The sequence below is a fragment of the Lactuca virosa genome, chromosome 8, assembly GCF_052849685.1.
Source record: "Lactuca virosa cultivar CGN04683 chromosome 8, Lactuca_virosa_CGN04683_v6, whole genome shotgun sequence".
Taxonomy (NCBI): Eukaryota; Viridiplantae; Streptophyta; class Magnoliopsida; order Asterales; family Asteraceae; genus Lactuca; species Lactuca virosa.
The window spans coordinates 354,060,412-354,132,500 of record NC_136433.1 but is presented as its reverse complement, the minus strand read 5'-3'; positions in this window follow the sequence as shown (position 1 = coordinate 354,132,500).

Below are 72,089 nucleotides of genomic sequence, written 5' to 3'. Positions count from 1 at the left end.
TATCTCTCTTAGATTCAAGCATACTTTGGAGGAAGTTGAATAGAAGTACAATGACAACCTTGATCACCACATCTCCACCGCCACTACCATGATGAACATCCATGATGACATGATCAGCGCACCCAACGAGTTGATCAAACAAACTCATGTACGTCATGAAAAAAAATCCAACGGTTGGAGAAGGAGATTAAGAAGAAGGATGAACTCAACTGGATAATGCAACAGGTCCTGATCAAACTGCTCCAAGCTTGCAGGAACATTGTTGATGTTCTGAACAACAAGTTCGATGAAATGCTCTCAATCTTAGCCTCTCTGTTTGATCACCTTAAAGCTCAAGCCCCACTTTTGAAGCCTACGATGCTCTCTCTAAACAAATCAACGTGAGTTTTCAGAGAGTATTCGAAAGATTATCTGAAGTTCAAACAACTACCAGACTTGCCTCAGATGTTGGGCCTTCCGACGTAAGAGGGTGAGAAGGACCTAGTCACAGGGTTCGTTCAATCCAATGGAAACCTGCCTCGGAATTCACTCTCCGAGATGAATCCAATGATAAATATTTGATTTAGGTTAAATCCATGGACCCTCCTACACAACATGATGAAGAAGAAGAAAAAGATGACGACCAAATGAATAATGTTGTTGTAGGACTTCAAGATCCTAGGGAATATCCAACAAAGATTCTTTTGGAAGAAGAAAGAAGGATATGGTATGCTGTTTTTTGGCCATTATCCTTGGCAGATGTGCTCCAAAGAAGCCGTGAAATGCAAAAGATCAAGACAAAGCTCACTGTTCATGCATTCCGAGCTACACAATCAATGTTGCCTCCAATTCCATCTCCGAGAATCATTCCAATCGATGCAGGTTCTCCTACTCGGAAACCGGATGATATCCCAGAAGAGCCCCTGATCACACCTCCTCCAGAGTTCATCATTTTAGAAATGGTACAAAAAGTCATTGTTGACTTAAACAAACCTCGACAAGACAAAGGGAAGAAAGTTTCCTCCGAACCAAGCAGCCTTGAAAGGACCTTCAGAAAGTATGAAGGCTGGTCCCAAGAGCAGATAGATCAAGCACTGGAAGAAAGCATCAGGATTAAAGCATTGAAAGATAATCCGAATCCGATCTTGGGAATATCGCCCCTCTTCCGAAAAGGGATCATTCATGACCTCAATATTGTGCCCTTCATGTCCTTCGATCTTCCCTCTCAAGACTTCGACCAAATCGATCTTCCAATCTCTCCATTTGGAAAATACTACATTAAATTTGCTCCTCTTCATCCAAATTATGATCCAAATACTATCATCATGACTGAGCGAGAGTGGTTGAGAACATTCTATTCCATTAACGCATGTCCTCAGAAAGAAGTGTGGTCTCGGAAGCGGATCATAAAGATTGTTGGTTTCAGAAACAAGGTTCAAAGCAAATTCGACCTTAATTGCATGTTGTATAGATACTACATCTCTCGGAACAAGGAAGCTACAATCACAATCACAGATGCTGACTTTCCATCTATCAACCTTAATGAAATTCTCTTAATTGCTGCTCACCTCAGAGATCGTCAATCCAATCAATCGAGCATCAGAGCCTACAGTGCTGCCATGAACTTCCTGAATAACTATGTAGCTGAATTTTGCAGAACCAACGTCGAGTTCGCACACTTGTTCAAAACAGAAAATGTGTTGGCGAAGATAACATCTGAAAGGCCTGAAGCTCAAATCTTGGAAGAAGGTCCCATTGAAGAACCTGAGCTCGGATACGTCTATCTGAAGAAGAAGACCAACCGAAAAGAATTCTTTTGAGTTTTTGATAAGAACCTAGTTCCTTCATCCATCCTTCAAAAGTTCATCGCTAATGCTGCTAAAACTGATGCTCTTGAGACCGTGAATAAGAAGTTCATTGATCACCTGAAATGGTATTTGGAATTCCGAAGCTGGCTACACAGTACTTACCTTTTCATTTCAGAAGATGCCAACTGAGTTGACTGATTGCTAAGTTCACTTAGAGGAAGATTGTTAATGCACAAAATGTGAATCTCTAGCAATCCAATCCAAAGCAAATTCGAAGTCACTCAATCCGAGATGTGAAGTTGATCCGAATCTCCTTTTGATCCGAGATGAAGATTTTCCGAAGTTAGAGTGTGTGCAAGCATTTAATGATTTTTGTCTTTTACTGATGTAACAATTCTAAGTGATCGGTTTTGAGCATTACAACATTCCTATGGTGCACATGCAACCCTAATTGCTTTGGATCTAGGTTTTTCTCATGTTATACATGCAATTCAATTATCCAAAGGAAGAAGCCTAATCTAGCATACAATTTTCGGATTTAACAAACAAACTAGGGTTAGAATAATACCTTTCTTGTTAACTAGTAGTAACAAGTAATCCTTTCCTTGATCTTGACCTTCAAAACCTTAGTGCCTCAATTGTTGCACCTCTAATGGAGTTACAAATACCACAAGAAAAGAATGACGAGAAGGAGAGGCAAAAATCGCCTAGGGTTTCTTCTAGGGAAGCAAGTGCCGATTTTAGGAGCCTTGGGGTTCCTTTTATAGTTGAGCTGCTACTAGGGTTTCAACTAGAAACCCTAATTCCCTTGCTTAGGCCCTAAGCAACACATGGACTCCGACATGGTAAGCCTTGGACGAAAAATCACTATGGGCTTCCCATAGATTTTCGTCTATCCAATACCAATAGGATCCATTAGCCCAAACTACAACTATCACTGATTTACATAATCAGTCCCTGTTCTTTTAATCAGTCTCTTTTGATCACTAAATTAATTCCAAATTAATTTCTGATCGGTATTAATTAAATAATATGATTTCTCAATTAATATATTATTCTTATAATATATTAATAAATCATTAATTAACCTCTTTCTCCAAAACTCATCCTATCAAATTGCTATGGTGAAGGCAACCCAAATGGATCATGCTACAATCGGGTCAACTACATACCAATTAAAGTTATGGGCTTAGACACCTAATCCAATAGTCTCCTACTTGGATAAGTCTAATAACTATAACTTCAAGTATGACATCAATATCTGATTAGCAATCGTAGTTCTCAAAAGCCGTTGTCGCACTCTGACCTAGTCAATGATGCGTCCTTTAGATAAGGGATCATATAATGCTCCGTTCTGCAAGATATCGTGTGGAAAAAGACATGGAACGTAATCATTCTCAATGTCCAGCAGTTTGTTTCCCAACTTCTGATTTGTTTGACATAGAACTTAATTGAAAACATCAATTTAGTCATGATTGGGACCGACACATAAGTCAACACAAAATCATCGAGGGGTCCAAGATATCGTTTTAACCTCTTAGGATAAAAGGAACATATAAACTTTGACTTATATGCTTGTACTATTTACTCATTAAATCTTACAGACCAACACGTTTTATAACATCGAGTTACTGATGCGTTTATGCATTATCAATGCACAACCAACTTGCAAACAAGAACTCATATATCTTGGTTTAAAGATTATACGATATTATCGTCTCACGATCACTCGTGATAAATTCCATGAAGTGATTCAAATGAGCGTGGGTTTAATCCAATACTCAAATCTTATTTCAGAAGTACTCATAAACGTTGCAGCAAACCTTTGCTATGTCTAAGCACTTAGACAATCTACAAACCAGTTCCTGATAGCCTAACCTCATAACTTACTCCCAAAGTATGATCGACTGTCGATAATTTGAACAATCTAATTATTCTGGAAGTAAAACATGCAAAAGTGAAACAATAGTAAACAATTGACATAAGACAGTAAATTTTACTCATAAGTAAATCTCCATTAATTAATCATCAAATGTCAATTACATTTATCTACTATAATTTTCTTAATATCTACCTAACCACTAAAACTAATATCGTCCTTCAGACCAATGCTCCTCGCATGCTGTAAGTGTTTAACCCTGCTGAGACCCTTTGTGAGAGGATCTGTTAGGTTCTCCTCTGACGATACCCTCTTGACTACGAGGAGTCCCTCTTCTACCTGATGTCTGATGAAGTAGTATTTTTTGTTGATGTGTCTGGATCTACTATGATCCCTTGGTTCCTTGGTTAAGGCAACCGCTCCTTCATTATCACATAAAATCTCCATAGGCTCCTTTATGGATGGTACAACTCCAAGGTCTCCAATGAAGTTCTTCAACCATATCGCCTCCTTTGACGCTTCGCTCACTGCTATGTACTCTGATTCGCAGGTTGAATCAGCCACGGTCAACTGCTTTGAACTTTTCCAAGTAATTGCTCCTCTATTTATGGTAAATACCCTTCCCGACTGAGAATGGAAGTTATCTCTGTCGGTATGAAAGCTGGCGTCACTATACCCTGTCACTCTCAAGTCATCACTCCCACCATGTGTAATGACCCAGTCCTTAGTTCTTCGCAGGCACTTAAGAATGTTCTTAACTGCTTTCTAATGAGCTCTACCTAGGTTCCCTTGATATCGGCTAACCATGCTCAACACAAAAGCCACATCAGGGCGAGTACATGTCATAGCGTACATGATCGAGCCAACGGCGGAAGCATATGGCACTCGACTCATTTCTGCTATCTCGGCATCGATACTCGGATTGGTAGTTCCCCTTTATTGGCATCGACTCATTTCTGCTATCTCGGCATCGATACATGTCATAGCATACTCAGCTAGGTATTGCTTTGGATTGGTAGTTCCCCTTTATTGGAATTCTCCATGGTAAAACGTTTCAGCACCTTGTCCAAGTAAGAACTTTGACTAAGTCCTATTAGTCTCCTACTTCTATTTCACAATATCCTTATCCCCAGAATATAAGCAGCCTCTCCTAGATCCTTCATAGCGAAACACTTCCCAAGCCTCTTAACCTCCTGCAAAGTTGGGATGTCGTTTCCTATGAGCAGTATGTCATCAACATACAAAACTAGAAAGCTAACTATACTCCCACTAGCCTTGACATACATACAGGACTCATCCTTGCTTCTCAAAAATCAAAACTCTTTGACTTTCTCATCGAGACAAAGATTCTATCTGCGAGACGCTTGCTTTAATCGATAAATGGATTTCTCAAGCATGCATAATCATGAAACGCAGCTAACCTAGCCTTGAACGTATGCACTTTCCCATCCATTTTGGTCTTCTTCTTTAAGGTCCACTTGCACCCGACCATCTTACGACCTGGTACACTGTCTACTAAGTTCCAAACTTGATTGTCATACATGGACTGAATCTCACTGTCCATTGCCTCCTTCCACTTTGCAGACTCCGGGCCCGCTATGGCTTCCTTGTAGTTGTTAGGTTCATCCAAATTTGTCAGTGTACTATGATTGATAAACGTATCACCCTCAGCAGTTATATGGAAACCATACAGCACAGGTGGACCACTAACTCTACTAGAACGTCTCAGAGGTAAGGACTCGTCAACTGGTTCAAAAGGAATCTCTTCCTCAGGTTGAGTGTTAGTGTTAGAGGTCCCTTCATCGCTTAAATCTTGAAGCTATTCAAGATCAATTTTCCTCCCACTATCCTCTTGGCATATTAGTTCTCTCTTGCGGAAAACCCCTCTCCTTGCTACGAAGACCACGTTGTCACTTGGTCTGTAGAAAAGATATCCAAAAGATTTTTTCGGGTAGCCGATGAAAATACATCACTCACTACGAGGTTCAAGCTTGTCGCGAGTCTCTCGTCTTAGTAAATCCTCGCAACCCCAAACCTTGATATGTTCCAACGAGGGAACCTTCCTTGTCCACATTTCCTGAGGTGTTTTGGCAACCTTCTTAGTTGGGACTAGATTAAGGATATGGGTGGCAGTCTCTAAGGAATAACCCCAGAATGAGATAGGTAACGAAGCTCGACTCATCATGGAACGAACCATGACTAACAAGGTTCCATTACGCCTCTCAGCTACACCATTAAGATGTGTTGTCCTAGGTGGAATCAATTGTGAAACAATTCCACATTCCTTAAGATAGTCGTGGAACTCGATACAAATATACTTACCAACCCTATCGAATTTGAGCAACTTTATCTTCCTGTCCAATTGATTCTCCACTTCTTACTTAAATTCTTTGAACTTGTCAAAGGTTTCCCACTTGTGCTTGATCAAGTAGATATATCCATATCTACTACAATCGTCGGTAAAAGTCACATAGAAGCGGTTAGCATCCCTTTTGGTGGATCTGAAGGGCCCACACACATCTGTGTGTATGAGATCCAAGAAAACCCTCACCTCTTTCACAAGTACCAGTGAAAGGTGATTTAGTCATTTTTCCAAGCAAACAAGATTTGCACATGTCATCTAACTTAAAGTCAAGTGACTCCAAGACTCCATCCTTTTGGAGTTGGGCTATTCGCTTCCTGTTATCATGTCCAAGACGACAATGCCACAATCATGCCTTGTCTAAACCATTAGATGAATCGATATGCAACACATTATTTCCTAAGTTGTCCACAACCATCACAGTTTCATATACACCATTACAAGGCAATGCTTCAAAATATAAAGTACCATTATAGAAAGCATTTATAGAACCAACCTCATTGTTAAATGAAAATCTAAAACCTTGTCTGTACAAACCATGAAAAGAAATAATATTCCTCGTCATTTCTGACGAGCAACAATAATCATTCAACCGTAATCCTAACCCACTACTAAGCACTAAAGAATGAATCCCGATCTTGGTGACAGGCTATGATTTTCTATTTCCCATTATTAGGTTCATCTTCCCATGCTCCACATCCCTACTTCTTCTTAGCCCCTGCAAATCAGAACAAATGTGAAAACCACATCCTGTATCAAGGACCCAAGAATTAGCATGTGATGAGTTATTAGATTGAATAGTATAAATACTTGCGAAGGAAGGTTTTATCTTCCCATCCTTGATGTCCTGCAAGTATTTAGGGAAGCTTCGTTTCCAACGCCCGTTGTCGTTACAGTAGAAGCGTGTTGCTTCTTTAGGATCGGATGAGGGACTGGCAGAACCGGTTTACATTTGGATCCATTTGAAGAGGAACCATCATGGGACTTTCCCTTGTGGCTCTTAGAGGGAGCTTTCCTCTTCTTCCCTTTTCCATGTCCTATAGCGAGGACAGGGGCAGCAGCAGTAGGGGTGGACTCGGCAGCTTTGCCTTTAAGTCCACTTTCGGCAGTTCTCAAAAAACCTTGAAGCTTGCTCAAGGTGGCTTCCTCCTTGTTCATATGATAAGTCATCTTGAGCTGATCATAACAAGGAGGTAAAGAATGGAGAATGATACCAATCGCCAACTCCTCGTCATAGTTGACATTCAACTTGAGCAAATGATCCACATATCTTTGCATCCTTTGTAAGTGGATCGTGGTGGACGCTCCATCTTTCATCTTGGTTGTTATCAACGAGGCGACAATCTCGTACCTTTCTTGACATGTACTTTGATAATACTTTTCAATCAAATCTTGGGACATCTCGTAAGGTCAGTAGTCCTCGTAGAACCGCTGGAGCTCAGGAGTCATAGTGGCTACCATAATACACGACACCTTTGTTGCGTCCTTTTTGTGAGGAATATACTCAGCTATTTGTTCTTTAGTATCTTTGGTTTGATTTATCTCTTTGAGCTTTTCGTCGAGGACGTATTCTTTCTCCTCGTATCGTAATTGATATTGGATCCATCGAAGGTGACCCTCCCACAAATGTTTATAATAGAAAATGAGCTTGAGGAGTTGGAGTTCGAGCCAGAAACGTTGTTATAGCCAGACATCTGAAAAGAAAAAGAACAAAGTTTTGATTAGATAAAGAATCCTTAGTATAACACCCAAATTAAATATTAAGGCTAGGACCCAACACAATAATTCACAATTCGGAAGAGGGATGCCGTAATCCAATTGTAAATCATTTGAATGTAGGTAAATGATGATTTACCAATTCCACCATGAAAAACGAAATGAAGAATTAGGTTTTAAATGAAATGAAATTCCTAGATTATTTTGAGATTCATTGAACTTTTCAATGACATGTTTAATCTCGATTATGCCCTTCAAGTTTGTTATTGGGATATCGAGGATCACAAACAAGGTGTGAATAACCATGCAAATTAGTTTGGTACTCTCGAGGTCATTTACCACCTAATCAATGTGTCAGTTAACCACGCATGCTCCATCGATCTATGTTAATTATCGAGCTACCCTTTACCACACTTGTTAGTCCATGTTAGTTTGTCGGTTAACCACACACGCTCCACTAACGACTTGACAAGGTGCAAAGTGCATTTTCATGGAATAGCACCATTTTCACATTTTCCTAAAGTAACTAAGATTGGGAATTTATAAAAAAATTAGTTACTTTTAGATATTTATTATACTTATTAATGAGGAATTAATGTCCTATCGTACCCGTTCGGCTAACGACCCTCCACTAATGAAGGAAGCGGTGGGTGAGAGTGGACACCCATTCAACCGCGATTTTATAGGCAGTTTCCTTATACCCCTTTTATAGATCGACTTCGTGAATGATGCCTACTAACGGTAAGACCGAATCATCTTATACATATATATACATATTAATCTTTTAATATTATAATAGTATAAGGGTTGTATTTTATACCTTTTTAAAGCACTAGGGTTTTAGAAATTAATATTTGAAAATTAAAAATTGTAATCAAATTTTAAATTCCAAAACTTGAGGAAAAATTTTGAAACTTTTCAAAACATCTAGATCAAATTTTAAATAATTAAACTAATCACATAATTATGGACATTATCTTAAAATTTGACCATTATCTTTCAATTACATGAGGATATTCATTACCATAATAGAAAATTCGAATTTTAACAGTTAAAACAATTTAAGATAATGATCCTTATCTAATTTAGGCTTTAAATCCGAAAAATCTGCCAACAGATGAACTAACTCGCCGACTCAGGGCATGGACTCGTCGAGTTGGTCCAACTTGTCGAGTTCCTCATTATACTCGTCGAGTTCATCAGGCAGAGACCAAAAATTTATTTTGTTCCATCTTTGGAAAAACACAATAGCATCACATATAACAGAAAAAACACCTTAAGCTCTGATACCACTGATGGGTTTTGAACATTACAACATTCCTATGGTGCACATGCAACCCTAATTGCTTTGGATCTAGGTTTTTCTCAAGGTATACATTCAATTCAATTATCCAAAGCAACAACCTTAATCTAGCATAAAATTTTCGTATTTAACAAACAAACTAGGGTTAGAAGAATACTTTTCTTGTTAACTAGTAGTAACAAGTAATCATTTCCTTGATCTTGACCTTCAAGAGCTTAGTGCCTCAATTTTTGCACCTCTAATGGAGTCACAAACACCACAAGAAAAGAATGAGGAGAAGGAGAGGCAGAAATCGGCTAGGGTTTCTTCTAGGGAAGCAGGTGCCGATTTTAGGAGCCTTGGGGTTCCTTTTATAGTTGAGCTGCTACTAGGGTTTCAACTGGAAACCCTAATTACCTTGCTTAGGCCCTAAGAAACACATGGACTCCCACATGGTAAGCCTTGGACGAAAACTCTATAGGCTTCCCATAGATTTTCGTCCATCCTATACCAATAGGATCCATTAGCCCAAACTACAACTATCACTGATTTACATAATCATTCCCCGTTCTTTTAATCAGTCTCTTTTGATCACTAAATTAATTCCAAATTAATTTATGATCAATACTAATTAAATAATTTGATTTCTTTATTAATATATTATTCTTATAATATATTAATAAATCATTAATTAACCTCTTTCTCCAAAACTCATCCTATCAAATTGATATGGTGAAGGCAACCCAAAAGAACCATGCTACTATCAGGTCAAGTACATACGAATGATAGTTAGAGATTAGACACCTAATCCAACACTAAGGACTTTTTCAGCAAATCTTTTAAGTGTTAGATTTTTCAAACTCATTGTATTAAATTGTCTTTAGAATGTACTTTGGTTTGTACCATGTTCCTCCTTCGCTATTTAAGGAGTGAATGTTTCATGAATTAATTACCAAGAATAGACAAGGCATGAATGGTTTTCAGTTAATTTATACTTGGTTATCAAATGAATTACTTTTGAAATGTTTTATAAAATGACATCAAGTCTTATTTATTTATTGTTCAAAACTCTTAAATGTTTTACAAAACCTCTTTCAACTTATTGTTAAAAACCATATCTATATACTTATGTTTCATATATATATGTATTGATAGGAGAGCTTTCATTCTTTCTTCAGTTCCAACACTCTTGTGTAGCAAGGGTGTATAAACCTACTTGGACATTCAATTTACATTCCAGTAAACTATTATAGGTATAGTTTATGGAATATAAACTACTATTCCTATTACAAGGAATTACACAAGAGTCAGTTCATTCATGAGTCTATACTAATACATTACATGTAATATGAAGAGATACTATTACATGGATATCATTACATGGATACTTTTACATGGATTCTGTTACATAGATACTATATGATGAGATATTATTACATATTATATGTGTAGATACTATTATATATGTACGAGACTAACCATTCTACACCCAACTGTTAGCTACAGAGGGAAAATGCACATCGACGGATGTCTACGGTTAATACTATTCGGCAATTACTATGCCGTGTTTATCCTAGTACCAAAGGATAATACTTAAATGATTATATAAATTCCCTTTTACTTTTATTTTGTGACACATTCACATAAACGATGAGGTAGACTATATATTTATAATAATAGTCACACATGGGAAAAACTTTCATTTTACAGAAATGCATCTTTCAAAGCATTCAGGTTTTGGTAGAAGACTACCTTTTATACTAGTAGGAAATATGGGATTTTCTTGGGTTTTCACACTTATACTAAATGTTTCATCAAATATTTACAAGTCTTTCATAACAGCCTTTCCAATCAATGGCACCCGTAATACTTATGAATTCACCAGCTTTATGCTGATCTACACTTTCAAAATAACTTGTATTCTCAGGTCACCAGTAGACAGGTACGATGACCAGGTTTTGAGAAGACGGAGCACAGACAAGACTCGTCTTTTATTTTGATTACATATTTTGGTGTCTTATTACAATGAAAGAACACGCATGTATTAAAACTTTACTTTTAATGCAATGGATGATGTTGTTGCTTGTTTACAACTTTGCATTGTTATGATACTTTACATGACGTCCTCCGCCCCTGAACGTTTCCGCCGTTCTTGGTTTTGGGGTGGGACAGTATATGAATAAATTAAAGTATGCATTTGCTACCCAAAGGTACTGAACTAACTAAGAGAACTTTTATGTCTATATAGGTATACATAATATATAACTAATATTTAGACGACCTTCGGACAAATAACAGGATACCCTAAGTCCACAACCAAACAAGGAACAGGAAAAAAGGCGGGTTAGCAGTCCTAAGTCCTTTAAACATTACTTATATAACTATACATATATAGGCATGCATTTGACAACATAACAGTTTAAAGTATAAGAAATCCCTTATTTGGAATATAGTTTAAAGTACATGAAAACATTTATTTGAAACATAGTCATAACAGAATTTGAAAGGAAAGATGTAGTTTAGAAAACAAGTTTGATAAAGAGTTCAACGTATAAAAGCGTTCAAGAAATCATTTTGAAGTAGTTTGCTTGATAAAACAGCTAAAAGTGTAGTAACTCCCTAGTTTGATAGTTAATAATCACATGTGTTTGATATAGTAACTATCATGATTCAACTTGTATTCCCCCCCCCCCCCATAAAAGCATTTAAAAACATTTAAAAGGTTAATTAAGGGGTATGAACTCACCTGTAGTGAGTGGTTTGGATGGAAGTGCCGGATAGGATGCTAAGTGTCAAGTGAGGACTTGAACACACACGGATCCTATTTAACATGTAATGATACATATATGTATCCAATTAGTCATTTAACAACCAATTTATCAAGTAAAGACACCCTAATACAGGGATAACACTTTGTTTCAAGTGCTAGGAGTACTAAAGGGTTGCATCTAAAGAGAGTATGGCCTCACATTGGAGTTTACTTCCCATTTGGTGACCACACATGAGTTTACGGTTTTTGGTCATTTCCCCCATGAGTTTACGGCCGTAAACTCATGGTAATTTGTACCATTGAGTGATTTAAGGTCTTATACCCCTCAAGGAAGTGTTCTAGGTTTGTATCAAAGGCTTAGGAAGGGACTAGGGCTCAAAATGGCCCTTCATTGGAGTTTACGGTTCTTGGACCACTCCCATGGAGTTTACGGTCGTAAACCCATGAGTTTACGGCCGTAAACTCATGGTCACTCCTACCATTTCATGTTTTGGGGTTTCTAGCTCATGCATGCAAGGTTCTAGTCCAATATCCAAGCCCTAGAAGGTGTTGGTGTTACTTATGCACCACTTGATGGTGTTTACGGTTCAAGGAGATCCCTTGACCGTAAACACATGTGTTCTTGAGGGTTTTTGGTGTTCTTCAGTGGTTTTACAAGTATTCTAAGTAAATAACTAGTTAGGAGGAGTGTACTTACATATAGGAAGCTTGTAAGAGTGTTTAAAGTCCAAGAACACTAGTGTGTGTTCTTGGTGTTCTTGGTGTTTTGAAGAACACTTGAAGATCTACACAAATGGAATGATTTCATGGATGAAATCATGTAAGATTACTAGATTAAGGTAGAGAACAACTAATCAAGGCAAGAAACACTTACTTTCTTGAAGATCTTGAAGAAAAGTGGGATGATACTTGAGAGAGAAATGAGTTTATGGCCGTAAACACCATGTTTGGGCCTTAAACTCCAAACTATTGGAGTTTTGAGACTTTATTGATGCACAATAAACCCTAGGGTATCCTCTCTCCAGTTATCTCCTGAAGTACTAAGCTTTAATACTCTCAGACGAACTTTAAACCGGCTAAAATTTAGCAGAAAAGTATTTGACTTTTATTTGAAGTGCTAGACTGTAGGGTTTGTACGAATGGAAATTTCGGGTTGTCACATCATCCCCCCGTTAGAAGGAATTTCGTCCTGAAATTAGAGTTTAAGCAAATAAAGTAGTTACAAAAATAACTAAGTAAAAGATGAGGATATTTCAGTTCCCACTGATCCTCTCGCTCCCAAGTGAATTCAGGTCCTCGCTTGGCATTCCAGCGAACCTTCACTATCGGGATTCGGCTTTGCTTTCTTTGCTTGACCTCTCAGTTCAAGATCTCTACTAGTTCTTCCACGAAGTTGAGGCTCTTGTTGATCTCGATTTCGTCGAGTGGGATTACAAGAGTGTCGTCGGGCAGACACTTTTTCAAGTTCGAGACGTGGAAAGTAGAATGTACGTTACTGAGTTCGTGGGTAAGTTAAGTTTGTAAGCTACATGGCCGATTCTAGCGAGAATCTCGAAAAGCCCTACGTGACTTTTCTGTCGGTCACCAGAGGCTTTAATCGTCCACTAATCTGAACGATCTTCTCTAATGATGCCCTCTTACTCTAGATCGTGAATTTCATAGCTAGCTTTGAGGGTTTCTAACTGATGGGAGGCTTAGGTAATGACCTTACCTCGTTACATCAAAATGCATCTGAGCCCTGGATTTGGAAGTGTCTACTTGAATTCCCTCTTCACTAACAATGTGACACAGGAATTTGACCCTTCGAATCCAAACTCGCATTTAAGAGAATTTCGCGTAGAGTGTAACGTCCGGGTTTCGGGGCTAAGCATTTTTATACGATGTAATAGTCTAGGTCAACTATTGTAACTCTTTTTGGATGTAATAAAGATGAAATGTTTAAATACTATGTGAATTATGTGTATTTGTGTGCTTATTATTTAATTATAAATGTATAATTCATAAATAATAAAAATAAGCATCAAAATTAAAGTATGAGATAAGCCCGATATCTTTACATAAAGTTGTAGTGGTCGAAACAAGGATTCTGGAGATATAAAGAACGCCAAAATCCGAGTTATAACGAAGAAGTTATGACCCGTCGAAGTTTCACGACCAAACCGACACGACACCGGGAAGCGTGAATAGTGAATTTACGATAGATCGAGTTTTAGCCTTATCGATCTAAATGAAAGTCGTAGAAAACGTTAAACCGAGAGCTTCCATAAAAAGAACGCCCAAATCTGACTTCGTATGAAGAAGTTATGATTTTTCGAAGTTTCGGCTTAGTAGTGTACAGCCCGAAGTTCGAATATTAGATCGAGCGGTTGTTAGCCGACACAACCTAAACGAGAATCGAAGATCTCGTTAATAGTAGCACAACGATAAAAAGACAGACGAAAACGGACGTCGGATGAAGAAGTTATGAATTTTTAACGGAACAATCCTGTCCCGGCCTGTTAAAAATATAACTTTTAAAATAAAGTCAAAATTCGCTGACGGAGTCTAAACGAAAGTTGTAGAGTGCGTTCCCGCCTACGTGTGGATATAAAGAACGTCGAAAACGGAGCTCGTATGTGAAAGATACGAATTTTTAAAGTCGAGAGTGCAATTTGCAAAATCTGACGTGGCTCAATCCTAGCCGTAGCTTGCTCCCCACGGTCTCGCTTCGGATGAAGGACACGTCGCCCCTTCGCTACGCCCCGCGTCCGAAATTGAGTACGCCCGGCGTATTGATCTTATCCTTTCCGAGTCCGAGTGCGAGCCAGCTGGTGCGAGCTGGCACCTTATCCGAAGTTACGCCCTGCGTAACTTGCTGAACGCGCAGCGTAGGTCAGAAGTTCCAGCGGCTATAAATACCTGCGAAGGCTGCCGAGCAAATCACACCAAAAACCCTTCTCTCTCTAAATTCTTTCTCTCTCTAAGGTTCCAAACCACTCCTAAACCCTAGGAAAAATCCCTAGCACCCTAGGGAAGCCCCGAGGCTCCCGGAGTCCCGAGAAAAAGGGTCTTTCGGTTTCGGAAACGCTGCTCCGAGCAAAGCCCGGTTTTTAATAAAACCCGCTGTAAGTGAGCTACGACTACGCAATTTTTAATATAACTTTTAAATAATTATAGTAATGTTATTAGGTCCTTAAAATAATTATTTGGGCTATTATTATGAGTTATATTGAGTGTTATTTAACGCTTATATAATAATAATAGTCAGACTATTAATTAGTCGCGGTTAACGTTTAAACTAAACTCTAGTGGTATTAATACTAGGTTTTGATCAAGGAAAAATTGTTTTGAGATAACGAAGTGTTGTTCGAGTACCGAGTCACCACCTAATCAGGTGAGTGCATAGTTACTTTCATCTTACACATAGATATGAAGTATTTTATATAAATTACGTACTACATGTGCATATTATCTATATATACTTGCTATCTATGCTGGACGAACGATTTTATACATGTTTTAAATGATTTAAACTGTATATGTATTTTATATCTACAAAATATGTTGGGTAAAATATGGGTAGATGTAATAGTTGTTGTGTGACAAAATAAAATAATGAGAGGCCTCGATATAGATGTTTTGATGATCCAGTCATCTAGTGGAGTATAGATGACGACCACAGACTTTTCTAGACAGTCCAGTGGAACGCTAGCAGGCTCGCAACCTGTAGGTGTTTATTTGAACTGTGTGTTTATTTGATCTGTGTGAAGTACTCCATCCCCCACATGGTTGCCTTAATTGACATGCATTGCTGAGGAACCCCCGAAGCATGTATCATCACCCCGATGAAAATCCTTAGACTAGGTCCCTTGTGTTAGATGTTTTAGGGACGTAAAGTGAGGATAACGAGAATGGGTAATCGGGTTTGTTTGGTTTGATAAAGTTAATAAACTTATTTATTGTGGGTTGAAAACCCTATGTGCTCACCAGGCTCCCAAGCCTGACCCACTCAGTTTCTTGTATTACAGGTAGTGGCGCATGAGCATAGATGTGATGTCTTGGGATGAGAGATTAAGGGATTTTAGGCCTGTAAATACGGAATAATGTAGTAAGGCCTATGCTGTATTGTTTATGCTTATGATTTGTATCGAACATGACATCCCGAGTCTTTTTAATGAAATATATTTCTATGGAAATGCTTTTGATAAATCTTTATCATATTTTGTTTTGGGACAAATTCCGCAACACTTTTATTTAAAATGTTACTCTGATTTTCAAACAAAGCCTAAACAAAATCGGTCTTTTTTGGCCGTGAAAATGGGGATGTCACAGTTGGTATCAGAGCATTAGTTTAAGCGAACTAGGAATTTGTAGGAATTAGGTTGGAGCCTCACAGAATCTTAAGTCAGAGTTGAAAACTAGGACTAGTATACTTGATTTCCTAAATTTCGTTTGAATCTCGAAACCACTACATAGAATGCCAATAAACCGATAAAATAAGTTACAAATATTATTTATAACTATAAAAGAGTTATAATACCATAAGATAAATTGAAGTCTCAAAGATTCTATTGATTTTGATATCTAAAGATTTATTAATTCTCAAAACCCTAAAAACCCTAAAACCTAAATTTTATAAAATTTGACATAAAGAATTCTATAAAAATAGTTATGAAACTCATAATATTATCCTAAAACAATTAAATTCAGGGAAATATAATCAAGGAAAATAAAATTTAACTCATTAACATATACCCTTAATTTATAAATCAAAAATCAAGGTTTTATGAATAAAAACTTGATTTTAGTGCACATTTTAAAAGAACTTAAATTTTATAAAAGAAAATGAATGAGAAAGGGGTATTATACTAAAAAAAATTCGGATCCCTCTCTCCCCATATCTCTCTCTCACACTCTCATTCTCCAACACACACACATCTCTCTTCTTTCTCTCTCTAGAAAACTCTCTCTACCTTCTCTCTAATTTTTCTCTCCAAACACCACTCCATTCTCTCTTCTTCCCTCTAAGAACCATGAAATTTTCCAGAAAACAAACCCAAGAACACTCCTCAAACTCGAAATCTTCATCATCTTGTGGTATTCTTGAAGGTAAAATGGATTTCTACTTCACTTTTCCTTCAACTTTTGCTCTTTTTCTTTCAATTACTCCTTCTTCATCTTCTTCAAACTTGTTTTATTTTGGTTAAAATGGTTTTTAGAACATGATGGATGTGTTTTAACACCATGCATGTATGATAAACAAGGTTGCATATTCATGATCTTAGTGCAAAAATCGATTTTAAGGATTAAAACATCAAACTCAAGTTAAGACTTTTTGAGAAACAAATTTTTTTTCATAAATGCATGTATACATTTTGATAAGTTTTAATCTTTTGATCTCTGGAAACATGACTAAAATATGAGTTTATCACGATATATTTAAAATACTTCAAAATATTTACTCAAGGAAATGATGAAAACTCACTTTTCTAACCAATCATCATGCATGCAATCTGCCAGATTTCTTTACCTGACTTTAAACTGCCATATCTCACTCATTTCTTAACCAAAATTCGTGATTCTTTTTCTGAAATATAATATTTTGAGTTAGCTTTCAAACCCATCTGACCTCACTGGAAAATTCCAATATTTCGATTTTTACGAATTTTTACAAAACTGTTGCTCAAACAACACTTTCCTTATGAACATTTGTTTTGTGTTGCATGTTCAAAGGACTTATTCATCACTAAAAGTCATTCAAAAATTATTTTGAACTCTTAATATCATGTATTAATAGGTACAAAAAGATCTTGATTCAAAAGTCTTTGTAACATGTTGCAAAAATTGTCATAGTAACATCAATAATCTTTACATAAATCACAAGAACCATGTTTTCTCTATAATTTATTGAGCCTTTAGGCATGGTTTTCAACATCAAAAATAAGAAAACAATTTTTCATTGTTATTAAATTGTATGAAGATGCATTCTGGAAATTTTCAGCTCAATATATATTTTCTTTATTTTTATATGAAAATAATAAGAAAATAGAGTGTTAAATCATATAAAATACTTACACAAGTAAATAAGTTCTGGAAACATTCTTGGATGATCCTTTAAGTTAATAAACATTCCCCATGAAGTTTCAATGACTTTTGTTACTGTTTAGTATGGTTTTTAATTTTCTTTTTATTTAGCTCTAATAAATCATAAAACCACTTTCGGGAATGTGAAAATATTATTTCTTATTTTTCGCAGCTTGTACCCAGTATTTAAGACTCAGAAAAGTATTTTGGGAATTTTTCAAAATGTACATCTATTTTTCCATGATTTTTGTGTTTATAATGGATTAAAAACAGGAAAAATAGTTGTACTCATCCAAAATTAATAAAAATTTATCAGAGACTCTTATAATATGTTAGGATGATAAATAAAAATTTTGATGATTTTTATCTTCTGTATGCTATTTTTCTTCTATTTTCCCAAGAATTAATACACTTAAATGTACAAAAATCATAAAAATTGTGTTAAACTTTTTGAAAACACATATTAATAATTTTCCCAGATTATGTACACTGTAAAACAGTTACACAAAAATTATAAGAATTTTTCATGATAATTTACTATTTTTCCATGATTTTATGATTATTCAAGGAATTAAATGGTGAAAAATAGTTAGACAAATCAAAAATTCAAGAAAATTTAGCTTAAGGTCTTTGACTTCAATTAAAACTGAAATACCAAGTTTGGGAAATTTAGAACTAAATTGATTTAGTTATTGAATATTTAATCATTAGAACACTTCTTAAAATGTTAAATATTAACATTTCAATAATGATAATTTTCCACTTAAATTGTTATATAACAATTGATTCATTGAAATTTAATTTTCACAGAAATTTTTTTTGTAACTTATCATTATTAAATTTTGACACAATATTGGCATAATTCTATTGTAGTAGTAAGTATACTAGTGTTAGATTTCGATTAGAGACTAACTAGCGAATACCATTATTATAGGAATCGGGAGTGGTACACGTGGAACGTAGTTCAAGGCACCAATAGCATCATATCAATGTATTGTGAGTATTCACGACTCCCCTATTTTCGGTTTCTTTTAAATGTTTTGGGGGGTGGGAAAGCATGTCTTAAACTATCTATGTTCATTGTATTTATTTGACTCGTATAAACTTGGTTGCTATATTTTACATATTGTGAGTATTCATAGCCCATATTTTACGTTTTTAATGTTTTAGGGTGGAAAGCATGCTACAATTTCTATGAACATTATTTTATGAACTTGTGCTATGAACTATATGATATGAACTTTGTTGTATGAACCTTGTATTATGAACTTGTACTATGAATTTGGTGTTATGAACTTGTACGATTAAGTCCCCGGAGAACCGATACAACCTATTAACTCATATTCGAGCCGATGGTCTTATGTATAGCGCTATTTGGGGTCGACAGCCCCCACTCGCCCGGAACCGCGAGTGCATATTTCCATGAACTGACATCATGGGAACCATGGACATGATGAAATGGGGGCAGGAACGGTCATTAGTCTTGGAATGTGAACTCATGAATGGAAACTTGATGCATATACGAATCTTATATCGTAGTTTAGTAACGAAACTTATATACTCATTTTATCAACGAAGCTTATATACTCATTTTAGAAATGAAACTTGTTTACTCGTTTTAGTAACGAACTTTATTTCCCATGAGAATATGAACATTGCATCTCATTTCAGCAACATACTTTACCTCTCATGATGAGAACGAACTTTGTTTATGCAAACTTATTTACTTATTTTGGCAATATATTTTTATTCGTGGAAACTTTTATCAAAATTTTTATTTCGATTTATGAAACCAATATTATTTTTAAATATGTGAGTACTCACCAACTATTTTTGTAGTTGACGCTCGTTTTACATGCTTTTTCAGGAATCATCTAGTAAGAGGCACGTAGAGACACAACACTTGTAGGAACATTTGCATGTGTTGACTTTTAAATACATTGTAATCTCTTTTAAAAAGTTGTTCAAACTCATTGCAAATTTGTAATGATTTTTAATACTATGGTTGGTGTTGTCTTTTAACTTTTGCTATGAGACCCTTTGTACTGCCACGCCCCGTATTTCCGCTGTAGCGGGGTGTGACAGAAATGGTATCAGAGCCGAAGGTTATAGAGAATACCGGTTTTCCTTTGGAGAACCACAACTATAGCCAAAAAATTTCTAAACGTTTTTTTTAAATACTGAACATACTACTGGTATAACTAATTCGAGTACGCATTATTGGACTTTAATTAAGTATAGCCTGGCCAATTATGCTTAATTAAGGAAAGTTAATGTGAGGCTGGAATGGTTATAGTAGAATTATGTTCAAAACAATTTTCGACTTAAACTTTTGAAAAACAAATTTTTTTTGGTGTGCGTACGGGCATTGCATATTATAGGCATTCATCTAGATACACTTAGAAACTAAGTGCACTTTTATAACAATGCATTTATTCAGAAATATTCTTATCCCTTATCAAGTGCTAGGTTAACCACTTAGGTTATATCACTTGCCACTCTAGGAGCAAGCACTTTGTACTGAGAATGAGTATTCCTCGGTAGATTTTGACTTTAAATGTAAGGTTAGCAGCTAGATACACACTACTAATAATCTTAAGGCGAAACCTATATCAATTATTCCTCGATACCACTGCATCGTCTTCTTACTAGAGTTACAACTAGGAAAAAGCGTTTCGATACCGACACGAATGATAATTGGAGCATCGCGTAAGGAGGTAGATGAGTCGCCACTAAGTAATCACTTGGATACCATTGGCAGGCATTCTGGATTCGACTCACGAGGAGACACGGAGGTTTAACCCATACGTGAGACCTTATTACTACGCTATGATTTAGCTCTACGTTGTATCCACCTTGAGCTTAAAACATAACATAGGATGCCGCTTTGACCTCTATAAAAGGTCGTAAACTGCATTGACGCCATAAAACGTTTTTCAACCAATTCTTCTTGTCCTTTATCTTGGGGAAAAAGACATCGGTACTTGCCTTATACTCGCCTTATACTCGCCTTGTACTCGCCTTAGTATTTAGGTACGATCAGCTACACTAACATACTTATTCCTTACTTCTTAATCTTCCATCGAAAAGTTATTTTGCTTCATCGGTTTTATTTATCGTCAATAAAATATTTTATAACCACTTCATTCAACTTAGTAGACATTTCCTAACAGTGTAATCCATATTCTCGCTAAAAATCTTTTGACAACTTGCTTTAACTTAACACCTTTCTTCAAAACTCAATTTAACCAATATTGGTTTTAACATTGCTATTTCAAATCCATTTCAATGGATAGATGTGCTTTTAAGGGCATATAAACCATTTTCAACCTTGCTTACCATTTTGACATGTTTTCGAAAAACATAGAAACATTTCTTTTATAACAGTGTTTAAACGCTATGCTAGAAAACTTAAACATATGACATTGAAGTTCATATTATATGAATAAGTTTAATCGGATCTTTCGAACCAGTTTTGTTTTGGCTCTTTTGGCCACTTTCTCATTTAGGCATTGTACTTTACTTAAATGTGTTTTCTTGAAATCCAACATGGTATTTTTACAACCTTTCACTTCAGAATTTTTTTTACAAGACATCACTAATGCCTACATTTTAAAACTTACCATATTTGTATATTTTATTACAAATTATTTATATAATCTATAAAGTTTCTAGATGTTTACTGCATTGCAAAACATAGTGTTCAATGTTAAATTTCTAGTGAATCACTCTCAACAATGTATAATTACTCTTCTAAATATATTGATTCTTTACCTTATCCGTTTTAACTACGGTTGAACTTCAGTCAAAAAGGTCAAAGTTGTCAGATTTTTCAATTACAAGTTTTAGTGTTTCTTCTTATTCACAAATGGAGTTTAACTTAATAGATAGCTCATAAATATTTAGGAAACACTTTAAAACTCCCACATGTCTATTTAATCATCAACATACATCAAATATTTAAGTTTGAAATATATCTCAACATGGTTTTAAATCTACCTATATGTATTGTTCTTATAATTTTAACAATAACAATCATTGCCGCCGCTACTTTCCTTTTTCTTTCCCCCGAACTTGATTTCTCGCTCTCTTTTTGATTTTAAATCTCGCACGCCCATAATAGTAACATAATACATTGTCTAACTTTGTTTCTGTCTATTTTGCTTCTCCTAGTATCATGTTCGTATACATAAAGACTAGAAGTCTACCCTTTTGTTTTGAGCGATTAATACGTATATAGTCGTAAGGCATACTTTTGATTTAGTCAACTTTATTATATTCAATTACGCCTTTTATCATATACATCTTGTTTTTATTTTGAAATCTACAGTAAACAAGTAATCCTTATTTGCATTTGCTATTTCATTCCAAATTCGGAAATTTGATTTAAAATGTAGGTTTCATTGTATTTTTCCTTATAATTAATACACAAGATGAATACTCTTATGCTTATAATTTTTCTATATCCGGAACATATATGTGAAGGATATATTTCCTTATGTTTCTTCTTTTCTTTAAATACATCAAAAGTTTTGAATTTTACGATTATCTATTCTCTAAATGATTGTTTTTGTAGAACACTAAACTATGAATGCACTATTTTCAAAGATTAACATTTTTACACCTTTCCTAAAATAGTATTTTACTTTGCAGTTTTCAGTGAGTTCCTAAACTCTCAAACTTGTTTTCATAAGTATTCTGACTCCTCGTAAACTTGAATTTGTCCTGACTTAGACAATTGGACAATTTCTCAAAAGTTTAATACAAATATTTCTATACAAATTCCTTTAATGACGACTTAAACCTTTAACCTTAATTAATCTCTATATTATTTTACTACTTTGTTGGATCGCCACACATGTATCTTCACTATCTTGGAATTATTACACATTTTCATAATAGTGAGATTAATTATCATTTCTAAACACACATTTTGATAACAGTGAGATTTTTATCACTTCTAAGCACTTAAAATGCTATCTACACAATGTGATTTAATTTCTCATAAACATTCATCGCATCCATTTGCAAAAATGACTCTCTAAATATATTTAATTTTCGAATAAGGTTTTATTATTGTAAGAGTAACTGTGGTAGTAAATATTGCTTCGGAAATCCTCGATCGTTTCGTAACTTATTTTATAGACGACACTTAAATAGCCTTTACATTCGAGAGGTACCAAAACTTCGTTGCTTACCCGTAGTGCGTATCTTTAGGAACTTACCCTCGATCGCTTCTTTTTCATTCGTGCTACCCCTTCTTATTTCAGATTATATATATTTTCCATATTTAGTAGCCAACCCGGAAGTGAATAAATTGTTCTTAATCCCTTCTTTATTAAATGGCGAATTTACACTTAGTGCTAATTTAGAACGCGACTTAAGGATCAATGCGGATTTAACGCTCAGTGCAGTTAGTGCTTCAGCAAAACTTATAGCTCTCTTAATTCAGATAATATCTAACTAGATGATCTTTTTCGACTAGGTCGCCATGTTTGGATCATGATTTCCATGATCCTAATTTCTCGCAATCTAAATTGTAGAACTCAAAGTAAGGAAACATTAATTTGACTATAGCTAAAGAATTGGGTTCTTCCTTTGAGGAAATAAACCCAGAATAATCAAAGAACACTGCAAGTCACCATCTCTCCAGCTATATAATTGTATTCGACTGCGTTCTAATAGAATACGTCACGAATTGAATTTCGGGGCGAAATTCTTTCAACCGGGGGAGAATGTGACAACCATCAAAATTCGAGTCGGTTCTAGATTTGAATAAACTTAGTTGCACATATAGGCACGACACATAATAGACTTAGTAACTAGAAGCTAAGTTATAACCTACTAGAAACTTGGAAACAAGTAGGATCGGATGATAGTGTACTTAGATTTCACATTGATATGTGAATTCTACTACTACTTAACTGTAGTGACTATCCATATTTGGGTCACTCTTTGACTCAAACACCTTTTCATTAATCATATACACACATTATGCACTTGACCTAGCAGTAGAAATTAGGTTGGAGCCTCATAGAAACTTAAGTCAGAGTTGAAAACTAGAACTAGTATACTTGATTTCCTCAATTTCGTTTGAATCTCGAAACCACTACATAGAATGCCAATAAACCGATAAAATAAGTTACAAATATTATTTATAACTATAAAAGAGTTATAATACCATAAGATAAATTGAAGTCTCAAAGATTCTATTGATTTTGATATCTAAAGATTTATTAATTCTCAAAACCCTAAAAACCCTAAAACCTAAATTTTATAAAATTTGACATCAAAAATTCTATAAAAATAGTTATGAAACTCATAATATTATCCTAAAACAATTAAATTCAGGGAAATATAATCAAGGAAAATAAAATTTAACTCATTAACATTTACCCTTAATTTATAAATCAAAAATCAAGGTTTTATGAATAAAAACTTGATTTTAGTGCACATTTTATATAAAAATTGAGATATTTTATAAAAGAACTTAAATTTTATAAAAGAAAATGAATGAGAAAGGAGTATTATACTAAAAAAATTCGGATCCCTCTCTCCCCATATCTCTCTCTCACACTCTCATTCTCCAACACACACACATACACATCTCTCTTCTTTCTCTCTTTAGAAAACTCTCTCTACCTTCTCTCTAAATTTTCTCTCCAAACACCACTCCATTCTCTCTTCCTCCCTCTAAGAACCATGAAATTTTCCAGAAAACAAACCCAAGAACACTCCTCAAACTCGAAATCTTCATCATCTTGTGTTATTCTTGAAGGTAAAATCGATTTCTACTTCACTTTTCCTTCAAGTTTTGCTCTTTTTCTTACAATTTCTCCTTCTTCATCTTCTTCAAACTTGTTTTATTTTTGTTAAAATGGTTTTTAGAACATGATGGATGTGTTTTAACACCATGCATGTATGATAAACAAGGTTGCATGTTCATGATCTTAGTGCAAAAATCGATTTTAAGGATTAAAACATCAAACTCAAGTTAAGAGTTTTTGAGAAACAAAATTTTGTTCATAAATGCATGTATACATTTTGATAAGTTTTAATCTTTTGATCTCTGGAAACATGACTAAAATATGAGTTTATCATGATATATTTAAAATACTTCAAAAGATTTACTCAAGGAAATGATGAAAACTCACTTTGCTAAGCAATCATCATGCATGCAATCTGCCAGATTTCTTTACCTGACTTTAAACTGCCATATCTCACTCATTTCTTAACCAAAATTCGTGATTCGTTTTCTGAAATATAATACTTTGAGTTAGCTTTCAAACCCATCTGACCTCACTGGAAAATTCCAATATTTCGATTTTTACCAATTTTTACAAAACTGTTGCTCAAACATCACTTTCCTTATGAACATTTGTTTTGTGTTGCATGTTCAAAGGACTTATTCATCACTAAAAATCATTCAAAAATTGTTTTGAACTCTTAATATCATGTATTAATAGGTACAAAAAGATCTTGATTCAAAAGTCTTTGTAACATGTTGCAAAAATTGTCAAAGTAACATCAATAATCTTTACATAAATCACAAGAACCAAGTTTTCTCTATAATTTATTGAGCCTTTAGGCATGGTTTTCAACATCAAAAATAAGAATTCAAATTGTCATTGTTATCAAATTGTATGAAGATGCATTCTGGAAATTTTCAGCTCAATATATATTTCCTTTATTTCTATATGAAAATAATAAAAAAATAAAGTGTTAAATCATATAAAATACTTAAGCTAGTAAATAAATTATGGAAAAATTCTTGGATGATCCCTTAAGTTAATAAACATCTCCCATTAAGTTTCATCCATTTTTGTTACTGTTTAATATGGTTTTGAATTTTCTTTTTGTTTAGCTCTAATAAATCATAAAACCACATTAGGGAATATAAAAATGGTATCTAATAATTTTTGCAGCTTATACTCTCTGTGGAACACTTAGAAAAATATTTTCAGAATTTTTCATAATGTATTCCTATTTTTCTTCGATTTTTGTATTTATAATGGACTAAAAACAGGAAAAATAGTTTTACTCATCCAAAAATTATGAAAATTTACCAGAACACCTTGTAGTACATTAGGATGCTACATAAAAATTTTGATAATTTTTCTCTTCTGTATACTATTTTTCTTCTATTTTCCCAAGATTAAATACACTTAAACCCAATTTTTATTAGAATAAATACACAAAAATCATAAAATTGGGATAAATAGTTTAGAAATTCACTTTTATGTTTTTCCTAGCTTAATAATGACTAATAACAGTGTTACAAAAATTTTGGGCAATTTTGGAAACTATTTTCTATTTATTTCAACATTTAGTAGAATAAATGCTCAAAAATCATAAAATTGGGTTAAGTAGTTTGGAAATCTATTTTTCTATTTTTCCCAGGTTAAGTATGTGTAATAACAATACTATAAAAAGTTTGGGGCATTTTTCTTAACTGATTTCTATTTTTCATGAATTTTTATATATTTAGAGAATTAAATATACGAAAAATGGTTATGCATATCCATAATCCATGAAAATTTATCTAGAAGTCTTTTAACACATTTAGAACCAAAATCTGAAGTTTGGTAATTTTTATTAACTGTTTAGTATTTTTCATGATTTTATGGTTATTTAAGAAACTAAAATGGTGAAAAATAGTTAGACAAATCAAAAATTCAAGAAAATTTATCTTGAGGTCTTTGACTTCAATTAAAACTGAAATGCAAACTTTGGGAAATTTTAGAACTAAATTAATTTAGTATTTGAATATTTAATCATTGGAACACCTCTTAAAATGTTAAATATTAGCATTTCAATAACGGGAAACTTCCACTTAAATTGTTATATAACAATTGATTCATTGAAATTAAATTTTCATAGAAAAAATGTTTGTAACTTATCAATATTAAATTTTGACACAATATTGGCATAATTCTATTGTAGTAGTAAGTATACTAGTGTTAGATTTCGATTAGAGACTCACTAGCGAATACCATTATTGTAGGAATCGATACTGGTACAAGTGGAACTTAGCTCAAGGCATCATTTGCATCACCTCAATGCATATTGTGAGTATTCACCACTCCCCTATTTTCGGTTTTTAAATGTTTTGGGGTGGAAAAGCATGTCCTAAACTATTTATATTCGTTGTGTTAAATTGACTCGTATAAACGTGATTACTATATTTTGCATATTGTGAGTATTCACGCACTCCCCTATTTTCAGTTTTATGTTTTGGGGTGGAAAAGCATGTCCCGAAAAACTATTATTTGAATGTTGTATTTAAATTGATTTGTATCAAACATGATTGCTATTTTATTGCTATGTCTCTCTATGTATGTCTATGCAACACGGAACATGAGAACTTATCGTACTAAGGCCCTTCCCTTATCTCTAACCATTAACTCTTTGAGCCAATGGTCATTATGGATAGCGCTATTAGGAATTGACAACTCCTCACTCGCCCTATTGCTGGAGTGCATGATACCATATTAATCTATGGAACGATAAGCATAGATCTTGATAGGGCTTCAGTCATAGGTTTGGTTGAGACTCATTGTTTGCTCATACACATACAAACTCGTTACTTGTTATAGCAATAAACTTGTTTATTAATTATAGCAATGAACTTTGTTTCTCATTACAACAACGAACTGTTATTACTGAAAACTTATATACATGTTTTAGCAATGAAATTGTTTGCTCCTTGTAGCAACGAAATTGATTGCTCATTTTAGCAATGAAACTTGTTTACTCGTTTGAGTAACGAACTTTATCTTCCATGAGAATATGAATGTTGCATCTTATTTGGGCAACATACCTTATCTCTCGTGATGACAAAGAACTTTGTTTTTACAAACTTATTTACTCATCTTAACAATATACTTTTATTATTGGAAACTTTTATCAAAACTTTGATTTCAACTTATTTACTCATTTTGACGCTCGTTTTACATGCTTTTTCAGGAATCATCGAGTAAGTGGCACTTAGGGACACTTCAGTTTTAGGAGCATTCGCATGTGTTGTATTTCAATTTACATTGTAATTTCTTTTAAAAGTTGTTCAAACCCATTGTGAATTTGTAATGATTTTTAATACTATGGTTGGTGTTGTCTTTTAACTTTTGCGATGAAACCCTTTGTACTGCCACGCCCTGTGTTTCCGCTTTAGCGGGGTGTGACAGGAAGCTACCATACAGATCGAACAGCCCGAGTTGAACGAAGGGCAGACTGAGGAGGGGAACTACAGTAGAACCGTTGGTCAAGTCAACCCACCAATTGTTCGACAAAACAACCAAGATGACGGAGACGAAAGGAATGGATGCAAGTACAAGGATTTTCTTACTTGCAAGCCATCGACTTTTACTAGAAAGGAAGATCCGATCGGGGTCATAGATTGGATCTCGGAAATGGAGTTAGCTTTCATGACATGCGGTTGCAGAGGAAAACTACATACTACATTTGCTATACGTCAGTTCCGAGGAGGCGCTGTGCGTTGGTGGAACACCCTGAGGAAGACCTTGAGCCCCAATGAGCCTCTGCAGCTGACATGGGCGGAGGTTTTAGTATAATTCAAGCGCAAGTACTGCTCAGCCCAAAACCTACTCGAGTTAGAAAACCAGTTCCTAACCCTAAAGAAAGGAAGCATGTCCATTGATGAGTACACTAACAACTTCACAGAGAAAATGGAGTTTGCCTTGCGTCTTGTCCCGGATGAGCTGACAAAGATCGACAAGTATGCTAAGGGACTCCCATGGGAGTATGCGGTGCCGGTACGTCAGGCACATACTCTGGAGGCGGCTATCTGGGCTGCCAAGCCTATGGAGGAAATGTTCAAGGGAAGAGCTGCCAGCAAGGTTGATGTTGGCGAGAAGAGAAAATTTGAAGGGTCTGCTAAACCCAACAATAAGAAGAGCAAGTTCGGTTCGAAGAAGTTCGGGGGAGGAAATGAATCAAAATGGTGCGAGAAGTGTAAGAAGAAGCACTCTGGAAAATGTAGCGAGGAAGTGACCTGCTACAAATGTGGGAAAACGGGGCACTATGCCAATGAGTGCACCATCAACAAGAGGGTGTGATATGAGTGCCGTGAAGAAGGGCACATTGCTAAGGATTGCCCAAAGAAGAAAGATGCGGCAAGACCCAACATTCCACCAAATCCAAAGGCGTGAGCCTTCCAGATGACGCTTGAGGCTGCAAAGGAGGCAACAAACGTCGCCTCAGGTACCTTTCTTGTAAATGGTTTGCCTGCCAATATACTATTTGATTCCGGAGCCAACTACTCCTTTGTATCGCATAAATTCGGTGGGAAATTAGCATTGCCTGTAGAAAAACTTGATAATGCCCTGATTGTAGAAGTTGCCAGTGGCAAGTTCGTACCTGTTACTGACCGTATTAGGAACATCGTCATTGACATAAACGGAAACGAATTCCACGAGGAGCTGTTACCCATAGAATTGAACGGTTTCGACATCGTTCTGGGAATGGATTGGCTTAGCGCCAACGATGCTGAGATTCAATGCCGAAAGAAGATAGTAAGGGTAAACTCACCCGGAAAAGAGTCATTCATGGTGTACGGGGACAAACGCCGAAAAAATTCTCGAATCATCTCCCTAATGAAAGCTAGAAAATGTTTGTCCAAGGGGTGTGCATCATACTTGGCATTTGTAATCGATGCTAAGAAGGAAAAGAAAGAGGTGCAGAATATACCGGTTGTGTGTGATTATCCGGAAGTCTTTCCCAAAGATCTTCCCGGATTACCACCTGATAGACAAGTGGAGTTCAGAATAGACTTGTTACCAGGTACAACACCGATAGCGAAGGCACCTTACCGATTAGCACCAACGGAGATAAAGGAGCTTATGACGCAACTTCAGGAGTTGTTGGACAACGGTTTCATTCGACCTAGTTCATCACCCTGGGGAGCTCCGTTGCTATTCATGAAGAAGAAAGACGGAAGCATGAGAATGTGTATAGACTACTGAGAGCTGAACAAGGCAACAGTGAAGAACAAGTATTCATTGCCAAGGATTGATGACCTATTCGATCAGCTGCAAGGTTCGAGCTATTTCTCAAAGATCGATCTTAGGTCAGGATATCATCAGCTGAAGGTGAGAGAGCAGGATATCGAAAAGACTGCATTCAGAACGAGATATGGACACTACGAGTTCTTGGTTATGTCGTTTGGACTAACCAATGCTCCAGCAGCATTCATGGATTTGATGAACAGGGTTTGTAAACCATTCCTCGATAAATCCGTGATAGTGTTCATAGATGACATTCTCATCTACTCGAAAAGCCAGGAGGAGCATGGCAAGCATCTACGAGAAGTGTTGGAAGTCTTGAAGAAGGAGAAACTATATGCAAAGTTCTCCAAGTGTGATTTTTGGATCCGAGAAGTCCAATTCTTGGGTCATGTGGTTAACCAAGAGGGGATAATGGTTGACCCAGCAAAAATCGAAGTTGTGATGAAGTGGGAACGTCCAAAGAGTCGCACAGAAATTCGAAGCTTTCTAGGATTAACCGGATATTACCGACGATTTATCCAAGGCTTTTCTTCGATAGCTGCTCCATTGACAACTTTGACCCACAAAGGAGCTACTTATACGTGGAGTGAGAAACACGAAGAAGCATTCGAGAAGCTAAAGAAGAAATTATGTGAAGCACCGATTCTTTCTCTACCCGATGGAGTTGAATACTTCGCGGTCTATAGTGACGCATCCGGAGTCGGGTTGGGTTGTGTTCTGACCCAAAGGGAAAAGGTGATAGCATACGCATCTCGACAATTAAAGGAGCACGAAAAGAACTACCCCACTCACGATTTGGAGTTGGCAGCGGTAGTTTTTGCTCTAAAGATATGGAGGCATTACCTCTATGGAACGAAGTGCAAACTTTTCACTGATCATAAGAGTCTCCAGTATCTCTTTAATCAGAAGGAGTTGAACATGAGGCAACGACGCTGGCTAGAGTTACTCAAGGACTACGACTGTGAGATACTTTACCACCCCGGTAAAGCAAATGTTGTTGCTGATGCTCTAAGTCGAAAAGTCAATCTTGAAAGAAAAAGGCCAAGGGCGTTGAGAATAGAAGTTGTCTCGACAATTGTGGAAAGTATCAAGAAAGCTCAAGAAGAAGCTTCAGAAAAGAATGACCGAAAGGAAGAACGTTTGGGAAGAAAGTTGGTATTCGGTACAAACCGTCAAGGACTGAAGGTATTCCAAGATCGGATTTGGGTACCTAAGACAGGAGGAATAAGAGATCTTCTGATGGAAGAAGCTCACAAGACCATGTACTCGATTCATCCTGGTAGCACTAAAATGTATAGGGACCTAAAACCCTACTACTGGTGGCCGACGATGAAGCTCGATGTTGCGAAGTATGTGGCCGAGTGTGTGACATGTGCGAGAGTTAAGGCACAGCATCAGAAACCGTATGGGAGTTTAGAACCCTTACCTGTTCCCATGGGTAAATGGGAAGACATCACCATGGATTTTGTGACTAAACTGCCCAGGACGAAGAACGGACACGACATGATTTGGGTGGTCGTGGATCGTTTCACTAAGAGTGCACACTTCATAGCGGCCAACGAGAAGTGGTCTATGGATAAGCTTGCAAATGCTTATGTGAAGGAAATTGTGAGACTTCACGGTGTTCCTCTTACAATTGTATCGGATCGTGATAGTCGTTTCACGTCAAGGTTTTGGAGAAGTCTACAAGAGGAACTGGGTACGAAGTTGTGTCTGAGTACGGCTTACCATCCGCAGACTGATGGTCAGAGCGAAAGAACGATTCAAACGCTTGAAGATATGTTGAGAGCATGTACCCTCGAGTTCCAAGGTAACTGGGATGAGCACTTACCTTTGGTAGAATTTTCCTACAACAACAGTTTCCACTCGAGCATCAAGATGACACCTTATCAAGCTTTGTACGGACAGAAGTGTCATACGCCGTCTTGTTGGCTTGAGGCCGGAGAGAAGCAGTTTATGGGCCCCGAGATAGTCCATGAGACTGCTGAGAAGTTGAAAGTGATTAGGGAAAGGATGTTAGCAGCTCAAGATCGTCAGAAGAGCTATGCTGACAAGAAGAGACGACCGATGACCTTCGAAATTGGGGATTCCGTTTTGCTTAAAGTCTCACCGTGGAAGGGACTTATAAGATTCGGGAAACGAGGAAAGCTAAGTCCAAGGTTTATTGGACCGTTCAAAGTTCTTCAGAAGATTGGGAACCAAGCTTACAAGCTGGAATTGCCCGAAGAACTCGATGGTATTCATAACACCTTCCATGTGTGTTATCTGAGGAAATTCACGGGAGAAGTTCCCGACATAATTCTAATCTCAGAGTTAAGGATGGATGAGAATAAAAGGCTGATTGAAGAGCCCGAGGCAATTGTTGACCGTAAGACTAAGAAGTTACGACGCAAGATGGTCGACTGAGTGCTAGTCCAATGGAAACATTCGAATGGGCCGAATCTCACTTGGGAAACAGAGGATGACATGATGAGTCGCTATCCGCATCTGTTTGCTGACGCATGATTCCGAGACGGAATCATCCTAAGGGGGAGAGAATTGTAACGCCCGGGTTTTGGGGCTAAGCATTTTTAGACGATGTAATAGTCTAGGTCAACTATTGTAACTCTTTTTGGATGTAATAAAGATGAAATGTTTAAATACTATGTGAATTATGTGTATTTGTGTGCTTAATATTTAATTATAAATGTATAATTAATAAATAATAAAAATAAGCGTCAAAATTAAAGTATGAGATAAGCCCGATATCTTTACATAAAGTTGTAGTGGTCGAAACAAGGATTCCGGAGATATAAAGAACGCCGAAATCCGAGTTATAACGAAGAAGTTATGACTCGTCGAAGTTTCACGACCAAACCGGCACGACACCGGGAAGCGTGAATAGTGAATTTATGATAGATCGAGTTTTAGCCTTAGCGATCTAAACGTAACTCGTAGAAAACGTTAAACCGAGAGCGTCCATAAAAAGAACGCCCAAATCTGACTTCGTATGAAGAAGTTATGATTTTTCGAAGTTTCGGCTTAGCAGTGTACATCCCGAATTTCGAATATTAGATCGAGCGGTTTTTAGCCGACACACCCTAAACGAGAATCGAAGATCTCGTTAATAGTAGCACAACGATAAAAAGACAGACGAAAACGGACGTCGGATGAAGAAGTTATGAATTTTTAACGGACCAATCATGTCCCGGCCTGTTAAAAATATAACTTTTAAAATAAAGTCAAAATTCGCCGACGGAGTCTAAACGAAAGTTGTAGAGTGCGTTCCCGCCTACGCGTGGATATAAATAACGTCGAAAACGGAGCTCGTATGTGAAAGTTACGAATTTTTAAAGTCGAGAGTGCAATTTGCGAAATCTGATGCAAGACGCGATGACGTGGCTCAATCCTAGCCGTAGCTTGCTCCCCACGCTCTCGCTTCGGATGAAGGACACGTCGCCCCTTCGCTACGCCCCACGTCCAAAATTGAGTACGCCCGGCGTATTGATCTTATCCTTTCCGAGTCCGAGTGCGAGCCAGCTGGTGCGAGCTGGCACCTTATCCGAAGTTACGCCCCGCGTAACTTGCTGAATGCGCAGCGTAGGTCAGAAGTTCCAGCGGCTATAAATACCTGCGAAGGCTGCCGAGCAAATCACACCAAAAACCCTTCTCTCTCTAAATTCTTTCTCTCTCTAAGGTTTCAAACCACTCCTAAACCCTAGGAAAAATCCCTAGCACCCTAGGGAAGCCCCGAGGCTCCCGGAGTCCCGAGAAAAAGGGTCTTTCGGTTTCGGAAACGCTGCTCCGAGCAAAGCCCAGTTTTTAATAAAACCCGCTGTAAGTGAGCTACGACTACGCAATTTTTAATATAACTTTTAAATAATTATAGTAATGTTATTAGGTCCTTAAAATAATTATTTGGGCTATTATTATGAGTTATATTGAGTGTTATTTAACGCTTATATAATAATAATAGCCAGACTATTAATTAGTCGCGGTTAACGTTAAAACTAAACTCTAGTGGTATTAATACTAGGTTTTGATCAAGGAAAAATTGTTTTGAGGTAACGAAGTGCTGTTCGAGTACCGAGTCACCACCTAATCAGGTGAGTGCATAGTTACTTTCATCTTACACATAGATATGAAGTATTTTATATAAATTACGTACTACGTGTGCATATTATGTGTATACTTGCTATCTATGCTGGACGAACGATTTTATACATGTTTTAAATGATTTAAACTGTATATGTATTTTATATCTATAAAATGTGTTGGGTAAAACATGGGTAGATGTAATAGTTGATGTGTGACAAAATAAAATAATGAGAGGCCTCGATATAGATGTTTTGATGATCCAGTAATCTAGTGGAGTATAGACGACGACCACAGACTTTTCTAGACAGTCCAGTGGAACGCTAGCAGGCTCGCAACCTGTAGGTGTTTATTTGAACTGTGTGTTTATTTGATCTGTGTGAAGTACTCCATCCCCCACATGGTTGCCTTAATTGACATGCATTGCTGAGGAACCCCCGAAGCATGTATCGTCACCTCGATGAAAATCCTTAGACTAGGTCCCTTGTGTTAGACGTTTTAGGGACGTAAATTAAGGATAACGGGAATGGGTAATCGGGTTTGTTTGGTTTGATAAAGTTAATAAACTTATTTATTGTGGGTTGAAAACCCTATGTGCTCACCAGGCTCCCAAGCCTGACCCACTCAGTTTCTTGTATTACAGGTAGTGGCGCATGAGCATAGATGTGATGTCTTGGGATGAGAGATTAAGGGATTTTAGGCCTGTAAATACGGAATAATGTAGTAAGGCCTATGCTGTATTGTTTATGCTTATGATCTGTATCGAACATGACATCCCGAGTCTTTTTAATGAAATATATTTCTATGGAAATGCTTTTGATAAATCTTTATCATATTTTGTTTTGGGACAAATTCCGCAGCACTTTTATTTAAAATGTTACTCTGATTTTCAAACAAAGCATAAACAAAATCGGTCTTTTCTGGCCGTGAAAATGGGGATGTCACATAGAGCTCCTCTGATCGAAATGTTCCAAGGTCTGCTGAAGCTGTTGACTATGCTCCTCCTTACTACGAGAGTAGATAAGTGTGTCATCGATGAAGACGATGACGAACTGATCTAAGTAAGGACGACACACCTTATCCATTAAATCTATGAATACAACGGGTGCGTTTGTTAATCCCAATGGCATCACTACGAATTCGTAGTGCCCATAACGAGTTCGGAAGGCTGTCTTCGGAACATCCTCCCTTAGCACCCGTAGTCGGCGATACCCGGATTTTGGATCGACTTTTGAAGGGAAGATCGCCCTTTTTCAGTCGATCAAATAATTCGTCTATGATAGGCAAAAGGGTACTGATTTTTGATGGTTAGCTTGTTGAGCTTCCTGTAATTGATGCATATACGAAGTGATCAGTCTTTCTTTTTGACGAACCAGACCGGAGTTTCCCCAGGGTGAGAAGCTTGGTCTTATAAAGCCCTTGCTGAGCGGTTCGTTAAGTTGATCGGACAGTTCTTGCATCAATGCCGTTGCTAGACGATAGGGCGGTTTGGCTACTGAGGTAGCCCGTGAACTAAGTCGATCATAAATTCGACTTGACGTTGCGGAGGTAATCCTGGGAGTTTTCTGTTCTACCTGAAACTACTGTCTCGATCGGTGAGAAGGCATTTGATTGGATTCTATGTTTATCCGCATGGCAGTACGATTATTCGTAGTCTTGGGCAGTCTCCGTCTTAAAGTTCATATCAGAAGTCATATTTGGTTCATCAATCACAGCTTCGTGTATACGAGTCGTATATAATTAGGACTGAAAAGGCAGTCGAATAAATGATTCTTCTTTAAGCTCACATCCAAACAAGGAAAAGAAGTTAAAGCGGAATCATTAATTCTAAGACTGTAGAACCTTGATTATATACCACCCTTGCGTATACCTTCTCCAGCGATAGATCAACCGTATGGATCTTCGGGTTGAACTTGACGTACTGTACGAGTGGTACTCCGGGGAGGTTTGCTGAGGTGTCTTCGGGAAGGATAAGAAACATAAGATACTCTCCGCATGAGTACCTCGGATTTCTGGAATGACGGCTTCGCTAAAAGGCGATTTTGGAGGCATTAGACTATCGCTAAAAGGCGATTTGCTCAAGTTATATGAAAATGTCAGACTACTCGGAATAAGAGGCATTAGACTTAGTTCAAAAAGGTGTTACAAAGTAAACACAACGGTGCAACTTTTAACAGACTTTCAGTACTTTAGTTTACTACAAGACTACTGCTGCGAATAAGGTATACTACAAATGCAAGTATATGCAGCACGAGAGCCCCTTAACTGGCGGGATCTCGCAAAAGACCAGACTTGAGTTGCACTAGTGTTTAACAGTTTACAAGTCTATTATAACGAAACGCCATAGTATTTCAACGTGGGTCCGGAGTAGTCTCTCCTGCGGCTGTGATCCTTAGTATCTTCCCGTCCGCGCTAGAGTTCTTCGTTATTGGACAATCCTTCTCGAGGTGTCCTATCTCACCGCATAGGTGACATATCTGGCTAGCACCAGCATCGGTGGTGGAAGTGATGTGTCGGGTCGGAGTTATGTGGACACGGTTGCTTTCGTTGCTCCTGCTTTTCGAACAATTCCTCTTAAAGTGTCTGATTTCACAGCAACCATAGCAAGTCTGGTTGACTCCGATGTCAGGGACTTGAGTGATGGGTCGTGCCGGTGCTCCACAGCTACGAGCATGGTGCCCTATTTTGTGGCAATTGCAGCATTGCATTTCATGGCAAGCCCGATTATGATAAAAGCTACACTTGTCACACTTCGGAAGTTTTCCCTCGTATGGTCTGATCGGTGCTGGGGTGGCAGGGGTTGCCACTTGTTGCTGTTGCATGACAAGTCTTTGGGATCGCTTGCGCTCCTTTTGGGCCTGACGCTTTCGTTTCCTATTCTCCATTTTTCGGCTTTGGAAGTCTGTGACTGTTATCATTTGTTGGCTTCTCGGACCGATACAACGATCGGAATTTTCAACCCCTTTGCCAGCCTTGCTTGCGTTGTTAGCGCTGAGGTTTGCAAGGACAGCTGCCACTACAACTGTTACTGCGGCTTGGAATGTAGCGGCGTCGATATGAAGGATAGGGGTTTCGTTGCTCGGCTGGTTATTTCTGGATGACGACATGATTCTGTTATACAAAGGAAAATGAGTTCGTGAGAGATTATGGTTGAACCTAGATGTATTTCGACCATTCATGTAAAGAGTAGGAGTAACTTCTTGAGGGTTTGACCTACATCCCTATGATGCAGTCCTAGTAAAGAGTAGAAGTAAGTTCATAGAATGGTTATGAGACGATTGCTATCCAACCTTCGAAAAGAATTGGAAGTGATCTCTGAGCTAAATTACCATAGCTCAATGACTTGACTAGAGTGCGTTCCAGATAGAATTCTAACGATAGTAGGATGAAAGTATTTGAACAAAGGTTGACACAGAAATTAGCCGACTGTCCATATCGTTGATATTTATGATGTAATAAGTTTGGGAAAATAGACCTTGTAGTAGGTCTTACATCATATCTGGAGTAGAAAAGTTTTGACAGCATAAAGGCCTAACTAAAAGTACTTACGGTACTGGGGCAGTTACATAGAAAAGTGCTACATAGGGCATAGACAGGAAAATGATTCCTTATAACAAGGAAGGAAAAATAAGGCATCTTTTACTGGTGACGGTCATCCCTCTGGTGAACCCTTAGTTCAGCCAGTTGACGTTCCATATCTAGCAGGTGTCTTTCGTACACCCTCTGGCGTACTCGGAGCTCTATGACTTCGGCTCGAGTTTCAGCTAGTGCTTGCAGTAGGGCCTCAAGGTCTCCCCTAGATCTCTCGCGAGCATCTTCCAGACGAATGGTGCGGAGGGTATGCATTCTCGCATTGGCGTCAACTTCCGTGATTTGGTGGAGTGTTGTCTTGCCTTATATGTCGTTTCGGGCAACCCTACGGACCAGGATCGACAGAACCCTGTCTGCTGAGCTTCCCTCGCTCAGGTTATAGAAGCTTCGGTCTCCGTTAAACGGCATAGGTTGATCTTGCTCTTCGCTCCATGTCTCCAAACATTCTACCCAAGGAGGCGTCGGGCCTTGAAAAGCCGGACGAGGGTTAGGATTTGGATTGGGGGCCACCGGGGGTAGGTTCTCAACCTCGGGTTCGGAGTTAGCACCATCCGAAAAGCCTTCAGTATGGTGATCGTCCAAAGGGATTGGATGATCATTTTCTGGCTCTTCTGCAAACCATCCAGCATTGCCTTCGTTCGGGAAGTACGGGTCGCCGTGGGGATGGGGTCCAGCCATGTTATCAGTTATATGTAGTCAAAACAGGATAGGCCTTCGAATAAGTGACCCTAACTCCAAATTCACAAGGAACAGGGGGTAAGGCAAAATTTCACAGATTCTAAGTCTATGTCATCCTAGTTACATATAACCTTAGCGTATCCACTTAGCAACTATTGACCTCTTAATGAAGATCTTTAGTTATCAACTAAGTAATTATAGTAACACAAAATACTCCTAATGCTTTCACTGTGGTAGTGTTGGTAAGTTTTTAGACTTGTTGCCATATAACAACCATTCTTGGGCATATGCTAATCATTCCTCGGACCAGCATAGTTGATCAGGCTATGCCACTCCCAGGACTGACCATACATCCCCGAGCTTACTTGTGACATTCAACAATCATAATACTTTTTCTTTTGTCATTGTGACACTGGTTTTAGTATGAATGCAGGCATGTATACTTAGTTAAATATTTTATTATTTAAAAGTATAAACTCTTGGTCAGAGTATTTTAATCCCATTGTATTTATAGTCTGTATATCTTTTATGGGTTGATATAATCGATTCACTATAAACAATGCTCTGATACCAATCTGTCACACCCCAAAACCATGAACGACGGAAACGTTTTGGGGCGGAGGACGTCATGTAAAGTATCACAACAATGTAAAGTAGTAAACAAGCAACAACATCATCCATTGCATTAACAGTAGAATTTTAATACAAGTGTGTTCTTTCATAGTATACGACATGATAATAAGAAATCAAAATAAAAGACGAGTCTTGACTGCTCCGTCTTCTCAAAACCCGGTCATCGTACCTGTCTACTGGTGACCTGAGAATACAAGTTATTTTGAAAGCGAGTATCAGCTTTAAAGCTGGTGAGATCATAAGTATTTTAGTGTCATTGATTTGTAAAACTGTAAAGAAAAGACTTGTAATTGTTTTATGAAAACTTTGTATAAGTATGAAAAACCCTAGAAAATCCCATATTTCCTATTAGTATAAAAGCAGTCTCCTATCAAGGCTCGACTGTTTTGAAGGTTTGCACTTCTGCAAAAATGAAGGTTTTCCCCTAGTATAACTATTATTATCTAAGTATAGCTATACATAAACGTGTATGTGATAAAATCACAAAGTAACTGTAATAGGGAAAATAATATTTTACCTCAGCAGTGACACTACTGGCTATAAAGTGATTAAAACACAGACTCCAGGTGGTATTAAATGAAGAATACGCCTCGAAAAGTCTAAATGAATGAAATGCAGACTCCAGGTGGTATTAAATGAACAATACGCCTCGAAAAGTCTAAATGAATGAAATACAGACTCCAGGTGGTATTAAATGAACAATACGCCTCGAAAAGTCCAAATGAATGAAATGCAGACTCCAGGTGGTATTAAATGAACAATACGCCTCGAAAAGTCCAAATGAATGAAATGCAGACTCCAGGTGTTATTAAACGAACAATACGCCTCGAAAAGTCTAAATGAATAAAAAGCAGACTCTAGGTGGTATTAAATGAACAATACGCCTCGAAAAGTCTAAATGAATGAAATGTAGACTCCAGGTGGTATTAAATGAACAATACGCCTCGAAAAGTCCAAATGAATGAAATGCAGACTCCAGGTGGTATTAAATGAACAATACGCCTCGAAAAGTCCAAATGTGTCACACCCCAAAACCGAGAACGGAGGAATACGTTCTGGGGTGGAGGACGTCATGTATAGTATCATAAGAATGCATAATAGTAAAGACAAACAACAACATCCATTGCATTAATATAATAATTGTAATACAAGCGTGTTCTGTACAGTTTGTAAGACACCAAAAGTATAATCAAAATAAAAGATGAGTCTTGTGTGTGCTCCATCTTCTGAAAAGCTTCATCTATGTATGTCTACTGATGACCTGAGAATACAAGTTATTTTGAAAGCGAGTATCAGCATAAAGCTGGTGAGTTCATAAGTATTTAGTGTCATTGCTTGTATAAAAATGTTTACAACCATGTAGTATAATAGTTGATATCCATGTTTGAAAATAGTATGCTCCCTAGAAAATCCTATATTTTCCAGTAAAAGTAGTCTTCTACCAAGATCCGGTTGGTTGCATGTTTGATCCTTTGAAAATGTAAAAGTTTTCCCAGTGAAACTATCAGTATGAAAATATAGTTTTAGATTTCATTCATATAAAGTAATTGGGAAAATAATGCTTTACCCCAGCAGTGTCACTGCCTGCTTAATGTAATGAAAATGCAGACTCTAGGTAGTATTAAATGTACAATACACCTCGGGGAATCCGTTTTGCCTTTAATTCTTAAAGTGTTAATTAAAGGTTTGAATGTGAACTCGTATGTAACCATGCTGATTGACGATCGAATAACTGATGACCCTCCGAGTCATATGTAGTGATGTGACATTTTGTCACCCCTTGGCCTTTCGGCTGGGAATGTAGCTAGGAGTCAGGATGTGGGAGTGTCTGTCCCGTATAGATCTATACACACAATGCCCGCTCTCCCTCAAGGAGACTCTGGTTACACGGTGATACCACTGTGAAGTGTCGTATCGAGAAGTAGTATGTCACATTCTAATTATAGTATATTCTCTTGTATATTGTATAATGTATTTTCTGGTATAATGTATAGAGTGTTCCCTTGTATAGTATATAATATTCTCTTTGTATAGTATTTAGCATGTATTGACTCGTAACTGTACTGACTCTGGTACGCGTCATTGTAATAGTGGTAATGAGTAATAATCCTTAACTATACCTATTATAGTTAAATAGTAATGTTGGTTGCATGCCTTTGATACACGAGGTACTAAACTGAAGTGAAGACTTTTATATCCAACACCAATATATATGATATATAACTAAGAATTCAACGACAATCGGACAAATAACAGAATACCCTAAGTCCACAACCAAACAAGGAACATGAAATAAGGTGAGCTATCAGTCCTAAGTCCTTCAAGTCTTACTTATATAAATACATTAGTATAGATATGGGTTTGAAAATAAAGCAAGTTTAAAAGAGTTTGAAAACATTTTTGGCATTTAAAGAGTTTGATAAAAGGTTTGAACACTTGAAAATCCAAATTTTGATGGTAATTTGAAAGCAGAAGCAAATCTTGTAGTCTGTTCTAGTTATTAATCACATATGATTAAAGCAATAAGTAGAAATATTCAACTTGTATTCCCCCCCCGCCCATAAAAGCATTTAAAATCATTTAAAAGGTTAATTAACGGGTATGAACTCACCTGTAGTGAGTGGAGTGGATGGAAGTGCCGGGTAGGATGCTAGGTGTCAAGTGAGGACTTGAACACACACACGGATCCTATGTAACATGTAGTGATACATAAATGTATCTAATTAGTTATTTAATCACTAATTAAGTAAGTAAAGACACACTACATCAATGAAAACACTTTGTTTCAAGTGCTAGGAGTGCTAATGGTTGCATCTAAGGAGAGTATGGCCTCACCTTCGAGTTTACTCCTCAAATGGGAACCCTATATGTGATTACGTTTGATGGACCATTTCCCCCATGAGTTTACAGCTATAAACTCATGGTAATGGTGCATTTGTGAGTTTCAAGGTCCTATATCTCACAAGGAAGGGTTCTAAGTTCGAATCAAAGGCTTAGGAAGTGGTTAGGGCACAAAAGGACCCCTCATTGGAGTTTACGGTCCTTGGACCATCCTTGAGAGTTTACAGTCGTAAACACTTTGGTTTACGGTCGTAAGCCCATGAGTTTACGGCCGTAAACTCATGTATGCCTCAACCTTTTCGTGTTTTGGTGTTTCTAGCTCATGCATGAAAGTTTCTAGCCCTTTATCGAAGCATTTGAAGGTGTTAGGGCATCAAAACACCATTTGGGGGTGTTTACGGTTTTGGGAGATCCCCAAACCGTAAACACATATGTTCTTGGGGATTTTGATGATTTTCCAAAGGATTAACAAGTATACTAAGTAAGTAACTAGATAGGAAGGGTACACTTACTTATATGAAGCTTGTAAGAGTGATTAGAGCCCAAAAACACTAGTGTGTGTTCTTGGTGTTTTGAAGAACACTTGAAGATCTAAGTAAAAACCAAGAATCCATTGATGAAATGATGTATAAACACTACATTAAGTTTTGTATGAACGAATCTAGGAAGGAAACACTTACATTTTGGCGGATTTGAAGAAATGAACTTATGATACTTGAGAGAAAAAGCTTGGTGTTCTTGAGGTGGGAAGTGGAAAATGAGGAAAAGGTGTGTAAACTCATGCTATATGCATGAGTTCTTGGGAAAATGGTGTTTACGGCCCAAACACCTCTTGTTTTGCCGTAAACACCTAGCTAAGGTGTTGATTGTTTTGTTTGCTACACATCACTAATAACGATACTTCCTTTTATTTAATCGTTTGACGAAAAATAAAATAAAACACCCAAACGGACTTAAATCCGGCCGAAAATGTACTGAAATGTTTTTGAATATTATATGAAGTGTTTAACTGTAGATATTATACAAATGAAAATTTTGGGTTGTCACAAAATGAATGAAATGCAGACTCCAGGTTGTATTAATTGAACAATACGCCTCGAAAAGTCTAAATGAATGAAATGCAGACTCCAGGTGGTATTAAATGAACAATACGCCTCGAAAAGTCCAAATGAATGAAATGCAGACTCCAGGTGTAGGATGGTCAGTCCCGTGGGTAGTAGTGTATGTACTAGTGCATCTTCATATAGTATACAATAGTGTCTCTTCATATAGCATGTAATATATTTGTATAGACTCATGAATGAACTGACTCTTGTGTGATTCCTTGCACTAGGAATAGTAAATAGTATCTCCTAACTATACCCATTACAATTACTAGTAATATATGTATATGAATAATTGGAAGTATGCCTTTACTACCCAAAGGTACTGAACTGACTAATAGAACTTTTATGTCTATATACATATACATAATATATAACTAATATTTAGACGACCTTCGGACAAATAACAGGATACCCAATGTCCACAACCAAACAAGGAACAGGAAATAAGGCGGGTTAGCAGTCCTAAGTCCTTTAAACATTACTTATATAACTATACATATATAGGCATGCATTTGACAATATAAAAGTTTAAAGTATAAGAAATCCCTTATTGGGAATGTAGTTTAAAGTACATGAAAACCTTTGTTTGAAACATAGTCATAACATAATTTGAAAGGAAAGATGTAGTTTAGAAAACAAGTTTGATAAAGAGTTCAACGTATAAAAGCGTTCGAGAAATCATTTTGTAGTAGTTTGCTTGATAAACAGCTAAAAGTGTAGTAAATCCATAGTTTGATAGTTAATAATCACATGTCTTTGATATAGTAACTATCATGATTCAACTTGTATTCCCCCCCCCCCATAAAAGCATTTAAAATCATTTAAAAGGTTAATTAAGGGGTATGAACTCACCTGCAGTGAGTGGTTTGGATGGAAGTGCCGGATTGGATGCTAAGTGTCAAGTGAGGACTTGAACACACACACGGATCCTATTTAACATGTAATGATACATATATGTATCCAATTAGTCATTTAACAACCAATTTATCAAGTAAAGACACCCTAATACAAGGATAACACTTTGTTTCAAGTGCTAGGAGTACTAAAGGGTTGCATCTAAAGATAGTATGGCCTCACATTGGAGTTTACTTCCCATTTGGTAACCACACATGAGTTTACGGTTGTTGGTCATTTCCCCCATGAGTTTATGGCCGTAAACTCATGGTAATTTGTACCATTGAGTGATTTAAGGTCTTATACCCCTCAAGGAAGTGTTCTAGGTTTGTATCAAAGGCTTAGGAAGGGACTAGGGCTGAAAATGGCCCTTCATTGGAGTTTACGGTTCTTGGACCACTCCCATGGAGTTTACGGTCGTAAACCCATGAGTTTACGGCCGTAAACCCATGGTCACTCCTACCATTTCGTGTTTTGGGGTTTCTAGCTCATACATGCAAGGTTCTAGTCCACTATCCAAGCCCTAGAAGGTGTTGGTGGCACTTATGCACCACTTGATGGTGTTTACGGTTCAAGGATATCCCTTGACCGTAAATGCATGTGTTCTTGAGGGTTTTTGGTGTTCTTCAAAGGTTTAACAAGTATTCTAAGTAAATAACTAGTTAGGAGGAGTGTACTTACTTATAGGAAGCTTGTAAGAGTGTTTAAAGTCCAAGAACACTAGTGTGTGTTCTTGGTGTTCTTGGTGTTTTGAAGAACACTTGATGATCTACACAAATGGAATAATTTCATGGATGAAATCATGTAAGATTACTAGATTAAGGTAGAGAACAACTAATCAAGGCAAGAAACACTTACTTTCTTGAAGATCTTGAAGAAAAGTGGGATGATACTTGAGAGAGAAATGAGTTTTCTAGGCTTGAAATGGTGAAAAAGTGATAAAAATGACTAAGTGTCATATTTATACTCCGTGGGGTTTACGGCCTTAAACACCATGTTTGGGCCTTAAACTCCAAACCCTTGGAGTTTTGAGACTTTATTGATGCACAATAAACCCTAGGGTATCCTCTCTCCAGTTATCTCCTGAAGTACTAAGCTTTAATACTCTCAGACGAACTTTAAACTGGCTAAAATTTAGCAGAAAAGTATTTGACTTTTATTTGAAGTGCTAGACTGTAGGGTTTGTACGAATGGAAATTTCGGGTTGTCACATCATCCCCCCGTTAGAAGGAATTTCTTCCCGAAATTAGAGTTTAAGCAAATAAAGTAGTTACAAAAATAACTAAGTAAAAGATGAGGATATTTCAGTTCCCACTGATCCTCTCGCTCCCAAGTGAATTCAGGTCCTCGCTTGGCGTTCCAGCGAACATTCACTATTGGGATTCGGCTTTGCTTTGTTTGCTTGACCTCTCGGTTCATGATCTCTACTAGTTCTTCCACGAAGTTGAGGCTCTTGTTGATCTCGATTTCGTCAAGTGGGATTACAAGAGTCTCGTCGGGCAGACACTTTTTCAAGTTCGAGACTTGGAAAGTAGAATGTATGTTACTGAGTTCACGGGTAAGTTAAGTTTGTAAGGTACAGGGCCGATTCTAGCGAGAATCTCGAAAAGCCCTACGTGACTTTTCTGTCGTTCACTAGAGGCTTTAATCGTCCACTAATCTGAATGATCTTCTCTAATGATGCCCTCTTACTCTAGATCGTGAATTTCATAGCTAGCTTTGAGGGTTTCTAACTGATGGGAGGCTTAGGTAATGACCTTACCTCGTTACATCAAAATGCAACTGAGCCCTGGATTTGGAAGTGTCTACTTGAATTCCCTCTTCACTAACAATGTGACACATGAATTTGACCCTTCGAATCCAAACTCGCATTTAAGAGAATTTCGCGTAGAGCTCCTCTGATCTAAATGTTTCCAAGGTCTGCTGAAGCTGTTGACTATGCTCCTCCTTACTACGAGAGTAGATAAGTGTGTCATCGATGAGGATGGTGACGAACTGATCTAAGTAACGACTACACACCTTATCCATTAAATCTATGAATACTGCGGGTGCGTTTGTTAATCCGAGTGGCATCACTACGAATTCGTAGTGCCCATAACGAGTTCGGAAGGCTGTCTTCGGAACATCCTCCCCTAGCACCCGTAGTCAGCGATACCCGGATCTTGGATCGACTTTTGAAGGGAAGATCGCCCTTTTTCAGTCGATCAAATAATTCATCTATGATAGGCAAAAGGGTACTGATTTTTGATGGTTAGCTTGTTGAGCTTCCTGTAATTGATGCATATACGAAGTGATCAGTCTTTCTTTTTGACGAACCAGACCGGAGTTTCCCCAGGGTGAGAAGCTTGGTCTTATAAAGCCCTTGCTGAGCGGTTCGTTAAGTTGATCGGACAGTTCTTGCATCAATGCAGTTGCTAGACGATAGGGCGGTTTGGCTACTGAGGTAGCCCGTGAACTAAGTCGATCCTAAATTCGACTTGACGTTGCGGAGGTAATCCTGGGAGTTTTCTGTTCTACCTGAAACTACTGTCTCGATCGGTGAGAAGGCATTTGATTGGATTATAAGTTTATCCGCATGGCAGTACGATTATTCGTAGTCTTGGGCAGTCTCCGTCTTAAAGTTCATATCAGAAGTCATATTTGGTTCATCAATCACAGCTTCGTGTATACGAGTCGTATATAATTAGGACTGAAAAGGCAGTCGAATAAATGATTCTTCTTTAAGCTCACATCCTAACAAGGAAAAGAAGTTAAAGCGGAATCATTAATTCTAAGACTGTAGAACCTTGATTATATACCACCCTTGCGTATACCTTCTCCAGCGATAGATCAACCGTATGGGTCTTCGGGTTGAACTTGACGTACTGTACGAGTGGTACTCCGGGGAGGTTTGCTGAGGTGTCTTCGGGAAGGATACGAAACATAAGATACTCTCTGCATGAGTACCTCGGAGTTCTGGAATGACGGCTTCGCTAAAAGGCGATTTTGGAGAAAAGAATTTATGCGTGAGGCTGGTATTGTGAGGGTAGGATTTGCTCAAGTTATATGAAAATGTAGGACTACTCGGAATAAGAGGCATTAGACTTAGTTCAAAAAGGTGTTACAAACTAAACACAACGGTGCAACTTTTAACAGACTTTCAGTACTTTAGTTTACTACAAGACTACTGCTGCGAATACGGTATAATACAAAAGCAAGTATACGCAGCACGAGAGCCCCTTAACTGGCGGGATCTCGCAAAAGACAAGACTTGAGTTGCACTAGTGTTTAACAATTTACAAGTCTATTATAACGAAACGCCCTAGTATTTCAACATGGGTCCGGAGTAGTCTCTCCTGCGGCTGTGATCCTTAGTATCTTCCTGTCCGCGCCAGAGTTCTTCGTGATGGGTTTTGAGCATTCTAACACTTCCTAAGTGTACATGCAACCCTAATAACCTTGGATCTATGTTTGTCTAATAATCATGCAAAGTTGAATTCCAAGGTTATATTCCTATCTAGCATACATGGGGAACATTTTTAACTTGAATGAAAGATAGAATAACTTACCTTGTTGTTGATTATGATCCTTGAAACCTTGTGAGCCTAGCACCCCAAGTGTGATGCCTCAAATGCTTCACACAACACCAAATGCAAAGGAGTAAACTTTGAGAGAATCTTACACTTGCAAAATCGGCTCTAGCCCTCTTGTTTCTTATGTGTAGCCTATTTTGGTGGAGAATGGGTTTCTTATATAGTGTTGACACATCTAGGGTTACACCATGTAAACCCTAATGTGTCATGACTCTTCATTTCCATGACCCATGGGTTTGTAACTCCCATGGAGCATCCTATGGGTGGAACCCAACTTGATAATCCATGGAGCCTCTTAGCCCACTATATAATATATGGAAGATTTACATAATCTACCCATATATTTAATTAGTTATCTTTTGATCACTTAATTAATTCTAAATTAATTCTTGATCAAACTAATTAAATAATATTATTAATATATTAGAACTTATAATATATTAATAAACCATAAGTGTTATTTCTCTCATTTTAGTTTATCCAATTGCATGGTGCCATGCAACCCAAATGGACCATGCCGGGTCGGGTCAAGTACATACCAGAAATAGTTATGGACTTAGACACCTTATCCAACACTTCGTTATTGGACAATCCTTCTCGAGGTGTCCTATCTCACCGCATAGGTGACATATCTGGTTAGCACCACCATCGGTGGTGGAAGTGATGTGTCGGGTCGGAGTTATGTGGACACGGTTGCTTTCGTTGCTCCTGCTTTTCGAACAATTCCTCTTAAAGTGTCTGATTTCACCACAACCATAGCAAGTCTGGTTGACTCCGATGTCAGGGACTTGAGTGTTGGGTCGTGCCGGTGCTCCACAGCTACGAGCATGGTGCCCTGTTTTGTGGCAATTGCAGCATTGCATTTCATGGCAAGCCCGATTATAATAAAAGCTACACTTGTCACACTTCGGAAGTTTTCCCTCGTATGGTCTGATCGGTGCTGGGGTGGCAGGGGTTGCCACTTGTTGCTGTTGCATGGCAAGTCTTTGGGATCGCTTGCGCTCCTTTTGGGCCTGACGCTTTCGTTTCCTATTCTCCATTTTTCGGCTTTGCAAGTCTGTGACTGTTATCATTTGTTGGCTTCCCGGACCGATACAACGATCGAAATGTTCAACCCCTTTGCCAGCCTTGCTTGCGTTATTAGCGCTGAGGTTTGCAAGGACAGCTGCCACTGCAGTTGTTACTGCGGCTTGGAATGTAGCGGCGTCGATATGAAGGATAGGGGTTTCGTTGCTCGGCTGGTTATTTCTGGATGACGACATGATTCTGTTATACAAAGGAAAATGAGTTCGTGAGAGATTATGGTTGAACCTAGATGTATTTCGACCATTCATGTAAAGAGTAGGAGTAACTTCTTGAGGGTTTGACCTACATCCCTATGATGCAGTCCTAGTAAAGAGTAGAAGTAAGTTCATAGAATGGTTATAAGACGATTGCTATCCAACCTTCGACAAGAATTGGAAGTGATCTCTGAGCTAAACTACCATAGCTCAATGACTTGACTAGAGTGCGTTCCAGATAGAATTCTAACGATAGTAGGATGAAAGTATTTGAACAAAGGTTGACACAGAAATTAGCCGACTGTCCATAATGTTGATATTTATGATGTAATAAGTTTGGGAAAATTGACCTTGTAGTAGGTCTTACATCATATCTGGAGTAGAAAAGTTTTGACAGCATAAAGGCCTAACTAAAAGTACTTATGGTACTGGGGCAGTTACATAGAAAAGTGCTACATAGGGCATAGACAGGAAAATGATTCCTTGTAACAAGGAAGGAAAAATAAGGCATCTTTTACTGGTGACGGTCATCCCTCTGGTGAACCCTTAGTTCAGCCAGTTGACGTTCCATATCTAACAGGTGTCTTTCGTACACCCTCTGGCGTACTCGGAGCTCTATGACTTCGGCTCGAGTTTCAGCTAGTGCTTGTAGTAGGGCCTCATGGTCTCCCCTAGATCTCTCGCGAGCATCTTCCAGACGAATGGTGCGGAGGGTATGCATTCTCGCATTAGCGTCAACTTCCGTGATTTGGTGGAGTGTTGTCTCTCCTTGAATGTCGTTTCGGGCAACCCTGCGGACCAGGATTGGCAGAACCCTGTCTGCTGAGCTTCCCTCGCTCAGGTTATAGAAGCTTCGGTCTCCGTTAAACGGCATAGGTTGATCTTGCTCTTCGCTCCATGTCTCCAAACATTCTACCCAAGGAGGCGTCGGGCCTTGAAAAGCCGGACGAGGGTTAGGATTTGGATTGGGGGCTACTGGGGGTAGGTTCTCAACCTCGGGTTCGGAGTTAGCACCATCCGAAAAGCCTTCAGCATGGTGATCGTCGAAAGGGATTGGATGATCATTTTCTGGCTCTTCTCCAAACCTCCAGCATTGCCTTCGTTCGGGAAGTACGGGTCGCCGTGGGGATGGGGTCCAACCATGTTATCAGTTATATGTAGTCAAAACAGGATAGGCCTTCGAATAAGTGACCCTAACTCCAAATTCACAAGGAACAGGGGGTAAGACAAAATTTCACAGATTCTAAGTCTATGTCATCCTAGTTACATATAACCTTAGCGTATCCACTTAGCAACTATTGACCTCTTAATGAAGATCTTTAGTTCTCAACTAAGTAATTATAGTAACACAAAATACTCCTAATGCTTTCATTGTGGTAGTGTTGGTAAGTTTTTAGACTTGTTGCCATATCACAACCATTCTTGGGCATATGCTAATCACTCCTCGGACCAGCATAGTTGATCAGGCTATACCACTCCCAGGACTGACCATACATCCCCGAGCTTACTTGTGATATTCAACAATCGTAATACTTTTGCTTTTGTCATTGTGACACTGGTTTTAGTATGAATGCAGGCATGTATACTTAGTTAAATATTTTATTATTTAAAAGTATAAACTCTTGGTCAGAGTATTTTAATCCCATTGTATTTATAGTCTGTATATCTTTTATGGGTTGATATAATCGATTCACTATAAACAATGCTCTGATACCAATCTGTCACACCCCAAAACCAAGAACGGCGGAAACGTTCTGGGGCGGAGGACGTCGTGTAAAGTATCACAACAATGTAAAGTAGTAAACAAGCAACAACATCATCCATTGCATTAATAGTAGAATTTTAATACAAGTGTGTTATTTCATAGTATATGACATGATAATAAGAAATCAAAATAAAAGACGAGTCTTGACTGCTCCGTCTTCTCAAAACCTGGTCATCGTACCTGTCTACTGGTGACCTGAGAATACAAGTTATTTTGAAAGCGAGTATCAGCTTTAAAGCTGGTGAGATCATAATTATTTTAGTGTCATTGATTTGTAAAACTGTAAAGAAAAGACTTGTAATTGTTTTATGAAAACTTTGTATAAGTATGAAAAACCCTAGAAAATCCCATATTTCCTATTAGTATAAAAGCAGTCTTCTATCAAGGCTCGACTGTTTTGAAGGTTTGCACTTCTGCAAAAATGAAGGTTTTCCCCTAGTATAACTATTATTATCTAAGTATAGCTATACATAAATGTATATGTGATAAAATCACAAAGTAACTGTAATAGGGAAAATAATATTTTACCTCAGCAATGACACTACTGGCTATAAGGTGATTAAAACACAGACTCCCGGTGGTATTAAATGAACAATATGCCTTGAAAAGTCTAAATGAATGAAATGCAGACTCCAGGTGGTATTAAATGAACAATACGCCTCGAAAAGTCTAAATGAATGAAATGCAGACTCCAGGTGGTATTAAATGAACAATACGCCTCGAAAAGTCCAAATGAATGAAACGCAGACTCCAGGTGGTATTAAATGAACAATATGCCTCGAAAAGTCCAAATGAATGAAATGCAGACTCCATGTGGTATTAAATGAACAATACGCCTCGAAAAGTCTAAATGAATAAAATGCAGACTCCAGGTGGTATTAAATGAACAATACGCCTCGAAAAGTCTAAATGAATGAAATGTAGACTCCAGGTGGTATTAAATGAACAATACACCTCGAAAGTCCAAATGAATGAAATGCAGACTCCAGGTGGTATTAAATGAACAATACGCCTCGAAAAGTCCAAATGTGTCACACCGCAAAAACCGAGAATGGCGGAATACGTTCTGGGGTGGAGGACGTCATGTACAGTATCATAACAATGCATAATAGTAAAGACAAACAACAACATCCATTGTATTAATATAATAATTGTAATACAAGCGTGTTCTGTACAGTTTGTAAGACACTAAAAGTATAATCAAAATAAAATATGAGTCTTGTGTGTGCTCCATCTTCTCAAAAGCTTCATCTGTACCTGTCTACTGATGACCTGAGAATACAAGTTATTTTGAAAGCGAGTATCAGCATAAAGCTGGTGAATTCATAAGTATTTAGTGTCATTGCTTGTATAAAAATGTTTACAACCATGTAGTATAATAGTTGATATCCATGTTTGAAAATAGTATGCTCCCTAGAAAATCCTATATTTTCCAGTAAAAGTAGTCTTCTACCAAGACCCGGTTGGTTGCATGTTTGATCCTTTGAAAATGTAAAAGTTTTCCCAGTGAAACTATCAGTATGGAAATATAGTTTTAGATTTCATTCATAAAAAGTAATTGCGAAAATAATGCTTTACCCCAGCAGTGTCTCTGCCTGCTTAATGTAATGAAAATGCAGACTCCAGGTAGTATTAAATGTACAATACACCTCGGGGAATCCGTTTTACCTTTAATTCTTAAAGTGTTAATTAAAGGTCTGAATGTGAACTCGTATGTAACCATGCTGATTGACGATCGAATAACTGATGACCCTCCGAGTCATATGTGGTGATCTGACATTTTGTCACCCTTTGGCCTTTCGGCTGGGACTGTAGCTAGCAGTCGGGATGTGGGAGTGTCTGTCCCGTATAGATCTATACATACAATGCCCGCTCTCCCTCCAGGAGACTCTGGTTACACGGTGATACCACTGTGAAGTGTCATACCGAGAAGTAGCATGTCACATTCTAATTATAGTATATTCTTTTGTATATTGTATAATGTATTTTCTGGTATAATGTATAGAGTGTTCCCTTGTATAGTATATAGTATTCTCTTTGTATAGTATTTAGCATGTATTGACTCATAACTGTACTGACTCTGGTACGCGTCATTGTAATAGTAGTAATGAGTAATAATCCTTAACTATACCTATTATAGTTAAATAGAAATGTTGGTTGCATGCCTTTGATACACGAGGTACTGAACTGAAGTGAAGACTTTTATATCCAACACCAATATATATGATATATAACTAAGAATTCAATGACAATCGGACAAATAACAGAATACCCTAAGTCCACAACCAAACAAGGAACAGGAAATAAGGTGAGCTATCAGTCCTAAATCCTTCAAGTCTTACTTATATAAATATATTAGTATAGATATGGGTTTGAAAATAAAGCAAGTTTAAAAGAGTTTGAAAACAGTTCTGGCATTTAAAGAGTTTGATAAAAGGTTTGAACACTTGAAAATCCAAAGTTTGATGGTAATTTGAAAGCAGAAGCAAATCTTGTAGTCTGTTATAGTTATTAATCACATATGATTAAAGTAATAACTAAAAATATTCAACTTGTATTCCCCCCCCCCATAAAAGCATTTAAAATCATTTAAAAGGTTAATTAAGGGGTATGAACGCACCTGTAGTGAGTGGAGTGGATGGAAGTGCCGGGTAGGATGCTAGGTGTCCAGTGAGGACTTGAACACACACACGAATCCTATGTAACATGTAGTGATACATAAATATATCTAATTAGTTACTTAATCACTAATTAAGTAAGTAAAGACACACTAAATAAATGAAAACACTTTGTTTCAAGTGCTAGGAGTGCTAAGGGTTGCATCTAAGGAGAGTATGGCCTCACCTTCGAGTTTACTCCTCAAATGGGAACCCTATATGTGATTACGTTTGATGGACCATTTCCCCCATGAGTTTACAGCTGTAAACTCATGGTAATGGTGCATTTGTGTGTTTCAAGGTCCTATATCTCACAAGGAAGGGTTCTAAGTTCGAATCAAAGGCTTAGGAAGTGGTTAGGGCACAAAAGATCCCCTCATTGGAGTTTACGGTCCTTGGACCATCCCTGAGAGTTTACGGTCGTAATAACTTGGGTTTACGGTCGTAAGCCCGTGAGTTTATGGCCGTAAACTCATGTATGCCTCAACCTTTTCGTGTTTTGGTGTTTCTAACTCATGCATGAAAGTTTCTATCCCTTTATCCAAGCATTTGAAGGTGTTAGGGGCATCAAAACACCATTTGGGGGTGTTTACGGTTTTGGGAGATCCCCAAACCGTAAACTCATATGTTCTTGGGGATTTTGATGATTTTCCAAAGGATTAACAAGTATACTAAGTAAGTAACTAGATAGGAAGGGTACACTTACTTATATGAAGCTTGTAAGAGTGATTAGAGCCCAAAAACACTAGTGTGTGTTCTTGGTGTTTTGAAGAACACTTGAAGATCTAAGTAAAAACCAAGAATCCATGGGTGAAATGATGTATAAACACTAGATTAGGTGTTGTATGAACAAATCTAGGAAGGAAACACTTACATTTTGGCGGATTTGAAGAAATGAACTTATGATACTTGAGAGAAAAAGCTTGGTGTTCTTGAGGTGGGAAGTGGAAAATGAGGAAAAGGTGTGTAAACTCATGCTATATGCATGAGTTCTTGGTAAGATGGTGTTTACGGCCCAAACACCTCTTGTTTGGCCGTAAACACTTAGCTAAGGTGTTGATTGTTTTGTTTGCTACACATCACTAATAACGACACTTCCTTTTATTTAATCGTTTGACGAAAAATAAAATAAAACACCCAAACGGACTTAAATCCGGCCAAAAATGTACTGAAATGTTTTTGAATATTATATGAAGTGTTTAACTGTAGAGATTATACAAATGAAAATTTCGGGTTGTCACAAAATGAATGAAATGCAGACTCCAGGTTGTATTAAATGAACAATACGCCTCGAAAAGTCTAAATGAATGAAATGCATACTCCAGGTTGTATTAAATGAACAAAGACGCCTCGAAAAGTCCAAATGAATGAAATACAGACTCCAGGTGTAGGATGGTCAGTCCCGTGGGTAGTAGTGTATGTACTAGTGCATCTTCATATAGTATACAATAGTGTCTCTTCATATAGCATGTAATATATTTGTATAGACTCATGAATGAACTGACTCTTGTGTGATTCCTTGCACTAGGAATAGTAAATAGTATCTCCTAACTATACCCATTATAGTTACTAGTAATATATGTATATGAATAAATGGAAGTATGCCTTTGCTACCCAAAGGTACTGAACTGACTAATAGAACTTTTATGTCTATATAGGTATACATAATATATAACTAATATTTAGACGACCTTCGGACAAATAACAGGATACCCAAAGTCCACAACCAAACAAGGAACAGGAAATAAGGCGGGTTAGCAGTCCTAAGTCCTTTAAACATTACTTATATAACTATACATATATAGGCATGCATTTGACAATATAAAAGTTTAAAGTATAAGAAATCCCTTATTTGGAATATAGTTTAAAGTACATGAAAACCTTTGTTTGAAACATAGTCATAACAGAATTTGAAAGGAAAGATGTAGTTTAGAAAACAAGTTTGATAAAGAGTTCAAGGTATAAAAGCGTTCGAGAAAACAAGTTTGATAAAGAGTTCAACCTATTATAGTTAAATAGAAATGTTGGTTGCATGCCTTTAATACACGAGGTACTGAACTGAAGTGAAGACTTTTATATCCAACACCAATATATATGATATATAACTAAGAATTCAATGACAATCGGACAAATAACAGAATACCCTAAGTCCACAACCAAACAAGGAACAGGAAATAAGGTGAGCTATCAGTCCTAAATCCTTCAAGTCTTACTTATATAAATATATTAGTATAGATATGGGTTTGAAAATAAAGCAAGTTTAAAAGAGTTTGAAAACAGTTTTGGCATTTAAAGAGTTTGATAAAAGGTTTGAACACTTGAAAATCCAAAGTTTGATGGTAATTTGAAAGCAGAAGCAAATCTTGTAGTCTGTTCTAGTTATTAATAACATATGATTAAAGTAATAACTAGAAATATTCAACTTGTATTCCCTCCCCCCCCCCATAAAAGCATTTAAAATCATTTAAAAGGTTAATTAAGGGGTATGAACTCACCTGTAGTGAGTGGAGTGGATGGAAGTGCCGGGTAGGATGCTAGGTGTCCAGTGAGGACTTGAACACACACACGGATCCTATGTAACATGTAGTGATACATAAATGTATCTAATTAGTTATTTAATCACTAATAAAGTAAGTAAAGACACACTAAATAAATGAAAACACTTTGTTTCAAGTGCTAGGAGTGCTAAGGGTTGCATCTAAGGAGAGTATGGCATCACCTTCGAGTTTACTCCTCAAATGGGAACCCTATATGTGATTACGTTTGTTGGACCATTTCCCCCATGAGTTTACGGCCGTAAACTCATGGTAATGGTGCATTTGTGTGTTTCAAGGTCCTATATCTCACAAGGAAGGGTTCTAAGTTCGAATCAAAGGCTTAGGAAGTGGTTAGGGCACAAAAGATCCCCTCATTGGAGTTTACGGTCCTTGCACCATCCCTGAGAGTTTACGGTCGTAAACACTTGGGTTTACGGTCGTAAGCCCATGAGTTTATGGCCGTAAACTCATGTATGCCTCAACCTTTTCGTGTTTTGGTGTTTCTAACTCATGCATGAAAGTTTCTATCCCTTTATCCAAGCATTTAAAGGTGTTAGGGGCATCAAAACACCATTTGGGGGTGTTTACGGTTTTGGGAGATCCCCTAACCGTAAACACATATGTTCTTGGGGATTTTGATGATTTTCCAAAGGATTAACAAGTATACTAAGTAAGTAACTAGATAGGAAGGGTACACTTACTTATATGAAGCTTGTAAGAGTGATTAGAGCCCAAAAACACTAGTGTGTGTTCTTGGTGTTTTTGGTGTTTTGAAGAAAACTTGAAGATCTAAGTAAAAACCAAGAATCCATGGGTGAAATGATGTATAAACACTAGATTAGGTGTTGTATGAACGAATCTAGGAAGGAAACACTTACATTTTGGCGGATTTGAAGAAATGAACTTATGATACTTGAGAGAAAAAGCTTGGTGTTCTTGAGGTGGGAAGTGGAAAATGAGGAAAAGGTGTGTAAACTCATGCTATATGCATGAGTTCTTGGTAAGATGGTCTTTACGGCCCAAACACCTCTTGTTTGGCCGTAAACACTTAGCTAAGGTGTTGATTGTTTTGTTTGCTACACATCACTAATAACGACACTTCCTTTTATTTAATCGTTTGACGAAAAATAAAATAAAACACCCAAACGGACTTAAATCCGGCCAAAAATGTACTGAAATGTTTTTGAATATTATATGAAGTGTTTAACTGTAGAGATTATACAAATGAAAATTTCGGGTTGTCACAAAATGAATGAAATGCAGACTCCAGGTTGTATTAAATGAACAATACGCCTCGAAAAGTCTAAATGAATGAAATGCATACTCCAGGTTGTATTAAATGAACAAAGACGCCTCGAAAAGTCCAAATGAATGAAATGCAGACTCCAGGTGTAGGATGGTCAGTCCCGTGGGTAGTAGTGTATGTACTAGTGCATCTTCATATAGTATACAATAGTGTCTCTTCATATAGCATGTAATATATTTGTATAGACTCATGAATGAACTGACTCTTGTGTGATTCCTTGCACTAGGAATAGTAAATAGTATCTCCTAACTATACCCATTATAGTTACTAGTAATATATGTATATGAATAAATGGAAGTATGCCTTTGCTACCCAAAGGTACTGAACTGACTAATAGAACTTTTATGTCTATATAGGTATACATAATATATAACTAATATTTAGACGACCTTCGGACAAATAACAGGATACCCAAAGTCCACAACCAAACAAGGAACAGGAAATAAGGCGGGTTAGCAGTCCTAAGTCCTTTAAACATTACTTATATAACTATACATATATAGGCATGCATTTGACAATATAAAAGTTTAAAGTATAAGAAATCCCTTATTTGGAATATAGTTTAAAGTACATGAAAACCTTTGTTTGAAACATAGTCATAACAGAATTTGAAAGGAAAGATGTAGTTTAGAAAACAAGTTTGATAAAGAGTTCAAGGTATAAAAGCGTTCGAGAAAACAAGTTTGATAAAGAGTTCAACCTATTATAGTTAAATAGAAATGTTGGTTGCATGCCTTTAATACACGAGGTACTGAACTGAAGTGAAGACTTTTATATCCAACACCAATATATATGATATATAACTAAGAATTCAATGACAATCGGACAAATAACAGAATACCCTAAGTCCACAACCAAACAAGGAACATGAAATAAGGTGAGCTATCAGACCTAAATCCTTCAAGTCTTACTTATATAAATATATTAGTATAGATATGGGTTTGAAAATAAAGCAAGTTTAAAAGAGTTTGAAAACAGTTTTGGCATTTAAAGAGTTTGATAAAAGGTTTGAACACTTGAAAATCCAAAGTTTGATGGTAATTTGAAAGCAGAAACAAATCTTGTAGTCTGTTCTAGTTATTAATAACATATGATTAAAGTAATAACTAGAAATATTCAACTTGTATTCCCCCCCCCCCCATAAAAGCATTTAAAATCATTTAAAAGGTTAATTAAGGGGTATGAACTCACCTGTAGTGAGTGGAGTGGATGGAAGTGCCGGGTAGGATGCTAGGTGTCCAGTGAGGACTTGAACACACACACGGATCCTATGTAACATGTAGTGATACATAAATGTATCTAATTAGTTATTTAATCACTAATTAAGTAAGTAAAGACACACTAAATAAATGAAAACACTTTGTTTCAAGTGCTAGGAGTGCTAAGGGTTGCATCTAAGGAGAGTATGGCCTCACCTTCGAGTTTACTCCTCAAACGGGAAGCCTAGATGTGATTACGTTTGTTGGACCATTTCCCCCATGAGTTTACGGCCGTAAACTCATGGTAATGGTGCATTTGTGTGTTTCAAGGTCCTATATCTCACAAGGAAGGGTTCTAAGTTCGAATCAAAGGCTTAGGAAGTGGTTAGGGCACACAAGATCCCCTCATTGGAGTTTACGGGCCTTGCACCATCCCTGAGAGTTTACGGTCGTAAACACTTGGGTTTACGGTCGTAAGCCCATGAGTTTATGGCCGTAAACTCATGTATGCCTCAACCTTTTCGTGTTTTGGTGTTTCTAACTCATGCATGAAAGTTTCTATCCCTTTATCCAAGCATTTGAAGGTGTTAGGGGCATCAAAACACCATTTGGGGGTGTTTACGGTTTTGGGAGATCCCCTAACCGTAAACACATATGTTCTTGGGGATTTTGATGATTTTCCAAAGGATTAACAAGTATACTAAGTAAGTAACTAGATAGGAAGGGTACACTTACTTATATGAAGCTTGTAAGAGTGATTAGAGCCCAAAAACACTAGTGTGTGTTCTTGGTGTTTTTGGTGTTTTGAAGAACACTTGAAGATCTAAGTAAAAACCAAGAATCCATGGGTGAAATGATGTATAAACACTAGATTAGGTGTTGTATGAACGAATCTAGGAAGGAAACACTTACATTTTGGTGGATTTGAAGAAATGAACTTATGATACTTGAGAGAAAAAGCTTGGTGTTCTTGAGGTGGGAAGTGGAAAATGAGGAAAAGGTGTGTAAACTCATGCTATATGCATGAGTTCTTGGTAAGATGGTGTTTACGGCCCAAACACCTCTTGTTTGGCCGTAAACACTTAGCTAAGGTGTTGATTGTTTTGTTTGCTACACATCACTAATAACGACACTTCCTTTTATTTAATCGTTTGACGAAAAATAAAATAAAACACCCAAATGGACTTAAATCCGGCCAAAAATGTACTGAAATGTTTTTGAATATTATATGAAGTGTTTAACTGTAGAGATTATACAAATGAAAATTTCGGGTTGTCACAAAATGAATGAAATGCAGACTCCAGGTTGTATTAAATGAACAATACGCCTCGAAAAGTCTAAATGAATGAAATGCATACTCCAGGTTGTATTAAATGAACAAAGACGCCTCGAAAAGTCCAAATGAATGAAATGCAGACTCCAGGTGTAGGATGGTCAGTCCGGTGGGTAGTAGTGTATGTACTAGTGCATCTTCATATAGTATATAATAGTGTCTCTTCATATAGCATGTAATATATTTGTATAGAGTCATGAATGAACTGACTCTTGTGTGATTCCTTGCACTAGGAATAGTAAATAGTATCTCCTAACTATACCCATTATAGTTACTAGTAATATATGTATATGAATAAATGGAAGTATGCCTTTGCTACCCAAAGGTACTGAACTGACTAATAGAACTTTTATGTCTATATAGGTATACATAATATATAACTAATATTTAGACGACCTTCGGACAAATAACAGGATACCCAAAGTCCACAACCAAACAAGGAACATGAAATAAGGCGGGTTAGCAGTCCTAAGTCCTTTAAACATTACTTATATAACTATACATATATAGGCATGCATTTGACAATATAAAAGTTTAAAGTATAAGAAATCCCTTATTTGGAATATAGTTTAAAGTACATGAAAACCTTTGTTTGAAACATAGTCATAACAGAATTTGAAAGGAAAGATGTAGTTTAGAAAACAAGTTTGATAAAGAGTTCAAGGTATAAAAGCGTTCGAGAAAACAAGTTTGATAAAGAGTTCAACCTATTATAGTTAAATAGAAATGTTGGTTGCATGCCTTTAATACACGAGGTACTGAACTGAAGTGAAGACTTTTATATCCAACACCATAATATATGATATATAACTAAGAATTCAATGACAATCGGACAAATAATAGAATACCCTAAGTCCACAACCAAACAAGGAACATGAAATAAGGTGAGCTATCAGACCTAAATCCTTCAAGTCTTACTTATATAAATATATTAGTATAGATATGGGTTTGAAAATAAAGCAAGTTTAAAAGAGTTTGAAAACAGTTTTGGCATTTAAAGAGTTTGATAAAAGGTTTGAACACTTGAAAATCCAAAGTTGATGGTAATTTGAAAGCAAAAGCAAATCTTGTAGTCTGTTCTAGTTATTAATCACATATGATTAAAGTAATAACTAGAAATATTCAACTTGTATTCCCCCCCCCCATAAAAGCATTTAAAATCATTTAAAAGGTTAATTAAGGGGTATGAACTCACCTGTAGTGAGTGGAGTGGATGGAAGTGCCGGGTAGGATGCTAGGTGTCCAGTGAGGACTTGAACACACACACGGATCCTATGTAACATGTAGTGATACATAAATGTATCTAATTAGTTATTTAATCACTAATTAAGTAAGTAAAGACACACTAAATAAATGAAAACACTTTGTTTCAAGTGCTAGGAGTGCTAAGGGTTGCATCTAAGGAGAGTATGGCCTCACCTTCGAGTTTACTCCTCAAATGGGAACCCTATATGTGATTACGTTTGTTGGACCATTTCCCCCATGAGTTTACGGCCGTAAACTCATGGTAATGGTGCATTTGTGTGTTTCAAGGTCCTATATCTCACAAGGAAGGGTTCTAAGTTCGAATCAAAGGCTTAGGAAGTGGTTAGGGCACAAAAGATCCCCTCATTGGAGTTTACGGTCCTTGCACCATCCCTGAGAGTTTACGGTCGTAATAACTTGGGTTTACGGTCGTAAGCCCATGAGTTTATGGCCGTAAACTCATGTATGCCTCAACCTTTTCGTGTTTTGGTGTTTCTAGCTCATGCATGAAAGTTTCTATCCCTTTATCCAAGCATTTGAAGGTGTTAGGGGCATCAAAACACCATTTGGGGGTGTTTACGGTTTTGGGAGATCCCCAAACTTTAAACACATATGTTCTTGGGGATTTTGATGATTTTCCAAAGGATTAACAAGTATACTAAGTAAGTAACTAGATAGGAAGGGTACACTTACGTATATGAAGCTTGTAAGAGTGATTAGAGCCCAAAAACACTAGTGTGTGTTCTTGGTGTTCTTGGTGTTTTGAAGAACACTTGAAGATCTAAGTAAAAACCAAGAATCCATGGATGAAATGATATATAAACACTAGATTAAGTGTTATATGAACGAATCTAGGAAGCAAACACTTACATTTTGGCGGATTTGAAGAAATGAACTTATGTACTTGAGAGAAAAAGCTTGGTGTTCTTGAGGTGGGAAGTGGAAAATGAGGAAAAGGTGTGTAAACTCATGCTATATGCATGAGTTCTTGGTAAGAAGGTGTTTACGGCCCAAACACCTCTTGTTTGGCCTTAAACACCTAGCTAAGGTGTTGATTGTTTTGTTTGCTACACATCACTAATAACGACACTTCCTTTTATTTAATCGTTTGACGAAAAATAAAATAAAACACCCAAACGGACTTAAATCCGGCCAAAAATGTACTGAAATGTTTTTGAATATTATATAAAGTGTTTACCTGTACAGATTATACAAATGATAATTTCGGGTTGTCACAAAATGAATGAAATGCAGACTCCAGGTGGTATTAAATGAACAATACGCCTCGAAAAGTCTAAATGAATGAAATGCAGACTCCAGGTTGTATTAAATGAACAATACACCTCGAAAAGTCCAAATGAATGAAATTCAGACTCCAGGTGTAGGATGGTCAGTCCCGTGGGTAGTAGTGTATGTAATAGTGCATCTTCATATAGTATACAATAGTGTCTCTTCATATAACATGTATTATATTTGTATAGACTCATGAATGAACTAACTCTTGTGTGATTCCTTGCACTAGGAATAGTAAATAGTATCTCCTAACTATACCCATTATAATTACTAGTAATATATGTATATGAATAAATGGAAGTATGCCTTTGCTACCCAAAGGTACTAAACTGACTAATAGAACTTTTATGTCAATATAGGTATACATAATATATAACTAATATTTAGACGACCTTCAGACAAATAACAGGATACCCAAAGTCCACAACCAAACAAGGAACAGGAAATAAGGCGGGTTAGCAGTCCTAAGTCCTTTAAACATTACTTATATAACTATACATATATAGGCATGCATTTGACAATATAAAAGTTTAAAGTATAAGAAATCCCTTATTTGGAATATAGTTTAAAGTACATGAAAACCTTTGCTTGAAACATAGTCATAACAGAATTTGAAAGGAAAGATGTAGTTTAGAAAACAAGTTTGATAAAGAGTTCAACGTATAAAAGCGTTCGAGAAAACAAGTTTGATAAAGAGTTCAACCTATTATAGTTAAATAGAAATGTTGGTTGCATGCCTTTGATACACGAGGTACTGAACTGAAGTGAAGACTTTTATATCCAACACCAATATATATGATATATAACTAAGAATTCAATGACAATCGGACAAATAACAGAATACCCTAAGTCCACAACCAAACAAGGAACAGGAAATAAGGTGAGTTATCAGTCCTAAATCCTTCAAGTCTTATTTATATAAATATATTAGTATAGATATGGGTTTGAAAATAAAGCAAGTTTAAAAGAGTTTGAAAACAGTTTTGGCATTTAAAGAGTTTGATAAAAGGTTTGAACACTTGAAAATCCAAAGTTTGATGGTAATTTGAAAGCATAAGCAAATCTTGTAGTCTGTTCTAGTTATTAATCACATATGATTAAAGCAATAACTAGAAATATTCAACTTGTATTCCCCCCCCCCCCATAAAAGCATTTAAAATCATTTAAAAGGTTAATTAAGGGGTATGAACTCACCTGTAGTGAGTGGAGTGGATGGAAGTGTCGGGTAGGATGCTAGGTGTCCAGTGAGGACTTGAACACACACACGGATCCTATGTAACATGTAGTGATACATAAATGTATCTAATTAGTTATTTAATCACTAATTAAGTAAGTAAAGACACACTAAATAAATGAAAACACTTTGTTTCAAGTGCTAGGAGTGCTAAGGGTTGCATCTAAGGAGAGTATGGCCTCACCTTCGAGTTTACTCCTCAAATGGGAACCCTATATGTGATTACGGTTGATGGACCATTTCCCCCATGAGTTTACGGCCGTAAACTCATGGTAATGGTGCATTTGTGTGTTTCAAGGTCCTATATCTCACAAGGAAGGGTTCTAAGTTCGAATCGAAGGCTTAGGAAGTGGTTAGGGCACAAAAGGACCCCTCATTGGAGTTTACGGTCCTTGGACCATCCTTGAGAGTTTACGGTCGTAAACACTTGGGTTTACGGTCGTAAGCCCATGAGTTTATGGCCGTAAACTCATGTATGCCTCAACCTTTTCGTGTTTTGGTGTTTTTAGCTCATGCATGAAAGTTTCTATCCCTTTATCCAAGCATTTGAAGGTGTTAGGGGCATCAAAACACCATTTGGGGGTGTTTACGGTTTTGGGAGATCCCCAAACCGTAAACTCATATGTTCTTGGGGATTTTGATGATTTTCCAAAGGATTAACAAGTATACTAAGTAAGTAACTAGATAGGAAGGGTACACTTACTTATATGAAGCTTGTAAGAGTGATTAGAGCCCAAAAACACTAGTGTGTGTTCTTGGTGTTTTGAAGAACACTTGAAGATCTAAGTAAAAACCAAGAATCCATGGATGAAATGATGTATAAACACTAGATTAAGTGTTGTATGAACGAATCTAGGAAGGAAACACTTACATTTTGGCGGATTTTAAGAAATGAACTTATGATACTTGAGAGAAAAAGCTTGGTGTTCTTGAGGTGGGAAGTGGAAAATGAGGAAAAGGTGTGTAAACTCATGCTATATGCATGAGTTCTTGGTAAGATGGTGTTTACAGCCCAAACACCTCTTGTTTGGCCGTAAACACCTAGCTAAGGTGTTGATTGTTTTGTTTGCTACACATCACTAATAACGACACTTCCTTTTATTTAATCGTTTGACGAAAAATAAAATAAAACACCCAAACGGACTTAAATCCGCCCAAAAATGTACTGAAATGTTTTTGAATATTATATGAAGTGTTTAACTATAGAGATTATACAAATGAAAATTTCGGGTTGTCACAAAATGAATGAAATGCAGACTCCAGGTTGTATTAAATGAACAATACGCCTCGAAAAGTCTAAATGAATGAAATGCAGACTCCAGGTTGTATTAAATGAACAATACGCCTCGAAAAGTCCAAATGAATGAAATGCAGACTCCAGGTGTAGGATGGTTAGTCCCGTGGGTAGTAGTGTATGTACTAGTGCATCTTCATATAGTATACAATAGTGTCTCTTCATATAGCATGTAATATATTTGTATAGACTCATGAATGAACTGACTCTTGTGTGATTCCTTACACTAGGAATAGTAAATAGTATCTCCTAACTATACCCATTATAGTTACTAGTAATATATGTATATGAATAAATGGAAGTATGCCTTTGCTACCCAAAGGTACTGAACTGACTAATAGAACTTTTATGTCTATATAGGTATACATAATATATAACTAATATTTAGACGACCTTCGGACAAATAACAGGATACCCAAATTCCACAACCAAACAAGGAACATGAAATAAGGCGGGTTAGCAGTCCGAAGTCCTTTAAACATTACTTATATAACTATACATATATAGGCATGCATTTGACAATATAAAAGATTAATGTATAAGAAATCCCTTATTTGGAATATAGTTTAAAGTACATGAAAACCTTTGTTTGAAAAATAGTCGTAACAGAATTTGAAAGGAAAGATGTAGTTTAGAAAACAAGTTTGATAAAGAGTTCAACGTATAAAAGCGTTCGAGAAATCATTTTGAAGTAGTTTGCTTGATAAAACAGCTAAAAGTGTAGTAAATCCATAGTTTGATAGTTAATAATCACATGTGTTTGATATAATAACTATCATGATTCAACTTGTATTCCCCCCCCCCATAAAAGCATTTAAAAACATTTAAAAGGTTAATTAAGGGGTATGAACTCACCTGCAGTGAGTGGTTTGGATGGAAGTGTCGGATATGATGCTAAGTGTCAAGTGAGGACTTGAACACACACACAGATCCTATTTAACGTGTAATGATACATATATGTATCCAATTAGTCATTTAACAACCAATTTATCAAGTAAAGACACCCTAATACAAGGATAACACTTTGATTCAAGTGCTAGGAGTACTAAAGGGTTGCATCTAAAGAGAGAATGGCCTCACATTGGAGTTTACTTCCCATTTGGTGACCACACATGAGTTTACGGTTTTTGGTCATTTCCCCCATGAGTTTACGGCCGTAAACTCATGGTAATTTGTACCATTGAGTGATTTAAGGTCTTATACCCCTCAAGGAAGTGTTCTAGGTTTGTATCAAAGGCTTAGGAAGGGACTAGGGCTGAAAATGGCCCTTCATTGGAGTTTACGGTTCTTGGACCACTCCCATGGAGTTTACGGTCGTAAACCCATGAGTTTATGGCCGTAAACTCATGGTCACTCCTACCATTTCGTGTTTTGGGGTTTCTAGCTCATGCATGCAAGGTTCTAGTCCAATATCCAAGCCCTAGAAGGTGTTGGTGGCACTTATGCACCACTTGATGGTGTTTACGGTTCAAGGAGATCCCTTGACCGTAAACACATGTGTTCTTGAGGGTTTTTGGTATTCTTCAATGGTTTAACAAGTATTCTAAGTAAATAACTAGTTAGGAGGAGTGTACTTACTTATAGGAAGCTTGTAAGAGTGTTTAAAGTCCAAGAACACTAGTGTGTGTTCTTGGTGTTCTTGGTGTTCTTGGTGTTTTGAAGAACACTTGAAGATCTACACAAATGGAATGATTTCATGGATGAAATCATGTAAGATTACTAGATTAAGGTAGAGAACAACTAATCAAGCCAAGAAACACTTACTTTCTTGAAGATCTTGAAGAAAAGTCGGATGATACTTGAGAGAGAAATGAGTTTTCTAGGCTTGAAATGGTGAAAAAGTGATAAAAATGATTAAGGGTCATATTTATACTCCTTGGGGTTTACGGCCGTAAACACCATGTTTGGGCCGGAAACTCCAAACTCTTGGAGTTTTGAGACTTTATTGATGCACAATAAACCCTAGGGTATCCTCTCTCCAGTTATCTCCTGAAGTACTAAGCTTTAATACTCTCAGACGAACTTTAAACCGGCTAAAATTTAGCAGAAAAGTATTTGACTTTTATTTGAAGTGCTAGATTGTAGGGTTTGTACGAATGGAAATTTCGGGTTGTCACATAAAGCTAGTAGGAGTAATGTGGTCTTCCAACTATTGTATGTCCATGATATAATACTTATAGAAAATGATATGCTAACTTTACAGGGTGTACAGATTTGGCTTGGGAAATTTTTCACTATGAAGGGCCTTGGAGACGCATCTTATATATTGGGCAAAAGAATCTATGGTAATAGACCAAAACCTTTAATTGCACTTAGCCAAACTACATACATAGTTAAACTTTTAAAAAGATTAAAATTGCAAGATTCAAAGAAAGGGTATTTACCCATGCAACATGGCATAAGATTAAGTAAGGATCAATCACCCAGAACTGAAGAAGAACTAGAAAGAATGAGTCGAGTCTCATATATTTCTCATATTGGATCGATCATGTATGTCATGACATGTATTGGACCTGATACCTCATGTACACTAAGAATAGTGAGTCGATATCAAGATAATCCTTGCGATAATCATTGGATAGTCATAAAGAATATTATCAAGAATTTATAAAGAATTAAGGATATGTTCTTAATATATGGAAGTAGAGAAGAGTTTCGTGTTTCAAGTTAAAGTGTTGCAAGTTTCCAAATTGACAGGGACAACTCGTGTTCACAATCAGGATGGATGTTCTCGCTGAATGGAGGAACGGTGACATGGAAAAGTTCCAAGAAGAAGAATGTAGCAGACTTGACGTGAGAGTAAGAGTATATTGTAGCTAATGAAGCAAAAAAGGAGGCTACATGGTTAAAGCACTTCATCGATGATCGTGGAGTTGTACGAACCATAAAAAACATGTGGAGATATTTTGTAATAACGAAGGTGCAGTCGCAGTGACTAAAGAACCTAAGGACCATGGAAATTCAAGACACATACTCACAAAATACCACTACATTCGACATAGAGTAGAAGATGGAGACATCGTCGTAATGGTGTATCATCTAAGGATAATCTTGAAGATCTTTTCATAAATCCATTATCAAGAAAGAAGCATGATGGTCATGTAAGAACTATTGGCATGAGACTGGATAGTGATATGATGTAATAGTTTAGTTGATTAGTTTGAATTTTTTTTAGTTATATAAAAGGATGAAGCATTTGATGTTTATTTCATTATGAATAAATAAAGAGCATGCGTTGCTGTCAAAATGGTGTTTTTCATTTTTGTGTTTCGCTTTTGAATATTTTAAACCCACTTCCAGAATATTTGATTGTATTTAAACCTCCAAATTTTGTCATACTCTGGGAAGTGAGTGATTGATTTAAGACCTCCATCAGTATTAGTTGATTTTCCATACACACACACACACACACACACACATATATATATATATATATATATATATATATATATATATATATATATATATATATATATATATATATATATATTGGACAATGCATACATATGCGCTAACACTCATGGATACTTGAAATAGAGATTGAAGTATTGGAAAAACCATCACTTAGAGATTACTTCATGTATCTAGTCATGAGTAATTCTAAGTTGAAAATATCTTTTGTTCATTTATCCAAGATGCATACAGGGTTTTGCTTACAAAATATGTTGTGTATTTGTTTGCTCCAACGCTCATTATAACTATTAGTCATGAAGTGTATGATGAGTAGAAAAAAACTATGTAGTCAAAGTCTATTTGTTCCTTCTCGTAAATGGTAAGTGATTTCCATGAGCCCCATGATGATCTAGTAATGACATCTGAAGTGCTTGATTGAGCCCTACTTAAATTGATGTCTTCGATTAAGAAGTCATATATGATCGTCATAAATCGTTAATTTGGAAATAGAAATTTGGACAATGAGATTGACCTTTATCCATGTCAAATGTTCATAGAGGTATCTAGAACAGATGAATATTTGATTATTTGTCTAACGAATAAATTGTCATTCGTTATATAGTTTGGCAGTTGCATTGGATGACTACTCTCCACTTCTTGTTAGCGAAATATTCGATCTTAAAAGTTAAAGACATGTCAAAGTGGGAGACTGTTGGAAAAAGTGTGCAGGTTCAATAAATATTTTATTAATATTTTTTATAATAACAAGGTCATTTTATGTTTCCCTCATAATCTAAATAGCAATAACGAAATCGAGAAAAATAAGTTATTAATTTATTAAGTAATTAGTAATTAATTAGGAATTATTTTGCTAATTAATTAAATAGTTTTAATTAATTAAAGAGCTTGAATATTGACTAATTCCTAGAGCTTTATTGGAATATTCTAGAAGCTTCTAGGAAGATTATACAAACGGTTTTAAGAAGCCCTGGATAAGGATAAGGCAGGTTTTGTATCAGATAAGGATTAACCTGAAGAGTTTGAACCCCTTAAGGATTTATCTGCTGCCTTTAACTAGACTGCTAGGGGTGAAACCCTAGTAGTTGATTCCTTCTCATATATTCATCCACCATTTTCCCTCTCTCCTAGAAGTTGAAAAATCATAACCTCTATCCTACGGTTAGTGATTTTCGATTAACCCTTTCCAAATAGTTTTCCTTATTAGAATTTGGTGTTTGGGTCCGACTAAACTGGAGGGATTTTATTCGAAGAAACAACAAGAGGTTAGTATTCTTACTTAGTTTTTTTTGAAAGTTCATTGCTATAACTAGTAAAACCTAGATATTAGGATGCATGTACACTTCGGTAATTTTGATTGTTTATTTTGTCATGATTAAGTGTATTGATTGTAACAAAAACCAACATGATTAGCAGGTAGTGTTGCATCCTTAAACATTTTTATCTCTAAAGCATCTGAAAGGTGCAAACCTTTCTATGATATCTTGAGAAAGAACAAGATTTTCGATTAGACAACGAAACATGAAAAATGATTTCAAGAGCTAAAGAATTACTTATATTCAACCCCATCATTAGCTAAGCCTAAATTTGGAGATCCTTTGTTCCAATATCTGGATGTATCTAAGAATGCAACAACCTTGGTTTTGGTAAAAGAACAAGATGGTTCTCAACATCCAGTACACTATGTAAGTAAGAGTTTCTTGGATGTTGAGATGAGGTATTTGCATTTTTAAAATTTAATAGATCCCTTATTTGTGCTTGAACTAAGTTACATAATTATTTTGAAACTCATCATATTTATGTGAAACTAATTATTTAATTAAGAATGTGATAACAAAGTCGGAGATGTCAAGATATGTTATAAAATCACAAAATTAGTTGATTTTGTGGTTGAATTCAGTCAGGATCTTCAACCTGAAACTGTGACTAAAATCCAATGAGTCCAAGATACATAAGAACTTAAGAAATTGGCCCACTTTACTGATGGGGCTTCCAATGCTAAAGGATCATGTCTCAGAGTCATATTAACATCGCCACAAGGGAACATTATCCCCCAAGCAGTATGTTGTAAATTTGAAGAGACCAACAACGAAGCAGAGTATGAAGCATTAATCTTCGGCTTACAAATTGCCCAATTTGATAATCGATAAAATTAGGTCATCATTCACCAGTCTAAGTCACCGTGAACACTAATTGTATAAGACAAAATATATAATATTCCGCTCTTCTAATGCAATTGAAGTTTTATACTTGGAAATGCATGTGGAATACCACTCAAGTGTTCTATGGATATAGATCGTTGACAAACAAACACTATTTGCTATACTTAAGTAATAATTTAATACATTTAAATAAGACTTATTCACTAACTATTTTTATGTACAAATAACACTCTAAACAAATATAACATGAAAATACAATTTAGTGGACGTAAAGAATGTCAAAAATGGAGATCATACACAATAGTTACGAACATTTAAACTAAGGAAATAAAATATATATCATATTTTACTGGAAACGAACGTTCTCGATTCGTTGGGATAGCTACGCATTTCGTGAAGTATTTTTGAGACCATTTTTGGACTCAGACTATATGTGACATCCCCTTATTTTCATAACCAATTAATATGTTTTATTTATGCTTCAAGTTGTTGTGTTGCGGAAAATCCCATTTTTAAACAATTGAGATAACATAACTTATTCCATCTTATTCAAATACCATGGATGTGACCATTAATATCCAAACATAGGTTACAAAATAAAAATAAAAAGGTTCCCAAAATAATAATACAGGCACATCTCTTATTTCACTTGGCATCCAAACTAGTTTCCAACAACCTTAGTTCCGCTACCCGTGATACGTTTAAATTGAGTGGGTCGAGTTTCAGAAACCTGGTGAGATACATAGAGTTTTCAAGCCCATAATATTTTAATGATAATAACTAATAAAATTCTTGTAAACAAACAATATACATGTTAATAATATTGTGTAAGACAAATTACCATGCACAATCAATTCGTACAAATCCTAATTCGACGATCATCCGGAAAAATCACCTTACCTAATGAATCATATGAGAAACTGGTTGAATACACAATTAGGGGAGTACTTCGCTAGTGTAAGTCATATTAAGACAACCAATGTACAGAGTATGTGATAAATATGGTATCTGATTTTATCTTTGTTTGTAGGTTATAAGTGTACACCAGCAAGGTAATTCACTAGACCGCCTAGAATAGTGAAGTGTTGTCATCTACTCTGGTCGATAACTCAGACATACTTGCTAGTTTTTTTATGTGGACCCACCATTTGTGGTCATCAAAAAAGATTAGGACTACTACACTCTTCTCTAATCTCACACTCTACCCTAGAATGAGACCTATTCGATAACAACTTATTTGGAACAAATTACCCTTATCAGTCAATAACTATCCCAAACTATAGAGGAAAATCTGACCTCAACGTAGTTCTTACTAAGCAATACTATTATATTATACAAATAGCACAAAGTATAATTAACATAGTTAGCATTTAATAGATACTTTTGTAAAATTATGCTCTTGAAAGTAACTACGCACGCACTTGACAAAAGTGGGTGATTTGAGGTTAGGTGAGCGCTTCGCCTTAACACCTTTTTAAAAGAGCTATAAGTATATAGCACTTAGTCGTAGACTATTTTCATATTCCTTGTGACTATAATAATGTTAGTCTAGATTCTTCAACAATCCCAATGTCCACATCAAGATCTATCAAATAAGGAATAACTAGGCAGGATCATATCGAAGCTAGGATCCGTTTGGTATATAGAGTATGTTGTTTGGAAATCCCACTTTAAACACCTCACTAAATCCATCCCTAGGTAGGAGAATAGAAACTCAGGCATCCTATAGGTAGGAGAATAGAACCTCAGGCATCCTTATACTTTTGAATCCTATAGGTAGGAGAATAGAACCTCAGGCATCCCTAGTAACACATCTGATATATGGCCAAATGTCACTATTGGTGGAAACTTGTCTCAATCGCATGTATATGCACCAGAAGTTACCTCTACTCCACGTATTCCAGATGATGGTCAAGAAGAAATTTTAATGAAAGATGATTCTGAATCCATTGATGAATTCATGGCATTTGATTTTGTGTTTCAAGTTGAGAGTGATCATGAATATGATTATGTTCCAATGACCAAAGGAGATTTTTGTATGCTGAATAAGAAGTTAGATGAAATTCTTTCTCAGGCTTCTACTTTCATCAACACAAAGTATG